The following is a 70,971-nucleotide window of genomic DNA, read 5'->3' on the forward strand; positions in this document are numbered from 1 at the left end:
ATATCAAAGTACAATTATACTCAAAACCACGCCAAGAGCAAGCATCAAACTACAACTAATCTCAAAACAAAGTCGAAAACAATATGAGCAATGCATCAAACTACGAACAATCTCAAAACCATGTGAACAACAATTTGAGTGAATACGCGTCAAACTAATAACCATCCCAAAACTATGCCAAAAGTGCCATGATTAAGAAATCACTAGCAAAATGGTCAGCAGTGGAAACTAAAAATTTGACAAGAAGCTTGCTTAGAATTTCTGCACCTTTCGCTTTGGTAAGGTAACGAGTTTATCTTACAGGTAACAAAGACTTTCATATTCTTTCATAGAAGCCACTGATTTTACATGTGTCCCTTAGTAGAAAGAGGCAAAAGAAACATGAAATAAGATCACAGAAATTAGATGCCAAACAAGGATTTGGTCAGATGAATACAGTTTTCAGCATGCTTTTCGAATTCCTTCTGTAATTATAGCTCTTAAAATATAAGCAGCCAGTAAATGTCCCGTTACAACATAACAGTGTCAATACCAATTTAAAATCATTAACAGCTATTTCCTATCATTTTTGCACTCTAATGAAGTAATAGAGCATAATATGTTTCACATTAACAAAACTCGTTTCAGTAACCGTAAATTGTGCATAACTCATTATCAATTCAAGTACAATTCTCATTTTTATTGAAAAATTTTAACATGCAGATGAGGAAGCATTCAGAAAGTACAGTAATTTATGAAGAGCGAAAAAAGGAGGAAAAGCAAATTTCTGTTCAACCACTTGATCTGGTTGATGAATGACTATTAGAAACTGGAAAGCCTTTGCAAAGTCATTCGAAAATTCTCAAGGTAATAATAGAACAAGAATCACAAAGGTATACCACATCTTTTACATGTGAATCGGCTTGTCATAAGTGGCCATGGCAGCCTCTTTCAATGCCTCACTCATTGTTGGATGTGCATGGCATGTACGTGCAATGTCCTCACTTGATGCCCCATAATGCAAGGCCAGCACTGCCTCATGAATGAGCTCCCCAGCATTCGGCGCCATGATGTGGACACCCAATATCTTGTCAGTCTCCTTCTCGGCTAGTATCTTGACCACTCCTTCAGCATCATCAATTGCCTTGGCCCTACTGTTTGCCATGAAAGGGAATTTTCCAACACAGTAGTCAACACCAAGTGCCTTCACTTGCTCTTCAGTCTTTCCAACGGATGCCACCTCGGGGTGTGTATAAACAACTCCAGGTACCAAATCATAGTCCACATGGCCTTCCTTGCCTGCTATGAACTCTACGCATGCAACCCCATCCTCTTCTGCTTTGTGGGCTAACATTGGCCCGGGAATAACATCTCCAATCGCAAAAACTCCTGGTACGTTTGTAGCAAATCGTTCATTGACTGGGATCCGACCAACCTTATCAGTTTCAACTCCTATCTTGTCCAACCCAAGTCCAGCTGTAAATGGAGTTCTACCAGCAGAAACAAGAACAACATCAGCTTCGAGTATGCTTTGCTTACCACCAGCTGCTGGTTCAAGGGTCAACTTCACACCATCCCCTGAAGTGTCAACAGAGACCACCTTAGTTTTGAGCATAAATTTCATCTTTTGCTTCTCAAGAGCACGTTGAAATTGCTTGCGGATTTCGCTATCCATGGTTGGAACAATGTCAGGTGCAAATTCAACAACAGTGACCTCTGAGCCAAGACGGCCCCAGACAGAGCCCATCTCAAGGCCAATGTAGCCAGCCCCAATGACCACAAGTTTCTTAGGGATTTCTGACAAAGCCAAAGCTCCAGTAGATGATACAATCCTCTTCTCATCAATAGTGATCCCAGGTAAAGACTTGACATCAGAGCCAGTGGCAATAATAATATTCTTGCCTTTCACAATACCGTTCCCGCCTTCAGGGGTGTCAACGGAAACTTCAGAAGGGGATATGAACTTGCCATAGCCTTTAACATAGGTTACTTTGTTTTTCTTAAACAGACCTTCAATGCCTCGTGTTAAGCCTGAAACAGCTTTGTCTTTTTGGGCCATCATGGCGGGTAGATCAACCTCAACAGATGGGAACTTCACACCATGACTCGCAAATGAATGCTTGGCCTCGTGGTACATGTGGGAGGAATGGAGGAGTGCCTGATCACAAAAAGGGTAGAATATTAATATGCGCAAGTGATTTCAAATAGAAAGAAATTCGTGAACATGGAACCCATTATTACAGAAGTAATTTTAAGTAGGCTAAATATGAACCTATAACTTTATGTACCAAAGCCCTTGATATTGACCTAAATTTCCAGCTACAGGTTTTGTTTTAAGCATCAATCATGCAAAAACGAAAACAAAAAAGCCTTCAGATTCTCATAGTGAAAAAAAGAGAGTATAAAATCAAGTTGGTTTCCCTTGGCATTGGTGGAGCAAATGTTTGTACAAACCAGCGGAGCTAACTCTCTGAATTTCCAAAAGAGACCCATCCCCACACATCAATCCCAATCAATTCTAGAGCTACCAAAGTACCAAGCGAGCTTAACATAAAAATTAAAATAATTTTTTAGAACTGCAGCAATTACAAATAAATTAGAAGCACAAGAAAACTTCAAGTCCATTTTGAGATACTTAGATAAGAACACAACCCTTGAAGGAGATTGTTGAACACGAGCAACCATACACTGAAAATAATTAAAAACATTATCCAAAATATGTGTAATTAACACCCTGCTAAGAAAACAAGTTGGAGTTAGCATGAAGAAGCTCGGTAACAACTCCAGAACAGCTTGGAGTTATATAGAGTACTCAATATTTAATTATCACCAAACAACGCCACAATTCAACTAATGAATACTCATACTTAACAAACTGAACTCCAGTTTCTTTGAAACAATTTATCGAACACTTTGATGAAATCAATATATGGAAAACACTATTCACGAAACTCCAAATAATATAAGGCATAGAAATACAAATAATCATCAGATCTAATGGTCAATTGTTGAAGCAAATAAACAACAAATTCGAACAAATTGCAAACTCTAACACGAATTAACAACAGAATCGATCGAACACAGAAACGAGAAGCGTGGGATGACAATACCTTAGAAGGGATACAACCGACGTTGAGGCATGTGCCGCCGAGAGCGCCTCGCTTCTCGATACAGGTGGTCTTGAGCCCCAATTGAGCGGCTTTGATGGCGGCCACGTAGCCACCGGGACCACCGCCGATCACCACGACGTCGTTCTCGTCAGATCCCGATGCGAAGCTTCTGGAGAAGGAGGTCAGAGAGAGAGAGTAGCGAAGAACATCCGAAGAATTGTAGTGGTTCTTCCAGAGAATCGAAGCCTTTCGTCTCGCAAAGCTGGCCATTGCCATTTTCGCTTCAAATCAGAGCTCAAAAGTCTCTCACCCAAACAAAGCCTTTGCTTAGCTTTTTTGTATAGTACATAACACAACACACATACATGAAGGGAGACCAAATATTATATATAAATAAATGTTAGATATATGTGTATATATCGGAATCTAGTGGTGTGTGGCACAGGAAATAGTTACCGATCATCCACTAGATCAATAACACGTAGGGAAATACTATTGGTATGTAGATAAGATCTGATCAGGGCCGTTAATTTTTGTGAATTTTTACATTGATGACGATGACGTGGCGATGGTGCTGCGGGATTTGGTTTCTTTGGTCCAATTTGTTCCGCTGCTCTTAGTGGTGGGATCCACTTTTGTGTGACTTTCTTCAGTGGATAGGAGATGTATGATTGAATTTTCACCGGTGAATCTGATCCGTCCATTGAATATAGTGATCAGTTTGTGGCTTTTTAAGGTTTGTTTTATTCATTGAAATTGGGAGGAGAGTGAAAGGAGATGAATTGAATGGGGTGTTATTATGTATAAGGAAAACATGTTCTTTCACCAAACTAGTCATGCTTTAGCTTTAAGAATGAGTTAGGGACAGATTTAAAAAAATAAAATTAAAATCCGCAAAATTCCAAACCCCCTTCAGACCCATCCCGATTAATAATAATTATATAAATAAATATTATTTTGTTAGCTATAAATTTTTTTTATAATAATTTTGAGCTTTAATAATATTTTTGCAATTTGTCCATCCTAGTTACAATGATGCCTCATTCTTGCACTTGTAAAACCCCAATGTGACTCCTCCCTATATATAGACATATTTTCGTGATGGAGAGTCTCGTGTGCATTACAATCTATAGTTAAGATTTAGTTACTAAAATTCTTGACCTAAATAGGTACAAATTTATAAATTCTTTTTAATCTTTTACAATTCACCAATGTCTACAAATACTTCAATGTTGTAAAATCTTTCATCTCTTTGTAACACTCCATATTTTCTTATTCTTTTTAGTATAAAAGGAGAAACATAAAAAAGAAAAAAAAAAGAAAAAGAAAAAAAAGTATTATACTATTTGTAATATATATATATATTACAAATAGTATAATACTTTTTTTTCTTTTTCTTTTTTTTATATATTACAAATAGTATAATACTTTTTTTTCTTTTTCTTTTTCTTTTTTTTTCTTTTTTATGTTTCTCCTTTTATACTACTCTCTTCCGCGTTAAGCTTTGTTCATAGACCAAGAAATCGAAATATCCACATGATCAATAGAATATTAGTGCATTCGCCCGTGGAAGAATCAGTTGAATCCGTCTTTCTGGACTACTTTCCAAACATCTATAGATCGATTAGCCAACCTTCGTCGATATATATTTATATACATACCAAATTTTATAACATTTATTAGACAAAAAAAGCAAATTATATATCCTTAGTTTACAAACAAGTACTCCAACATATATAGTTGTATTTGTAATCTTTCATTATATACATGTACCAAATTTTATAATATTTTTTAAGGGAGACGATATTCGCACTCCACTTTTCTCCGGTTACATTATATTTATCATTACTTTTAAAGAAAAAGACAAAAAAAACCATTGAATTCTTTAATGCACAATTCTTTAATTTATAATGTTATAACTATCCTTTATACAATTTAAATTTTTTTTATTTTTAACCTTCTTTACTTTTTTTACTATATTTTTTTTTCCGGGATCCTCTCAAAGAAAATAATTTACTCTATACTAATAATTTTATTTTTGACAGTCAAAAGGGATAATTTATTCCATAGTGACTACTTTTTTTTTTTTTTTTAATTTATTTATTTACAATCGAAAGAGATATTTATTCAACAAAATTGTATTTTTTTCAATTTTGTCAAAAGAGGTAACTTTATTTTTTGGTAATTTTTTATAGTTCTTGTCAAAAGAAATGGTAATTTTTTATGGGTCCTGTCAAAAGAAATAATTTATTCGATAAAAATAACTTCTTTGAGATAATTTTTTTTAAAATCATCTTTCTTTTGTACTCTCTATTATTATTGTTTTTTGGGGATCTTTATAACAGAGATAATTTATTCAATAAATATATTTTTATGTCAAAACAGATAATTTTTTAAATGGTTACCTTTTATTTTTTTATCCGGCCAAAAGAAGCAATTAATTTAACTTAATAAATTTTTTTTTTTTTGGTCCCTTAAAAAAAAATTTATTCAATTTTTATTTTATTTTATTTGTGTTGTCAAAAGATACTTAAAATATTAAAGATTAGATATAAAGAGAGAAAATATGAAAGGATAGTTGTGTTATTTAAAAAGTAACAATTATTTACTTTTAAAGATAAGGTTAGAATTGTCATTTCATTTAAAATTATGTTACAAATGTTGAAAAGTGAAGTGCGAGTATTTGCCTCCCTTTTTTAAATAAGAAAAACAAATTATATCCTTATGTTTGATATGTGTAAAATGCAGCGTTTGGTGATATTATGAGCATGGAGTACCACACAATTTATGATATTTAGCAAATTACTTGTATATCTTTGTATCACAAAATTGTGTCCTCACACACCATAGCATCACCAGCGGGTTCTTTGATTGGTGGAGAGGATGTTCTAGCCTCCAACAGATGAGGCTCTGTGTCCTATTACAACCACCAAATAGCTTTTTAAGGTTCTTCCTTTTTCCTAGAGCCAACAAACTTCGTACTAAAGGTAATTAAATAAACCAAACAATAAAGCCAAGAGATTACAAATACTGAAGCATTACTGTCAAATTCTTAACTTTTATTAATATAAAGCTAATATATAATACGATACAGAGTACAGACAAGTCTTCACCCTCTATTCCTACAAAACTGATGGCAGCTTTAACAAACAATGGGATTATTTGTTTTTACACTCTGATTTCCAGATTATTTGGCAAGGAAATAATCTGTAAATAATTGGGTATTCACATTCTTGCCTTTAATTTTTTTTGGCAAGGAAATAATCTGCATATGCATTCAGTTGTTTTCTAGCAAGCTCCTCAACCTATTCCGGGCCGCCTCAGACAAGCTGCAGCACTTCAACCTTTGCCGGCGAGGAGGAAGTGGATCTCTCCGGTCAGGGGGAGTAAAGCACACAACTACTGCAGTGAGATTGTCTTCCGTATAAAGGCGTAATGCTTGGTTCACTAGTTCTCTGGCACACCGCTGCAGGTCATCATGCAGCCTTAGCTCACGGCGAACAAGGCTCACTGCTTCCTCGTTTGACATCACATCCCAGATCCCATCACAACCAATAATCAAGAACTCATCATCTTCTGTTAACTCAACCTGTTGAACATCTGGCTCTGCAATGAGGGGCGATGAGGAGCCACGGGGGTACTTCATGTGCCAGTCTCCAAGGGCTCGGGTGACTGCAAGTTCACCATTAAGGAAGCCATACTTAATGTAACCACCAAGATCCTCAACCCTCTTGCGTTCTGCTACAGAATTAGGCCTGTGATCTTGAGACATCTGTACTGCTACTCCTTTCCTGCAGAGAACTGCCCGACAATCACCAGCATTGGCTATCATCAGATGCCTGCCAAGTACTAGAGCAGTCAATGCTGTTGTTCCACAAGTGGTGGCAACACTATGTTCAACAGCCAAGGCTTGGTCAGCCAATAAAAATGCTCTGCGATGAGAATTCTCCAACTCTTCCAAGAAAGCATCGTCAATATCAGATGTTTGTGGCAAATAGGCATCTTCAAAGAATAATCTCATAGCATTGTTCTTGACATAAGCTGCTGCTTCAGGGCCTCCATGTCCATCAAATACAGCATAAAAAGCACTTGCCGAAGGGCACCTGAAGATAGAGCCCAAATGGGCAGAGAGATCATCAATCCGAATGTGTTCATCTTCCATTTTTTCCCGGGGTCCAATGTCCACGTAGCTGCCTGAACGAATGCTTGGAACAAACTTTGTGGTGGAAGACTCAATAAGGGTAGTTTTGATACTACTTGAGCAGTTGACAACCTATGAAACGAGAAATAGAAGATGAGATCATGTCCATGTATATCTCAAGACAACGTACCCTAGAACCATAAATGCTGCATTTAACAAAAAAAACAGATATATTGCACCTTCAACGAAGCAAAACATATCCAATAATATCACTGTAATTGAACTAATGAATTCATAATACACGAAGTTCCTTCGTTAATCACAGTGGAAAAAGTAAAGTTCACTTTTGAAAAAAGTATGTATCCCTAAACCTAAACTAATCAATTCAGAGTGTCAATCAAAGTAATTTCACCAACTACTGTATTAAACGTGGAACTAAAAGAACTTTCTGAGATTCTTCTTCTCGTGATTACATATGCATTAATGCGCACTCACACACACACACAACCACTGCTGTTGATAGTATAGCTTAATATTTATCTAAAAGTTAGTAAAACAAATACAAAGAAAACCCACCAAGAAAATAAACCACAAGCTATGGTCTATAATTCATTATAGATGGACTCAACCTGTTTTTCACAAGAAGGTGAGTAGTTAAGTACATTCAAAAAGGGAAAAGGAGAAGGAAAGGGAAGGATATGAAGGAAATCCTTTTTCTGTTTGAAACAAAGGAACTTTTTACCAAAAGAGAGATGTTATGTCTTACGAACTGAACCCGAGGTTTCAATGAGGATGTTGATGTGGTTTAAGATTAAAAAAGAAGATAACAGGCAAGTTAGACTGAGAACACTAGGAATGGGGCAAGTTGGGTAAGCTTCTAAGTTCAGTAATTCTCCCCCTCCTATCAAATCCGACCATGTTTCATCAAATTGAGAACAATACACACACAGACACACACACACATATATATTTCCCCCTTTCAAACCCCACCAAATCCAATCCCATTTTAAACTTACTAAAGAGGCAATATTCCAGCTCCCCGGAAAAAAAATCATGTTATTACCTTCTGCTTTCAAATTCCACCAAATTCAACCGATTTTAGACCTCATTAAGGACAACACATCCCCAATATCACCTACCTTCCATTAATTCTAAATAATAGAATCCCATTTTAATACCCAAATCCTATTAAATCATCTCATTCCAGACACAGACACAGCATAAGTTTCCTTCCAAATTAACATGAAGAAAATAGCCAAAAATATATATATATATATTATTATTTTTTTAACAACCCTAATTTTGTAGCATGGCTTAATAAGCAGGATGATCAGCCTTTAAAGTAAATTCAGGACAAGAAAGCGTATCAGTCAACATATCAGTATCGTATTAACACATATATGTATGATCTAATCTAGCAAACAAGGATCAAACAAAAGAAAAAGAAATTCGGAAATCAAAAAACCAATCAAGAACGAGTCAGAAAAACCGATACATACCGACCCAGAGCGTGAAATTTCGATCGGCAGCGACTCCGAGGCGCGAAGATTGCAGAAATTCGGAGACCGTGACGGCGTAGAGACTTCCAAGCAGTCCTCCTTCATGTTGAGACTGACCGCTTCAGAGACGCAAAGGTACTGAACATCGAGAAGAGACATGTTCGGTTGACAAAATATATCTGCTTCGGCTAACATCTTCTGAAACAACACAAATCTAGAGAGAGAAAATCACTTTAGGGGAGAGATTTTTCGGTGGTGTGAATTGGGGAATTAGGGATTATATATTGGTTTCTCTCGCTGTGTCACCACTTTCTGTTTTGAGTTCTAAATTTCTATAATGGGAATTGTATGTGTACGCAACTTTAAAGCCGGTTAGGGCATTTTCCACAACACATGACCGACTTTGCTTTCTTACAACCAATTCACTAAATTGCCCCCAAAGTAACATATTTCACAAAGATATGTATTTTTGGCAGATATATATATATATATATATATATATATATATATATTATATCATATTCCTTCACAAGCAAGTTAAAATTAGGGGCGACAAAATTTGATCCGACCTGACGATTAAACGGGTTTGGATCATAATCGAGTTGACACGATATTAACTCGTTTAATTAATTGTGTTGTGTTTGGATTGAAGTGGTTCAACCTGCATAACTCGTTTAATAACTGTCATAATTAAATTTATATTTAAGTTTTAAAATAACTATCTAAACTTATGCTTTGTAATTTATTTAGTAATTTGGTTGGATTAAAACTTATATTTTTATATTTTTTATTGTTTGATTGAATATTATTATTAATTTAAATAATATAATTTTTTGTTTTAGTAAATAGGTCATTGTATAACTTATTTAATAAACAGGTTGGATTAATATTAAGGGTTCATGACCCAAATATTAAACGGGTCATGTTCGAGTTGATCTATTTAGTATAATACTCTTAAATTGACACGATACGATTATAACTCACGAATTGTCATCTTTAATTAAAATATTGTTTCTTTTTGTTGGTTATTTTCCCTTGCCTTGTATCTCTAAAAAAAAAAAAAAAAAATTGACTAATTTTGAATAATTTTTTTTTTTTTTTTAACCTTCTATGTTACAAATACATTCACTAAATATAAAAGTTTTGAAAAATTCACCAAACTTTTTTTCACTTTGGAAAGGGTGTTTAGCACACTCATTTCATTCAATAATTAAATGCAATCATTATGGTATAAAAAATGTGCCAATATTTATTTATTTATGGTAAAAAAATGTCTCAAGATGCAAAATTATCTTACATGTAATTCTAAAAATATAACCAAACCTCTTATGGTACTAAACAATTGGCAAAAGTAGTAGCATATTCCGAGTATCACATTAGCATATTCAATTCATTTCGCAACTTGTTATGGTCCATGAACCGTTATAATGATCCACCTCAAAGTCTATCATATTTCTACAAGTGCAAGATCACACTTGTCACTCTACATGTTTCACAACGTTTTATTGTATCATCATGTACGCTTAAGTTGTTATATGAATCAATCTATGCTTCAATTATAATCCAAGTCATAGGATTCTTTGCTCTTGCACTTCTGTTATGCGCACACTCTTATTTTTTATTTTATTTTGTGTGACTCGAATTTTATTATTTTCGTGTTTTTATTTTCACTTAATTTTGTCCTGTGTGAGTTAAGTAGATATTCGGTGCGCTTGGTACATTGTGCACAGGACTAATCAGAGTTGTTTGTAATGTGCACGATGATGCATATTATGCATGCAAGACTTTAATTAATTCAGTGCACGATACACCAGATGCTACTATTCGTGTGACGACTTATATTATAATCTCATGTCCTCAATATATCCTTGTATCACAAAATGATATAAATTGATACTTTGTGATATAAAATGATATCCTTTTATGAACTCAAGTTACCATAAATTCACATCAAGTTACAAATTTACCTTAAAGAGAACGGTTACTCAACTTGTGCCACCTATGCCATTGGATCAATTATATGTTTGTGTATATATAATTATTAAAAAAATAAAAAAGTAATCACTTAACGGTTGACACGATTGGATGCCAAAATTAAGACATATATAGATTAAGACACCAAGATAAAGGACAGTGTTCGGAATAATACTCAAGAAAAACAATTATTGATGCACCATTAATTTCTTATTCGAAACACCATCGTTTCTTATAAATAAAGAATAATTTGGAGTTTAAAAATCAGATCACTCTAATTGATTTATATAAAGTGGTAGCTAATGTCATTAATATGTTATTAATATTTCTAATGTCAAAAAAAACATTAATCTCTATTCATATAAAATTAGTTAAATAAATTTATTCCATAATTATATGTGACTCCCTATTATTAGTGTCTGTCAATTAGGTCCTATGTTTATTGACTTTATATATATATATATGTGTGTGTGTGTGTGTGTGTATTTTATAATTATTTTGGATAAGGTTGCTTATTGAAAATGTTGTAGTCGTGAAAGGATAAATCAGTCATCGTGTCAACTAGTGCAACCCTTAGTCATATACCACACTGTCGGTCCACAGAGTCTCAAACAACTACAACCACTAAATACAAAATTAAGGACAATTCTTATCACTTATCACAGTTTTCCATTCATTAGTTTAAGGCCAAACCTAATCAGAGTAACTTACCTCCCACGTAATCTGTCCTTTACATTTTAAAATAATAATTAAAGAGACAGAAACAAACTTCCATAACAAGTTCATTATCTACACATGCATCAAGACAAAGTCAATATCCAGACCTAATTACTTCATAAAGGTTGCCTGAAATATATTATATGTGGACAGTGGACTTGTCAGCACAATAAAACTTTATTAATGATAGACTCAACTCATGTTAGTCAGTAAACATCTTAATTTTTATTTTTTATTTATTTATTGATTAAAACAATAATAAAATATACAAAGGATTATAAGAATTTGATAGAAATTTAGAATTATATATTTCACGAGTTTATGATACAAGCTGTCTTCACACCTAAATCAAGCTCAAGCTCAAGCTCAATTGTGTATGGCGTGAGACAAATTGAACTAGTTAGTAACATATATTATAATAGAACTAGGTTGGTAAATGTCGGAGAACAATACATAATTTTGCTTTATTTTTAATTAGTTTGATTTACCTCCAAGATGAAGACAAGCTTCAAGTGAGACTTTATTAATTCATATACTTCATCAATTAAAGGGTAGAAAAGTAAATTCACACTTCGATGCACTCACACCAATTAAGTTCACGCATTCAACATTCATGATTTTTAATTTCAAAAAAAAAAAAAGGAGTAAAGTACAATGACACATCGAGGTTTGCCTAAAGGACACTCATGAAAGTTTGCCGGTTTTGGGACAATGACACCCACTCAAATTTGATACAGCTACCAAAGACACCCTAATAGTAATGAATTGACATTTTTGCTCTTTGACTTTTATTTTGACCAATTTAAATGTTAAAATGACTATTATAACGTCATACCAATAATCATTTCTTTCCTTCTCTCCTCTCTGTTCTCTACAGATACATACATATATATAAACAGTAATAAATTTAGGGATTCTATTGAAAAGTTCAAAAAACTTGCATTATTGAATTTTATCTGATTATACTTTTGGGTATTTTTTAAAGTAACATGATTATATATTGTAAATACTTGTCCAAAAAAAAAAAAGAGGCATGTATCTGTTTAGTAAAACCAATTGTATAAATTAACAAATTAAGATGGCGCGCACACACACACACATATATATATATAAATCTCTTATTAAACACATACATATATATACATATATATATATACACACCCACACACACACACACATATATATATTGTGAGTTTCCTCAACTCTCTCTTCACTGCCGGAAACTCAAAGAAGGCCACCATCTCCGACGACAAGCAGATCGGCAGCGGATCGAAGAACCCGCCAGCGGTTGTGGCCTGCTCCTCGCCGGCGCATGATTCTTGTATAGAGCTTCGATGAGTCCATGGCAGAGAGGTCCGCTGACGGTTGTGGCCCACTCCTCACCTACACATGATCTTCTACAGAGCTCCGGCTATTCCATTGCAGAGAGCTCTGCCGACCGTCGTGGCCCGCTCCTCGCCGTTCAGTCTAGCTTCACCGCCGGTATATTCAATCCATGCTCTCTGTGAAGCCATCGCCGGGCAGTATATAAACTTTCATCTATCTGTCCTTATCCTAAACCTCAGGGGATGTCTCTCTACTTTACCACAAAAAAAATTATAAACTTATTTTGATTAAAAAATGTATGGCTTTAAAACCGAAGTCTAAAGTTTTTTTTTTTTTTTAATATTAAAACCTTAGGCTTCGTTTGGCATGCGTTTTGTTTTTATTGTTTTTGTTTTTTGGGCTGCTACAGTATCGATTTTGGTAACAAAAACATGTTTTATGCAATCTTATTTTATTTTACACAGTGCTAAAACACTTCGTGAACAGTGACCCAAAACCAAAGCACCAAAATTTTTTTTTTTTTTTTTTTTTGTTTTGACAACTGTTCATCGCTCAACGCCTAAAACAAAGAACTTCTGATTTTTTTTCAAACAGCAAAACATCGTTTCCTAACATGCTTCCGATTTTTTTTTCAAAACATTGCTAGAGCAAAAACACTGTTTTTTTTTTTATTCAAAAATAAAATATTTAAAACAAAGCGCATGCCAAACGAACCCTCAAATTGGATTTTTGGTTGATATAGTTAGGAAAACAATAAACTTGTCAAAGAGTAATAATTATAGCCTGGTGTGACAGCCATTGAGAGAAACATTTTAAGAAGAAAAAGTATATCATCTATTAGTTTCTGTTGGATTCTATGTATTAAAGTCGCGGGAAAAAAAAGTAAAAACAAAAAAAACCACCGATTGCATTACTTATTTTGGGATTGAAGTTGATGAGAAAGGAAGCGGAAATGGTTGATTGGCTACCACAAAGGAAGGCTGAGGTATAAGACTTGTAGAAGTACCATATACAATAGTGTCGTTATAAGGTATCATATTTTGTTCTTGACTTTCATGGTGTTGCAGTACTTGTCCTTGTTCAAACCTCTCTTGTTGTTGCTGCTGCTGCTGCTGCTGCTGCTGCTGCTGCTGCTTAGGGACATGAAGCTTCTCTCCCTCTAACTCTCTATACTTGATGAGATACTGTTTGAGTGGCTTTACATAGTCTTCAAACCCTAGGGTGGTGATAGCCCATATGATATCGTCCCCGTTGATCGTCTTCCTCTTTTCCCGTTGGCATTTGTCTGATGCTTCTCCGGTGACAAAGCTAATGAACTCCGACACACATTCTTGGACAGTCTCTTTTGCATCCTTGGAGATTTTTCCATTGCCCGGAATCACCTTTTTCATGATCCGGCCAACGTTAGCTATAGGAAGGAACCGGTCTTGTTCTTTGTTGTTGCTGCTGCTCTTTGAACATGGACTTTCTGGGCTCGCTCGGCTCGTGTCGTCGGCCCCATTTCCATGTCTATGATCATCTTCCATGTCTATGGAGATCAAGAATTAATGAATTGATCTTTGGGAGTGTATATTTTTGTTTTTATAGGTAAATGGCATGGAAGCATGAAAGTAGGCAAATGATGAGGAAGATAAAAGGCTTGGGTTATTTTTCACCCATTTAGTCCCTCGGACTCGCTCTCAAGGTTGAGAAGGTAATTATGAAAAGGACTGGACTTGACTATTGTACATTTTTTTAATATTATTACAACTAGTACTTAGTACGTTTTCAATATAATCCGGTCCGTACTTAGACAGACAAAAATCGCGTGGTTTTTGCAACTGAAATTTACCCTTTGATACAGTTTTTTGAAAACATTATTTGGTTTTTGTAGAGTAAAAAAAAAATAAAAAACTAAAAACAATTCAAAGATGGACTTGATCGACGGTAAAAACAAAGTTATAGAATATCCAAATTCAGAAAATTAAGAATCTTTTTTGCTTTCACGCTTGCATACTCCGCAAAAAGAAAAGACTGGCATCTGTGATGAAAATACTTGCTAGGTAGTTGCGGGATCCGAGGAGGAACAGATTTACGCAACCTTACCTCTGTAGAAAAGTTGTTTTTTTTGTTTCGAATCCGTAATCTCCATAGCACAAAGGAGCATCCTTCTTTAAAATGTTCGTTGGAGAAACATCATTCCATCTGATGATAACCAGCCTGCAACAGAACAGTTCAGATCACCTAGTCCATGAACATTGCAAACCCTAACAACTAATATTTAAGACAACCATGTATTAAACACAATAGCAGTCTCACATTCTCAATCCAAAGCTTAGGTACCTATGTATAGAGTCCTAAACTAAATTTCTTGACAAGAGTGAGCCAAAGATTTGTCTAACAAGAAATTCCTAACAAAATACAACAATAAAATGGAAACCTAATTAAACTTCGAATTTGAGAGCCAATTTCCAACAATACCCATATAATTGGAATTTCCTTTACTAATATTAATGCAAGAATATCTGAAATGGACACAGAACCTTGGAAAAAAAATGAAGTCAAATTGAGAATTTGACCAACAATATTTGATGCATCTACAAAAAATGCAAAAGCAAACCACATGCTACTTTAGATTTAGAAACCTTTCCCATTTTTACCAATGCAAATTAGATGGAAGCCATCAAAATGTAAAAGATCTTTTAGGTGGTTAATATGAGAAGTTCGGTAAAGAAATTCACGAAAGGGCAAAATTAGTGTGATATGATAGCATGAAGAATGTCAACAAATTGGACTCAAATCTAAAACCTACAGATACCATTTTTGCAACAACTTCAACTCAAGTTTGATCCAAAACCTGTCAACTTGGTTGTTTCTGTAAGGCGAGTACTCATTCACAGCAATTGGGCTCATGCTCTCTCTGCAGCTTCTCCCACAGGCATAAAACCATCCTTGGGTTTTGATAATGGGCAAGAATATAATTTGATTCACATCCAGCATTGTAAAATCGATCATCGCTGATGTACTGCACTTTGTGACCATGGTTCTTGAATTGGTCAATCCATATGCCCATAGAAACATCTTCAAGTTTAAAAAGCTGGACAAACGTAAGACAAGATAGAAATTTCAAGATGAGATTTAGAACGACTACCAGCTCAAAGGAATATAACTTGGGGACTTGACAATGAGACACTGGTATTGTAACTCAGTTAATCCTGGGAACTTCACATCATGTGGTTCGGTAGGACAATACATACGAACTTCAAATAATATCAGTTTATGTTTTCAATAATTGATATATTATCCCTTTTCTCTTTCATGATCAGTACATTTGTTATTCTTTTGTTCATTCTCCTAGTCATTTATCATACATTGATTATGCAGGAATGGATTAATCCTTATACTGTAGTCTTCACCACAAAATTCATAAACTAGAGCAATGTGATTCAGCTTTTTATGATTCTTTTACACATTGCTGTCCACAAAAGTTTTGGTTTAGTTCTTAAAATTTCTCAGATAAAAAACCAATATAGTCTAAATTGTAAACCGACCCCCACGCCCTGAAAAGAAAAAGAAAAAGAAGAGGAAATAAAAAGTGTCTAAGCAAAAGTCACTTGATCAAGCAAGAGATCTGAAATATATGTAAGCACAATGCATACGTGTCAGAAATTAGAAGATGAATATTACCTTGAGGTCCCTTTCTTGGTGCCCTTGAACAATGAATTTTGCAATGTCTCGGGAAATTATATAACCTGGACCATGGGCCCATGGCGGGTATGAAGAATGGGGCCATTCCTATCAAAATGATCTATCAGGATTATGAAAGAGCAATATTTGAGGCAAGTAGCATTCAGTAGAAACATATACTTTTGAATTAGATAAATACCTCTTCACTGATATACCATTTGTTCTCTTTATCCCTATGTGGTTCTGATTCAAAGGATATAAGACCATATAAGAGGCCATCAGAAACCTTTCCCTTGAGACTGGAGAGAACCTCATCTATCCTAACAAATGCATCATCATCTGTTTTCATTATATACTTAGCAGGAAGAATTTTGATCTGCAAATTAGAAGAAAAAATAATTAGTATATGAACCCAAAAATCAGTCAGGAAAAAAAAAAGACCTATAATTCATAATTAACATTTTGATTTTCAAATAATGAAACAACAAGAATAAACAGGGAAAAGAAAAGAAATAACAAGAATAAAGAAAAAACATTCTAGTTATTTAAAGTCTTAAAGGTGTGTTTAACAACATTGTCAATGGTATGATCAGCGTACGATTATAATATAAAATCATGGCACAATATCACAAAATGAAACTGAAAATATTGAAAAGCTCCAAAATATCCAATAATTCAAAATTCATATACAGAAAATAAAATAAAATAATAACTAGCTTTTGTTGGGCCTTGGGATGATTAGCTCCACTATATAATCATTTGATAATTGGACTATTTCAGTTACCAGCATTACACCCCTGAACCTGTTTTTATTGGGTAAACTGGTAGGCCCAGGCCACATTCATCAGGTTTTAGCAGCAAAAATTACTCAACGACTTGGGCTTGGCTGTCGAATTCTTTCTAGCAATTTGCCACTAGCTAAGACCATAACTCTGTTTAATATCTGTAAGATCTTGATATACATTGTTGGTCCCATTCTCTAATAGGTTAATCTTTCGAAGTAATTGGAGATGTACCGTGGTGTCAGCGCTTTGGTTCTGGGAAGTCTTGAGTTCAAGTCTCCATCTCTGAATTAGTTCCCTGGTTTAGTGTGCAAGTTTGCACTTGTTATGATCTAGATTGTTTGTCTCTCCCCATCTCTAACAGCTTAAGCTTTTGGAGCAATTAGTGATCTAACAAAATCTACATGTTTTTCTGGCCCTAGTCTTATCCTAGTATTATTTTTAAACAAACTACTACTTGCCTTTGCATTCATTGGTCTTTGTCACGCATGACGAAAGTACCTTAGAGGAGTTATTTCATGCTTCACTTTATGCCACCTTTAGCTTCCCAGGTACACATTCATTTCTTGGTCTTTTTCTATAATTGTCATTCCTCCAACTTAGGATCCACATCTCAAATATGTACATTTTTTGCACTTGCTGGGACTCACAGAATACACTAATTTTTTGCACTTGTTTCTTCAAAGCCCAACACTTTCAGCAAAACACACCAGCTTTTAGAAACGTTTCATAACTAATCACCTTCAGCTTCATTAGTATCTTACAATAACAAATAACTCCATTTCAACGATCCCAACTGAAATTTATGGTAACGTTTGCTTAATATCCCCTTCCTGTTGGATCATTCATCCAAGAAAATATAATGCTGACATTAGGGCATCTATTGGCTATTTCTTTTCCTAATGTTCTTATATTAAATCCTTCCTTAACTAAAGTTATTATACAATGACAAGGTCATATGAAACACCCTGTGCCAATCAAAAGATGTTCTACAATCACTGAGAATACCAAGAACACAGGCACTCCAGAGGTATACTGAATTTACATTTTCTGTACACAGCCAGTCTCTGGTAAAGTGATGCCCTTCTTGCAAGGCCATGGTGACACAACTTGTAACAGCCAACGTTGAAATTACATGCTATGTGAGGGTTAATATTATGTGGACTAGCTCCATTTCTTTCCAAAAATATTGTAAATGTAAGGTTTACTAAGTTCGCTTAGTGTTGGCTTCAAGAGTTAGCATGTTTTTGTAATCTACATAATGAACCACCTATTTTATTTCATGATGCGGCCAAATGCAAAGTAAATCACAATATCAGCACAAGTGCACAACAGTAAATTAGTGAGGGCCATGATAACAATCCTGCCTACAGAAATAAATTATAAATAACAGCAACCTCTTTTGTTTCTATACCAACCATTTATATCTACGCACCCCCAGAATGCAAATTGCAATTGTTTTCAAGCTGAGAAGGCTGTAGTAATCAACAAAAGGCATCAGCTGGATATCTCCATATACTTGAGCTTCTCTCCACAGCTCGAGATTGACTTGTCTATTCGTATTCTGCAGGTAGGAAAAAAATGAAATAAGAAATAGAAAGAAACAGAAAAAAATAAACAGTCCAGCTGTAACCCAAAAAAATTTCGGGTCAACCTTTTTCCCCTTTCTTTCTTTTTTATATGATACTGAAATACAGTGGAGACATTGTGTAATAATAAAAAAATATTATATATTCCGTTCATTGCTTGGAGTAATGCTAAAAAAATAGCTAAAGCTCTAGCCACCAAGCATTAGAACACAGGTTCAAGTCTGAGGGTGTATATTTTTGTGCAAAAAATAGGCCTGTACTTAGTATACACCTCCCAGAACTCTAGATTAATGGGGACTACCACAAAGTAATGGCATTCTATATGATAATGAAAAATCAAAATACCTTTGAACAATAATAGTCATGAACACAGCTTACAGTTCACTGTTGAATCCTGGTAAATAATTCTTTATTTATTGACATATTCATTTTTCTTCAAAAATAAAAAATAAAAAATAAATAAAAAATAAAAAATAAAAAAGACAGAAAGAAAAAGGGACAATGAAGAAAAGGACTAATCTGGAGGAGGCTCGAATAACTAACATCAGATATTCTCAATACGTCTCTCAAGTTACATATTCATGATAAAAAATTGCAGAGTACAAGGTGCTTGAAAATAATATTCAAGTCTGCTCTCTACTTACTCTACCAGGAAAATGAGAATAGTCCTTTCTGGAGAATCACTGTGTCGAACAATAGTAAATAGATGTATTACCCTAGCTCAAAATAATAGTAATAATAATAATAAAACTGCAGTTTCTCTGTATTTCTTTTTGAGCAAAAACTGGAAAACAAAGACCATCCTGGTGTTAAAAAACAAACGCCTCCCATTTTGCAAGTGCACCACTTACAAGGCCAATGAAAAAGCGGACAGCCACCTCCCCAGAACGCACAGCTTCATATTGCATCCACGACCTCCTTAGTGCCATACGGCGCTCAAAATTATTTCCAGTGGAGAAAACGCCAATTAGCATTAGAATTCTTTTCTTGGAAATTGGTGGAGCTGTGAGTCTCTTAACATCAGCCACTAAATCCAGATCTTCAGAAACAGGCAACCCTTTACTTAAGGCGGATATGAGATTCAAACCACCTGACATTTTGACTCCACTAACCAACCATGGTTCAAGTTTCTGCATTTGTATAAATTACAATTCAGATAACACATTTCACTAGAATTACCACCTTGTAATTTGATGTAAATTGTAACTAAACTCATTATCTTACCTCCCTATATGCAAAAGATGTTTCATGCCTTCCATTCACAGTCATATGAAATCCCTCTACACCAGCCCACAACGTAGCAGTAAATGGATTACCTTCAACAAATGGGAAATTAGTACTCACATGTGAACTCCCATTGGAACCATTGCTTAACTTGTCATTACTGGGATGACTTGCATTTACATGATCTTCTGTGCTTCTTCTGATAACTTGGTCATTGCACTTTACAAGTCCATCAACTGTTATTTATGCCACAACATGTTAAATTACTGATTCCAAAGAGCATAGTTATTTACATCTATCACTACCTACTGGATATTTGTACTTAAAGATCTCAATAACACTCCATAAGATGAATTTTGACAGAAAAAAAGGGGGTTGGAATTATCAAATCATGGAGCAAATGCAGCCCAGCAGAACAAATTCATCAGCTATAAATGTTTCGACTTACAGTTGTGTCATACACATATGCTAAGAAAGAAGGGAACTTGAGCTTCTGACAACAAGTTTGAGAAACCAACTGGATATCACTTGGCCTACCAGGCCAGTGGACTTACATCTAATACCTGTTCTGATCTATATGTTAGCACATATAAGAAAGCAGCACCACACAATTTGTTTGTGATTACATAGCACTTTGAGCCATGACCTTCTATCTAGTACAACACTGGCACCATAACTCAAAGTTCTTTTGAACATTTGACTCGCATGAGATTCTGAATAATAATATGTCATATTATATAGATACGGAAGAAATTAGCTATATAAGATGTTTTCCATCCAACTGTAGGGCCAACAATAAAATGAGACAGTCTCCAATCCCTGACTAAATCAAATATTAAATTTTGCAACTTTTACTTCTATTATGCAGAATTGTAGGGAAGACTGGATATAGGCATTGCTTAACTGAAACTCCAATGTCACATATCAGAACAAGAATGCAAGTGCTTGTACAACAGCTATAGCATTGCACCGATAACAGGGTAGCATTTGTAAAACTTCAGGAAATCAAAAAATTGTAGTTCAGGAAATGCTATAAAATATACCTTTCATGTTGTTAGGTGACCCATGATCAGGGCATATTTCCGCTTTGCCCCACCCAAGTTCGTTAGTCCATATATTCTGAACTATCACTGGCTCTATCATCAGGTTATCTCCCGGCAGACAGACATTGTAATGCAAAATTATAGGAGGCTTTGACTCTTCTGAAAGTTGCGAGCTTACAAGTTCAATTTGAAAGCTACCCTGTTGCCCATCGGGAATGCCAATCACTGTAACGGATGAATCCTGAACTAGACCACAAGGGATCTCAAGAATGCTATCATTGCTAGATAGTGTTGTATTAAATGTGCTGACGGAGTAAGGACAATCTCTTTCTTCTGAGAAGCTACTATTGTCCTTCACAAATGTGGACAATAAATCTTTCCACGCTACGGCAGCCTCTTTGATACCTTGAGCTGTTTCAGGCAAAGCGTCCGACCTAGACAGTAAGAGACGCATTTGACCCCATACTAGCAATGCCTTGGACTCTTGTTTAGAAATATTTTGCAAAGCATACAAATCATCAAGTCCTTCAACATCAATAAAGTGTGGCTTTTTTTTCGTAGTAGTTTGCAGCTTTTTCACTATTGCTTGACCCGAATTATCACTATCAGTAGTATTTAACTTAGAATCATTGGCCGGATGGCCATTGAAGAAATCATATGCTGACTGCTTTGGCGGCTGGTTTCCTCCCATGTAGCTGTATCGAAGAAACAAAATCATAGCAAGAGCTAAAATCAACACACCTCCTGACCACTTCTTCATCTTCCAAAACTTCTTGAATCTCAAATACTATGTACAACAAACTGTTTAACTCTTCAATTGTGTAACTAACAAATAAGCATAGCATGTAGTGGATCCAATGATTCGTCATTTTCCGCAGTCATCTTCTTTTTTCTAGTCCAAATACAGATAAACCCTGCCATGATATTTCTTCAAAATTTTAAAAGAAAATCACGAAGTTCATAACTCATAAGCAACCAAGCAAAATGAAGTAAGAAAATGCTAATTTTCTTCTACATCACACACACATGTATAAACACAGATAAAAGCATGGACAATAATTAGGAATATTCTGAAAAATCATAAATGCACAAAATACATAAATATAGTTAAGGCTAATCTGAAAGCAGAGAACTTTACAATTATTCAAAAGCCAAATCACTGGGATTACAGTAAAGATTCCTCCAAGTCTATGCAATGTCTTCATTTGCATAGATGTTGAAAGTACTTCTCTTAGCTTTTGGGAAGCAAAATCTTTATAGAAAGCAAAAAACAAAAAAAGTTTTGCTTTGAAAAAGTAAAGAACCGTTTCCAAAATAGATAAGAAACAACTGACTGGCATTAACAAAAGCAAAAATCAATAAGATTTGGAAACTTCAAAGCAAAATATGCATAAATCCATACCTGGGTAGATTCCAGAAGTAACTGGGGCGAGCTTCTTTGGATCTAACAAATGCAAAACAAGTTTCCAATTGAACTTTAAAAAACTTTCTTAAGCTTAACCTCTTCTTTAACTACTGTGGTTGGATTTGGATTCTAAAATCACCGTGATTCCAAAGTGTTCACACGCAGTTAGGTTAGAGAAGAGAGAGAGAGTTTTCAACTGCTTATTGAAGACAGATTTGATGAGGTTGTTGAGTAAAAAAAAAATTTGCAATTTCTCTGTAGTGTGAAAGATATGTGCTATCAACAGAGAAGTGATTTAAAGTGATTGGAGAGGATACAGTTCCATAGTTAGGTGTTGGGTTAGTAGTCTCTAGAAACCAAACGGGACATTTTTTTTTTAAAAAAAAAAAAACATCCGTCTCATTTTTCTCGTTCTCTCTTCATTTTACTGAGATCCAAACGCGACGTTAACGTGTTTGTTCGGCCATCGAGACAAAAACGACGGCGTCTTTGGTTGTGTCGGAGGATTTCACGAGTTTTCGGCTCTTTAGTCCAAGACACGACGGATTGGGGCCCTCTCATTATTCTGGACAGGAAGATGAAATGGCATGATCGAAGCCATCCACGCGGAGTCAACAAACACATCAATTAACAGATAATTAAGGATGTCAACTCTAATCCAAGTGTGTATCACGTTGGAATAGCATTGTTTAATGGAGTAATTAAAAAAAATATTCTATAATTAGCGACCGTGTCTCACAGAAATGTATAGCTCACAAAGATCATGTAAATTTTTATTTTATTTTATTTATTTATTTATTTTTTTTTTTTTCGGAGTCAATCACATAATCCATAGTTGTCTAAAATTGTATAAAATATCATTTTTCTTATAATTAGGAAGATTATTTCATTACCTTTTGGATGACCTTGGCTATGCGATGTCTTTCAATGATCAATCGTTTTTTTGCAAGAATAAATGACATTAAACTAAAATATTTGTTACGCAGTCTTAGAATTGAAATTAAAAAAGTTTTAAAATTTGAAATAAATATTATTCAATTCTAAATTACACTAAAAATTCTTCAATTTTAAATTTAAAACGTCAATTCTAATCACTACTATTCAAACAAGGTAGCTCTCAGTCTCGGTAAAGTCCATCTTGTTGTGATAGAAATAAACAACAACAAATAAGTTTTTTCAGCCATATGGATAATTCAATGTGCTCATTAACGCCTGACCCTGAAATGTGGATCATTCAAAACACATTAGCATTGCGTACTCCTCCTGTTCGAACTGGGTTTGAAACCACTCCAGATTACAAAGCATTCCAGCCCAAAACTGAGACTACTAAAAGAAGCCCTTAATACCAAAGTCCATTGCAATTTGCTGGTCGGGAGCAAACAAATACTAGAAATGGGTCTTTTACTGTGACCACGAAATAGCTCTCAATTAGAAGGTTAAAGGAAACAAACATCCCAAAAAAGTTATACGCATGACACAATCCTCAAGTGCAACAACCTGAAACGTCTTATAAACAACATTATACAAAGCAATATCACCAGTAACATATACAATAATACAAACTGAAGTAGACTAAACACCAAAATATCAACCTATCAAGTCCAAAAAACTGAATCAGTCAAACACTTATGGCTTGAATTGATTTTGCATACTACTGCGGACTGTTCCGTTTCTTCAGTAGACAATGGTGGTGTCCGACTTATTAGAGCACTCCCCATAATTCACCATCCGGAGCATACAATCCCTCCATTTCACGTGAGGAAAAATCGCTGGCCTATACGATATAGGCTTTCACATGATGCGATCTCTTTCTATTTTTCTCTCGTCTGTCTATTAATCCTTGTGTAAGAAATTGTATAAAAATATCATTTTTCTAGGAAGATTATTTCTTAGCCCTTAGATGACACCGCGATGAGATGTCCTAACCTTGAACTGTCCATCTTTTCTTGTAAGGTGTGAACTGTATAATTCTGTTTTCTGTTATTTTTCACACAAAAAAATAAAGAAAAAGAAAAGGAAAAACATCTTTTCATGTGCACAACCTGAAACATCATTTAAACAAAGATTATACAAAGCAACATCACCAATAACATATAAACTGATGTAGTCTAAAAACCCAAATAGCATCCTATCAAGTCCAAAAACTGAAGCATACAAAAGCTGATTGTTACTGTTGCTTGGCCAAATTGATTCCCATTGATGGCAGCACGAACCCAAGAAGAAGCACCTATTACAAATATCAAGTCAGTCCAAAAAGACAGAGGGTGGAGGAAGATAACTGAAGTCATTAGAGTTGGTTCTATAAACACTGAATTGCAAAAGCATCCATGCCAGAAAATGAGCAAAGAAAGGCTAAATGGGTGATAAGTGAGGAGAGCGCCCACGCAACCAGTTCCGAGTGCACACCACGGCGTTCCTCAAGTCCGGCTCTGTGCCAAAAACTGGGAGATCAGCTTCTCTGTATTCTGTATAATAAGCATCATATGAAGTGGCTATAGATACTGGAATTGCCAAAATCTCACGAGCCATCTTGGACAGAATGGGATACTTGGGATTTTTAGCTTTCCACCACTTCAATGCATTGAAATCCTGGCTCAAAGGCACAACGGGTTCTTCCAAATAACAATCCAGCTGTGACTTAGGCGGCTGATTAATAGATTCAACAAACTGACTGTGATCCTTCAACCAAGTAGGACCACCAGATGCTCCATCCACACTCCCTGGAAACTCTGATTTCGAGCTGGAAGATGTTGAATCACTCAAACTTTCAACATCTTGTTTCACATAATCATCATATAGGTTGCGAATGGCCTCCAAAACAAGTGTAACTTTTGAGTTTCCATCACTTTCGGCAAAGTTTGAGGAATAACATTCTATATATTGCAACTTAAAGCAAGGATCCATAACTGAAGCAATTGCCAATACCAAAAACATATCATTAATATACTCATCAAGTCTATCAAGCATTTTCTTAGCAACTTTACTACTGAAGCTATCTGAACTGATCGAATCTTGAGTCAAGATTGTCCGAAGCTCTTGAAGATTATGGAGATATATGTTAGCAGTTGGATCCTTTGTTTCAAACATCATCTTTGCTACATTATGTGTGCTTTCAACCAATTTACAAACACTTTCAACTTTCCTCCATTCATCCGTAGATGGTAAATCGTCCATGCATACACGTGAAAATTCCCCCATTGAGTCTAGTTCTAAAGCATTTCTTAGCTTGGAGGCTGTGAGATACCATAAAGGACTCGACTTTGTCCAGCATAGTTCCTGAACCTTATCAATAATCTTAGATATGTCCTTAAATGCATCTTGCACCATTAGGCTTAACATCTCAGCACAACAGTTCACACGAAATAGCTGACCACTAAGTTGGAGCCTCTTCTTTTCCTGAACTTTAGCTTTAACTACCTCAATAACTTCATCATAAGCATTGCTGTCTAACAATGTGAGACTGGAAATCTTGTCCTCCAGCTCCCAATCTTTAAGAGACTTCAAAATGGCTGTATCGAGACAACCACAGTCCCCATCAAAAATACGCCGGAAACTGAGAACCCACTTTTTCAAGTTCCAACCATCATCTATGAAATTTGCTGCTAGGCTCATAAAGAAGCAGCACTCACCCTTTGTGGTTTCATGAAACAAAATGTCAGCCGAAAGGCTGATCTGTCCAACCATATGTCTTAAAAAATGTTTAACCTTCGCTTTCTCTTCCTCATAAATTTTCAAGCAATCACCTTTGACAGAGTCATAATCCAACTGAAGTTGTGGATAAATCTTATTCAGTTCCTTAAGAAGCACTTTCCCATCATAGCAATCATCAGATTCCCATTTACAATCAGTAAAGCCATCACTCCTTGCGTCATCGTCAGCTTGATCAATTTCACAGTCACAGTGCATACCTATAGAAACAAATATGTGAAGAAAGTTCTCAAAAGGCAAAAGCAAACTGTTGATTGGCAATTTTGAGCCACTTAACCTGCTTGCTAATCAGAGGAAATCACATTGATTTTCGCTCTCAAAAGAAATGTACATTGAAAAGGGATCATCAAAATTATCTAGATATTTCCAATGAAACTAGTTTATAAGAAGACATTACCACTATCATCACCAGCAATGTTTACACAATCACAGTCACTCCTTTTTGTATCATCAGCATCATCGGCGTCATGGTCTCGCTTCATATCTAGCAAATATACAATTTTTAACCTAATGAGAGGGGGGGGGGGGGGGGGGGGGAATCTTAAAAGCATTGATAGACACCAACATAAAAGTAATAAGAATCAATACAACGAACATAAATGATCTATAATGGTTAGAACAACTAGGCGAAATGGTTTGGAAGGTTTTTTGTCAGACAAAGAATAGAATCTAGAACTCATTTGTTACAAATGCAAAGTTAAAGAAAGTAGTGTCCATCTTTATATTTGTTTTGCACTGGAAAATTATGGGACTGGATCAAAGCCATACACATGGCTGAGTAGGATGGATATGTGGAGATCAGGGATGTAGGCATGCCCATCTGTGACACAGGTATTTGGATTGGATTTGACCAATATCAGTAAGGTCCAATTGAAGTTATAGGTCTAATGAACAGTTCAGATTGAATGCAGCAGTGGGGCACATGAACTGTGAGGTCCCTTGTTGCCTCAAAATGGGTCACACAGAAGCAGAATTTCTGTTACATGCACAAATGTGAGGATCTTACTATTGCAGCCAGTGCCACATGCCCAAATTCACTCAAATCAGCTACTCGGAATTCTTTTTAAAAAATTTGGACTAAAATGTAGTCATGATAATAGGTTGCATCAATGACATTCCATAGGGCCAAAGTTTTCTTTTCATGAAACCCCTCTTCTATAATTCATCTCTGCAAAACTTGTCCAAACTTGACCACTTTGGCCCTATGGAATGTCATTGATACAACGTATTATCGTGACTACATTTTAGTCCAATTTTAAAATTTCTTTCTGAGTAGGCACGATTTGAGTGATTTGGTGGTGGTGGTGGTTATTTTAATAAAGTATATCAACAATAACAACAACAAATGTTTTTTCCCAATTACATAGGATCGACTACATGAATCGTATATTTCCATTCTGCTTTATATAAGACCATATCATCATCATCATCTTTGCCTCAATCCCGTATGAATGGAATGTCTACATGAATTCTCTTTTTCCAATCCTCTCTATTACATGTCATTTCACCTACTATATTTAGCTTTTTAAAATCAATTTAATAACCTCATCCAATTTTATCTTTGGTCGCCCTCTTTGTCTCTTACCTTCTATTACAACTAGTCTTCCTCGTTTGACATTTAAGACCATATCCTCGGTCAACACACGTGCTATGACATCCTTCCTTACTAATTCTACCCATGTTAACTTTGGTCTTTTTCTTCCCCTAGTATTACCCTCAATGTGGACTATGTCACTCTTTCTAACGTGCACACATTTATTTTAATAAACTATGTAACAGTCCTAGGCTTTGCTACAAATTACATGCCTGTTTTATGCAAATGTGCCCTGCAAAAGAAATCTGCACTGAACACATTAACTCGATCTCTATCTCCTAAGCACCGTTCCATTTCTGGGGTTTGTGGGAACCCTCTCAACCGCTTTCATATGATAAAAACCTCAATATAATGGCTAGCCATATATGCCCCACACATATAATAAATGCCTCTGTGGGCTAGAGGTGGGAATCTCTTTGATTTCCTAATCCTAGTTCCAAACGGTACTCTAAAGATTACTGAATTATCTCAGTAATCTAAATTTCATTCTCCACAATCACATAAAAAATGAGGATTATTCATCCACAAAAGTTCTTTTAAGACTTGTTTAATTCTCTCTTTATCTACCTTGCAGATTTCCAAGCTAATAAAAAAAATCAAGAGCTCCCCATGATGTTTTTCATAAATAAATAATTGAAAAAAAAAGGTGCTCACGGACATCATAAGCTTTCAAATCCATTGACACTCGTTGCAATGTCAGCAGTGTGATGGCTTTGCTGCTTCCTTATCATATCCAGGAAACATAATGGAACTGAGAAATCACCATGTCAAGAATCCGAAAGTATAAACTTGGTCCACTTTAGTTGTCAGGAGCAGCAAGAGAATAATTCTCTTTTTTCAATTTTCAAATTTATTATCTAGAAAAGCTCACGTATTCTAACGATAACGCGGTGCTGAACCAAACACACGCCATTCATTTCCCCTTTTTTGCCATTTTCTGTTCGTTCTTCAATTTCTATTATTTTAATTTCGTTTCTGCAGACATTTTCTCTTGTGTTTCTGCTTTTCTTACTTTGAGAAGTAGAAACAATGTTTTAGTGCATCAAGAGAGCCCTGAAACAACATCAGCATTCGTTGAAACCACATAATCCTAACCCTAAAGAGTAAAAATAGAACCCGAAAAGACTTCTGATGAAGGAAAAACATTTGATACGCATCAAAATCACATAAACAGGAAAAATAAAATAAATGAGCATACATATATATATATATATATATATATATATAAATCGATTCATATAATATAAACAATTAAGCAACCAAAAGAGTTAGATCTAAACCTGGTTAACCGTCGAAATGGTTCACAGATAGAGAATGAGAGATTCTAGGGTTTTTCCGGATCTTTGCTTCGGTGGTTGCCCGAAATGGGTTTTGAAGACAGTGAGTCGAGTTGCACAGGAAGATGAAATGACAGAAAAGGGTCCTGTTATTTGCGCGGGAAAAATATTGAGGTGAAGATCGGAACCGTCCACGTAGCTCTACATAACATATGGTTGGAATCGGGCCTACTCAATCGACGGTGGATATTTCCCCCTAGCGCTTTGTTGCACATGAAGATGAAATGACAAGATTGAAGTCATCCACTTGGCAACAAGCTACACCAACGGTTTTTATTTTTATTTTTTTTATCAGTGAGAGGTTAAAAACCTCATTTGATTGTATCTCTCATGGGGATTATTTTTTTATTGTTTTATTTTTTTGGCAAATTAAATGAGGAGGCCTTAAATACAAGCACATTTGCTCGAAAACTAAGCCCTCTGCTAAATCAGCCACTGGATATCTAAATAATGTCCATTGAACAATATTTATTAGACAATATTTGTCTACTCATCGTTGAGTAAGAAGTTCATGCTTACCATTGATGTGGCATAAAACAAAGTAACAAGTGTCCCTACAATATAAAAAAAAAAATTAATTAATAAATGATTTAAGAAGTTATTTAGGTTAAATCTAATAGGATCCAAATCAAACACATATCTAATTATCTCTTTCCCATGCTACTATATTACCTTAATTTCTAAGCCTTAAGGAATCACAACTACATGTATCTTGCTCAAATCAAATCCATGAAAAGAATTGGATTAGGATTTTCAATTGTGGGTGATAAGATTTCATGTTTAAACTAATATATATATATATATATTGATTTTGTTCTTTTGAAGCGTGATTTATGTTGTTTAGCCCTTTGCCTACTTGTTGACAAGGAAATAAATTAAAAAAAAAAAAAAAAAGTTTGTGTGAAGGTAGATGATTGCACTTGTTAACGGTGTCTTGTCCTATATGTGAAAATAAATATGAATATATGATTGTCTTATAATTAATCAATCAAAAAGAATTCTTAAGAAAAAAAAAAAAATTATGTTTTTTATCAAATCATGACTAAATACTTTTTTTATTTATTTGAATAATGTTAATAAATCTATTTTAATGCAAATACTCTAGCACGGAGTGACTAGGTTTACAATTGAACTCTTAAGTATCACTATCATCAATTATTTTTTTGGGTTTGATTCGAATTTTATGATATGATTGTCTTATAATTAATCAATCAAAAAGAATTCTTAAGAAAAAAAAAAATTTATTTTTTTATCAAATCATGACTAAATACTTTATTTATTTATTTGAATAATGTTAATAAATCTATTTTAATGCAAATACTCTAGCACGGAGTGACTAGGTTTACAATTGAACTCTTAAGTATCACTATCATCAATTATTTTTTTGGGTTTGATTCGAATTTTATGATAGAGAAATAATCAAATTAGGATTTGATTCAAATTTTATTGGGCTTAACCCAAATAACTTTTTAAAATTTTTATTTTTTATTTTATATTGAAGGGACACTTGTCACTTTATTGTCATGCTACATAGGTGGTAAGTATGAGATTCCTACTCACCTGAGTAGACAAGTATTGTCCATATTTATTTGAATCACACAAAAATCTAAATTTTTTTAGCCTTATTCTAATTATGAATCTTGGTCCATAAGCAAGCCCACTAACACATCAATTATATTTATTAAAAACTACTCCGTAAATAAAATATTTTCTATTAGATTTAGACATGGAGATAAAATATTAGAGGGAAACTATGTCCAAGAATTAAAATATATGGGCTTTCACATTTCTTTCTTTCACTCATCTGTCAATTAATTCTAGTGACTGAAATTGTATAATAGTTATTATTTTTTTAGAAAGATTATTTCTTATACCTTAGATGACACTACTCGATGAGATGTCCTAACCTTGAACTATCAATCTTTTCTAGTAATTTGTGATCGGTATCATTCTTCATTTTTTTCAACCAAAAATAAATAAAAAAAATGTATAGCCATTGTATCAACTGATGAAATATCTGTACAAAGAAGGGGAAGAAACCGAAAGGCCCTTTGAAGAGAGAGGCAAAACTTCAGTACAGTAACCAGACAGAAAAGGGGTCTGACCATTTTTTTATTTTTTTTTTTTTTTTTTATTTTCCTGGCAATACAAAGCTGAACAAAGACACACATAGATCCAACATACCCAGAACCAGATTACCAAGAGTCACCTAGATACAAGGAAGATCAAAGCCAACCTAACAACACAAACCACCCTAAAACAGCAAAACACTAACAAGCCAGCCACTAACTACAGCACAAACCACAAAAACTGAAGGAACAAGAGACCTGAACCTTTCACCCACAAAGGCCAACAAAAGACTGCCCTTGATACCCAAGTACATTACCAAAGCAACATCACCAGTAACTTACAAACTGACGTAGTCTAAAAACCAAAACATCATCCTATCAAGTCCAAAAACTAAATTGATTTGCATACAACTGCTGACTGGCCAAATTGATTCCATTTGATATTTTGATGGCAGCGCGAACCCAACAAGAAGCACCTGTTAAAAACATCAAGAAAGTCCAGAAAGAGAAAGGGGGTGAAGGAATAAAAATGAAGTCACTAAAGTTGCCTCTATATAAACTCTGAATTGTAAAAGCATTCATGCTAGAAAATGAGCAAGGAAAGGCTAAAAGGGTAGTAAGTGAGGAGAGCGCCCCTGCAACCAGTTCTGAGTGCACACCAAAGCGTTCCTCAAGACTGGCTCTTTGGCAATAACTGGAAGATCAGCTTTTCTGTTTTCTGTATAATAAGCTTCATATGAAGTGGCTACAGATACCGGAATTGCCAAAATCTCATGAGCCATCTTGGACAGAATGGGATACTTGGGGTTTTTAGCTTTCCACCACTTCAACGCATTAAAATCCTGGCTCCAAGGCAAGACGGGTTCTTCCAAATAACAATCCAGCTCTGACTTAGGCAGCAGATTATTAGATTCAACGAACTGAGTGTAATCCTGCAACCAAGTAGGATCACCACATGCTCCATCCACACTCCCTGGAAACTCTGATTCCGAGTTAGAAGAAGTTGAATCAATCAAACTTTCAACATCTTGTTTCAAATAATCATCATAAAGGCTGCGAATGGCCTCCAAAACAAGTGTAACTTTTGAGTTTCCATCACTTTCGGTAAAATTCGAGGAATAATATTCTATATATTTCAACTTAAAGCGAGGATCCATAACTGAAGCAATTGCCAATACCAAAAACATATCATTAATATACTTCTCAAGTCTATCGAGCATTTTCTTAGCAACATTACTACTGAAGCTATCTGAACTGGTCGACTGAATCCTAATAGTGGACAACTCCTGGTTAAGGTGGTAATTTTAGAAAATTGTATAATTTATTTTAATAAACTATGTCAACAACAACAAGCATTTTCCCAACTACTTAGTATTAGCTACATGAATCCTATGTTTTCATTCTGCTCTATTTAAGGTCATATCCTCGATCAAACCACATGCTATCATATCCTTCCCTACTAATTCTACCCACGTTAACTTTGGTCCTCCTCTTCCCTTGGTGTTTACCCTCAATGTGGATTGTGTTAGTCTTCTTAACTGGCACACAATTTATTTTAATAAACTATGCAACTGTCCTTGGCTTTGCTACAAATTAGCAGCATATTTTATGCAAATGTTCCCTGCAAAAGAATTTGCGCTGAACACATTGAGTCCACCTCTATCTCCTAAGCACCATGCCATTTCTGGGTTTGTAGGAACCCTCTCAAACACTTTCAAATGATAAAAACCTCGCTATAATGTCTAGCCATATATGCCTCGCATACATAATAGATGCATCTATGGGCTAGAGGTGGGGACCTCTTTGATTTCCTAATCATAGTTCCAAATGGTCTATTGATTACTGAATTATCTCACTAAGCTAAATTTCATCCCCCACAATCACATAAAAAATGAGGCTTATTCATCCACAAAAGTTCTTTTTAGACTGTTTAATTCTCTCTTTATCTTCCTTTCAGATTTCCAAGCGAACAAAAAATTGAAGAGCTCCCCATGCATTTTTTCATAAAAACAAGTGCTCACAAACATTACCGTCTTTATAGATTAAACAATCAAATCCATTTGACACTCATTGCAATATCAGCAGTGTGATGGCTTTGCTGCTTCCTTACCACTATGTCAAAGAGTGAGAAAGTATAAACTTGGTCCACTTTAGTTGTCAAGAACATCAAGAGAATAATTCTCTTTTTTTCCAATTTTCAAATTTATTCTCTAGAAAAGCTAACGTCGATTTTCACGAAATTGAAGAAAATGTTTCAGAAAACGCACTGCTGAAAACTGAACCAAACACATGCCATTAATTTCCCCTTTTTCTGTTATTCATTTTCTATTATTTTAATTTCGTTTCTGAAGACATTTTCTCTGATGTTTCTGCTTTTCTTACTTTGAGAAGTAGAAAAAATGTTTTAGTGCATGATGACAGGGCCGGCCCTGAGATTGCAAATATTTTGAGAGGCCCTAGGCAAACTTTCAAATGTGAGGCAGTTGAGTTTCACACGCGTAAAAAAAAATATATAAGTGTGCGAATTTTCAAATTCTATAGCTAATATAATTGTGTGCCTGTGCATTGTGCATAAGACAACTAACTAATAACTATAAATTTATCACCACCAACAAATAATTGTGCGCCTGTAGCATAAGACAACTAACTAATAACTATAAATCTATCACCACCAATAAATAATTGAGGCACGTGCAGTATAACTATAAATTTTTATCACCACCAATAAATAATTGTGCGCCTGTGCAGTTTGCATAAGACGATTAATTAATAACTATACATCTATCATCACCAATAAATAATTGTGCGCATGTGAAGTGTGCACAAGACAGCTAACTAATAACAATAAATCTATCAATTAAAGAGTGCGAAATTTTCACAGGCACAAAATAAAAAATGAAGAGAACAGTTTACTAGAGAACAGAAAACTGCAGCTTCTTTTACATTCATTGTTTATATAGCTACTAAAATTTGATGATTACAGATGACCAAAATATGTGGATATGAGGTGACTATATATGTTATAGGAGGCTGAACTTGTAGTACTGAGGAAGTAGTGGGACTTTTAGGTTATATGTGGCATCCACTATCATATATAGTTTTGTCTTTCACTCTTTGGATTAACTACTCTACACTTTGTGTTTGTTTTTTTTTGGAGCCAATTACCCCTTTCTTGATTTCAGGATGAGGGATCAACTTTAGTAGCAGTGATTGGTTGTCATTGCTACAGAAGACCTGTGCAAATTAATAGAAAAAACCATTAACTTTTGTTTTGTCAAAGCCTGCTCTTGATTTCCACGTGTTTGTACATTCTGATGGCAAGTGCTTTGACAGTATTATTAACTTACCTGCCATAGATTGTGGACTCGATCGCCATGAAAGACACATGTAGAAAGGCACACATTTATTAAAATACTAAGAGAACCATAATATATTCATTCAGCTTTTGATACCCATCACACACAGTGACACACACAAAAAAACCCTAGTTTGGAAGCTACTTTTCAGTATTGGAACACAGGTAAAGGCCCGAATCAAACGAACCAAAGTTAGAACAAATCAAATGATGAGATGAACCATAGAAAGAAACATATATAAAAGATTGATTCATGCAAAAGGAGAGAGAGGATGAACATACCTTGTCACCGAGGCGATAGCGGAGGCTGCCGAAGCAGATTGTGTCGTCTGAAACTTGCCCCAACTTTAAATTTTTTTTTTTTTTTTTTTGTTTTTTTCCATCCCCTATTGGCCTCAAAATTGAGGCCCAATGTGACCAAGACTTTTCCTAACTTAAATTTTTTTTTTTTTTTTTTTTCCCTCTGAGGCCCTCTATAATTTGAGCCCCAAGGCGACCGCCTTGGTCGCCTTGGGCCAGGGCCGGCGTGCATCAAAACGAGCCCTGAAACCACAAAATACCAACCCAAATCTTAAAAAAAAAAAAAAAAAAACAAAACAAAACCCAAAAGACTTCATATTAGGAAAAACATTTGATACGCATCAAAATCATAAAAACAGAAAAAATAAAATAAATGAGCATATAGATATATATGACCTGTATACAAATCGATTAATATAATATAAACGATTAAGCAACCAAAAAGGGTTAGATCAAAACCTGGTTTTCCGTCGAAGACTCAAAATGGGTTAGAACTTTCAGAGAGAGAGAGAGAGAGATTCTAGAGTTTCAGGTTTTTAGCTTCGTTGGTTGCTCGAAATGGGGGTTTTGAAGAGAGTGAGCGGATACAAAGAAAGAAGCCTATTATTTGCGCGGGAAAATATTGAGGTGAATATCGGAACCGTCCACGTGGCTCGACGTGACAGACACCAATCGACAGTGAATTCCCCTAGTGGCACACTATTGGGTCAGGCCCATTTTTCACATGTACTCAATTTATAACAACACAAATTTCTCTTCAAATGTTCTCTAAGACTATTCTGGCCAAATTATAAGTCTAACTATTACTATTTACTAACCGGAAAGAAAAATACTCTACACCCTTAACTAAAAAATAAATAAAAATACTCTCCATTGTCTCAGATTAAACGTAATTTTATGAGAATATAATTTTTTAAGAGGATGAAATTTAATATTTTTTATAATATTAATAATAAATGAATTATCAAATATGTGTATAGCGGGGCTCACAGGATGTGATGATTTACTTTTTTTATAAATTCAATGTAAAAAGGTTAAATTAGACTAATTAGTAATGTTAAAAAAAATAGTACATTTTTCAAATGAGATATTTATTTTGAGACAGCTAAAATTAAAAATGTAGACATTTAATTTGAGACGATGAAGTATAAGGGAGAGAAGTTGGCAGTGAAAAGAAAAGAAAGAAATAATAATAATTATTGTTATTATTATTATTATGAATAAATAAATAAAAAATAGCAGCCTTTTTCCTTTGATGATATGAGGTAGATGATAACAAAAACCAAACTAGCAGAGCGTGGAAAACTCTTATGTACTGTTTGATTAGGGGGATGAAAAAAATAGATGAAAGGGATAGGGGAAAGGATGGATGAGATATCCCTAGGGAATGAAATGTGTGTCTCTTACTATTTATTTGGTTGAATTGAATGAATAGTAAAAATGATAGATAGGGTAACACATTTGATTCAAGAGTAATTCTCAATTACTTAGGTTAAGTTTTGATCTAAACGAATATGTTTTTTTTTGTTTTGGTTTGAAGGAAGGGAAATAGGGTTTTTATATTCTTTTTACTAATATGCCTTATTATTTAAAATTTTCAACATTCTATATCTATCCCAAATTTTTAGAAAGGTTAAAAATGGAAAATCCATAGGTATGTTAGTTATTATTTATTTCTCTCTCATCTTCCTCCCAAACACAAAAATAGATAGTTTATCCCTCCTCTCATCCAAACAGAGCATTAAGGAAAAAGAAAACAAATCTTGTTTCACCACAGGCCTCCTATTTCCCCTAACTTCGGAATAAAAATTGCAACTACTTTACCAAGATAACAAGGTTTCTTATTCTGATTTGAACTTTAAACTTGTTGAACTCATTCAAACCATTATATCAAATATGTTCATACTATAATTATTTTAGACTTTTTTTTTTTTTTTTTACACACTCGATCTCAATTTGGGAGAAATTTTTAGATGGTTCGGGGCCAATCACCATTGGACATGTAAGCGAAAAACTAAAAAAAACTTTCATATTTTTAACATAATTGCTTACATATCCAATAGCTCGACACAAATGATTCGAGACCATGTAATAAGTTCTATCAATTTGATTGTGCAACTGAAGCAAACAGAATGTGAAAGCTTTAACCAAAAAAAAAAAAAACAGAATGTGAAAGTCCAACAGAATGAAAAGTTGTAAAGGACTCTGAATGCAGAATATTAGATGAACACAAGAAGAAACAAACAAACAATTTGTCCTTGTATCACTTTTAGTCCCATCCCACGAGCTCTTCTAAGAGCCAGAGGTAGTTTTCACCCAATATAGCTCTTAGAATTCTTAGTTTTGTTTTATTTTTCTCTTTTTTCATGTCCATCTTCAGTAGCATATTGAGTTCTTTAAGGACTGAATTTGTAATATGAGATTTCTTTTAAGGATAAAATTGGTCCACTTGATCAATAAAAACTTTAAACTCATTTATTATTCATTAAGAGTAGGCTCTTTTTCAAGTGCCGAAACTTATTATTGTATGGTAATTAAATTGTGTTATTAAACATACTTAATTGTAAATTATTTAATACGAACAATTTAAGTTAGGTCTAGAAAAAAAAAAAAAAAAAAATAGTGAGAAAATATCATTTCAATGAGCAATGTGTCAAGTCTCCAATCCTTCGTGTAAGGTTAGGTCTAGAAAATATTGTGGTATTGGTCCCAAAATTAAGATAGGGTCAAAATCCTCTCCATACTTTAAGGGGTCATCTACTAATTAAAATGGGTGTCATTTTATTGGATAAAATTCCGCTACCACCTTGATGGTGAAATTTCAAATAAATATAGTAAAATGTAGGTACTCCTATAAGAAACAGTGTACTGATGGAGAAAATTATTAATTTTTTATTAGTAAGAAATTTACATATCCGATTGTCTCTATGGGTACTCAAGTACAACTAAACTACACAACTTTTGGTCACATAAACAGAATTTGACCAACTTTAGAGTTACCAATTTCTTAGTTTACGGATCAGAAATGTAGGCAAGGTACCAGAGAAAGGATTGCATTCATTTTTCGCATTTTAAGGGTTTGTTTGGAATGTGTTATGATATTATTCTTTTGATATTGGTATTTAAATTTGAACCTATATCATGTTTGGAACGGTTGGTATTAATTTAAAACAGTTTATGACATATCATTTTTTTTTTTTTTTGTCCAAACTCATATCATCAAATTGGTGATATTATGTATTTTGGTAGTGTAAAGGAGGAATTAAAGCAAATTTTTGAATTTTTCAAAATAAATTTTCATTACTAAGTTCTGATTTTTACCCAAAACACTCATATCCTCTCCCGAACAGGAAATGCCTTGTACACCCACTAATCATTAATATGACATCATTGTCAGTGAGAGAATCCAATTCAAAGGTTATTAAGTATGCATGACCTCTTCTATTTTTTCAAAGGATTCTTATCTTATCCTATTCACAAAATAATAAAAGAGGAGAGGTTCCAAATAAGATGGAAAGAGAAGAGACTCCAAATAGTTGAAAAAAATAATAATAATAAAATATGGAACATGTTGTGTTAGGAACTACGTGGGCGTACCATGTTATTCCAATGGACAAATAGATATGACACGTCTATCATTGAAAATTTCATGTAAGACCACATTTACGTTAAAACAGTACCACCAATGTCACTAACCGGTCCTCACACTCAAAATTAAATCCCCATAAGGGTACCAAACGATCCGATTTTGTTAGTTTCTGTATATCTAATAGCACAAGTGTTTATATGCTGCATATACAATACCATATATAGGTATTATTATTAAATAATGATAAGAACTTACCAGAATCAAATCTCTAATTTGGCCTTTCAATACAATCTAATAGAAAGCACCAAGCGCGTCATAGTCTAAGAGTTTAAACTATGTGATTTGAGTTTAAACTATGTGATTTTTAAAAACCCACTTGAATATTCGCCAAGTAAAATTATTTTCAATTACATCATTTTTATGAAGAATTAATTGTGGAGATTATGAGAGTAGGGGTCGTTATCGTCTTTTCTTCCAAAATGAAAAAAATAAATAAATAAAATAAATAATCTTCTTTGGTCCATTTCTATTGTTTAAATAATTGGATATTCTAATCATTTATACTAATGTTATTTTTTGGGAAATTTTAACTCTCTGACTTTCTAATTTTTTATTTTAGAGATCAGAAATCTAAGCAAAGTACCATAGAATCGTTTGTATTCAAATTTAGCATTTTAAGCCATTTCATAAAAATCACAAAGGAGAGAACACACTCCAAATAAAATAAAATAAAAAAAACCCCACTCATGTCACTAACGTAACATTGTCCTCACATTGATAATTAATTATAAATCCTCATAAAGAAGAGAATCGATCCGCTTTTGTTAGTTTCTGTAAATCTAATAGCACAGGGGTTCATATGCTAGAAGACAACAATACTATATAATATAATATTATATACATATGCATAGGTTATAGAAAATAATGATAAGAGAGATTAACAGAATCGGATATCCAAAGACTCTCCAATTAACCCTTTTGAAGTGATTGTAAACCCGAAATCTGTTTCTGTGCGTTGGCCTAACTTGTCTCTTGTGCTGTTAGTTAGTAGTTAGTCGTTAATACCACCAACCAAATTAGTGGGACCACCAAAGCCATGCATTGCGTATCTAATTAAACCGATCAATCACATTGTTACGTACCCGTGACACACCAAAACACCAACCCGTGATCACCCAACTGACACGTGCCCCCTCCACATCTCTCCACCTCAAATATACATATACATATAATATACGTATACTCTAATATATATATATATTGAAAACGAACCCTTCTAACCTAATGCATTTGGTATATATATATATATATATATATATATATATATATATATATATATTTTCCTCCCTTCTTTTCCTTTCCTGGCAAATAGAATAAAAATTAACAGATAAAAGGACAGTAGTCCAACTCCACCAACTGAAGCACCTCCGCCGAAAGATGAGAGATGACAGAATCAGCACATAAACGTGAAGAAGAGAGTGATGCAAGGGCATGGGCTGCTCGATTACCTTGCCGCCGCACATGGGACACCTTAACCCACAAGAATAGGTCCAGATTAGTGCGAATATCATAGATACATAGGGTGATGATAGAAGTGCATCAAGAACCTACTTGCAAGGCATCCACAAGATTTTTAGTATCACATTCAAACCAGACGTGCTGAAAATCAAAAACCCGAGCTCACATGACAGCAAGTCTAAAAGCAAATGCTTCAGCCATCAATGGAGATGAAGTCGAAAACTGTTTAAAAACTACTACCTGAAGAACCAAGCCTTCCAAATTTCTGAAAATAGCTCCTCCTCCCTTAAGGCCGGTTGAATGGGAAAAAGATGCATCAACATTGCACTTGATTTTCAAAATATTCAAATAGAATTTTAGAGCTTAAACATTCAAATAGAATTTGATTAAAAAAGACACACACAAAACAAAACGCATGTCATAAGTAAAACTAGTGAGTATTAATTTTATGTCGTTTTCAAAATTTCAATCGAGAAACTAATGAAACTAAATCAGAAAATGTCGGTAAAACTATATATATATAATCATTAAAAATCAATAAATACCATCAACTCAATTTGAGTCCAATTCATCATTTTTAGAAATTCTAAAATATACCGGTCCTCTTGAAAAATAAAAAATTAGAACCCACAATTTTAGAACTTAAACATTCAAATATAATTTGATTTAAAAAGACCCACACAAAACAAAACACAAGTCACAAGTAAAACTAGTGAGTATTAATTTTATGTCGTTTTCAAAATTTCGAGAAACTAATGAAACCAAATCGGTAAAACAATCTATATCATATATATATATATAAACTTTTTCTGATTTGGTTTCATATATATATATAAATCTAATCATTAAAAATCAATAAATACCACAAATCAACTCAATTTGAGTCCAATTCATCGTTTTTAGAAATTCTAAAATATACCAGTCCTCTTGAAAAATAAAAAATTAAAACACACAATTTTAGAACTTAAACATTCAAATAGAATTTGATTAAAAAAGACACAAAAAAAACAAAACAAAACACATGTCACAAGTAAAACTAGTGACTATCAACTCTATGTCAGTTTTCAAAATTTCAATCCAAAAACTAATGAAACCAAATAAAAAAGTGTCGGTAAAACTATCTATATCATATATATATATATATATATATATATATATAAATCGAATCATTAAAAATCAATAAATACCACAAATCAACTCAATTTGAGTCCAATTCATTTAGAAATTCTAGAATGTACCAATCCTCTTGAAAAATAAAAAATTAGAACACACAATTTTAGAACTTAAACATTCAAATAGAATTTGATTAAAAAAGACACACAAAACAAAAAACATGTCACTAGTTGTGACAAAACTACTGAGTATTAACTTTACGTCGTTTTCAAATTTTCAATCGAGAAACTAATGAAACCAAATTAGAAAATGTCGGTAAAACTATCTATATCATATATATTTATACATTTTTTGATTTGGTTTCATATATATATATATAATCATTAAAAATCAATAAATACCACAAATCAACTCAATTTAAGTCCAATTCGTCATTTTTAAAAATTCTAAAATATACCAGTCCTCTAGAAAAATAAAAAATTAGAACACACAATTTTAGTACTTAAACATTCAAATAGAATTTGATTATAAATGACAAACACAAAACAAAACAAATGTCACAATTAAAATTAGTGAGTATTAATTTTATGTCGTTTTCACAATTTCAATCCAGAAACTAATGAAACCAAATTAAAAAATGTCGGTAAAACTACTATATCATATATATATATATATGTAAAACTACTATATCATATATATATATAAATCTAACCATTAAAAATCAATAAATACCACAAATAAACTCAATTTGAGTCCAATTCATCATTTTTAGAAATTCTGAAATATACAAGTCCTCTTGAAAAATAAAAAAACACGATAGAATTTGACCCAAAAAATATCGCATATGTCATAAGGAAACCCAAAAAATATCGCATATGTCATAAGGAAAGTTAATTCTCACTGGTGTTACTTGTGGCATGTGCTTTGTTTTGCGTGTGTCTTTTTTCTACTTAAACTTTTAGGGAAAAAAAAAAAAAAATAGCGAGTATTAGCATTAGGTCGTTTTCAATTGAGATGTCGGTACAACTATACTATATTATATATATATATATATATATATATACACATGAGAGTGTGTATATTGAGAGAGATGTATTAATCTAAAAATTCAACAAAATCAACAGTTTGTGGCATGTGAAGTTGTTGTGTTGGAACTTGGAACTTTGGATTGTAGCCATTATAGTGACACGTGGCAAAAACAGGCAGGCCCCAGTACATAAGAGCTACCAATTATATGAGCGCGCGTGTGATTCATCATACATGTGAATCAAATCCAAACAAAAACTAATGTACACGTATACGACATTAAAACATCACTCTCTGCGTCATGCATTAAAAGATTAAGCCCTAAACCCCCCCCCCAAACTCAATTTGGAGCCTCTAAACAGCCCCGTGAAACAAACCCATACTCGTGACAGATTAAGACAAACACATACATACACATTCCAATTTTATGTAACAAAACCCTCCCCTATATATATATGTCACTCCCGAGTTCAATTTTAATCACCAAACTTATAAATATATAGCTTCCATTGTGAAGCTAGCTCAAAATTGAGTACAATAACGAACCAGTCAATCCCGAACGTCCCCAAGAGAGACTCTGAGTCCATGATCATTGGTTGTTTCACGCCAAATTAAAGCAAAGGTGAGTCGAGTTTTAATTTAAAAGTTTTCCACTTAAAATGGACTTAACACGGGTCTCATTATAATATCTTGAAAATTTTGATTCTAAATGCAATGACTCACTTCACTGCATGATAAGATATTGTCCGCTTTTAAATTTGAGCACGCAAGGTTTTGTTCTTGGACTTTACTCCAAGAGGTCTCATATCAATTAAAATGACACACCTACGTATAAGCATTTCACCTTCTTTTCTTTTTACAGGCAATGTAAGATTGTGCATTCGTAAATCACCCATTGTGGTGGCTTGTTAGTGTCCCACATCTGCTCACGACACACTCGTCCACAGAGTCAATACACTAAAAGTGTTTTTCTTAAGTCATTAAATAATTAGTGTGAATAAATTTTGTACGGTTGAGAAATGAAAGTAGCTAGTTTTGAATGTATGGGTTGTTTTTAATTTGTGATGATGGTGATTTTTAAATTAAGGGGACTAGAGGGTATTGGGTCCCACCCCTGAATGGTTTAATTCTGCTGCCGTGCAACAACTTCATTCATGCATTCATCATACTAGTATATATGGCCAAAGCTACAAGGAGCTAAAGAACAATAAAGAGTCACGAGAACTGGATTGCTTTGCTTTTGTATCAAACCACATCAACAGTACTGCTCTTTTTCAATCCTTCTCCATCACTCACATTTGCCAATCTGCTATAGAAGGCTAGAATGCTCTCTGTGTGTGTGTGTGTGTGTGTGTACAGATGTATGTGTGTGTGTGTGTCTATATATATATGTATGTGTGTGTGTGTCTATATATATATATATATGTATAGACACACACACACATACATATCTATGTGTGCATTATGGCGATCACATGAAATGATGTTGATAATGTCACTGAATTATCGATGAATGTGATTGATCTCAAGTCTCAACAGAACCATAGTGTGACCTGATAATGTGCGAAGCATCCCAGCTAGAAAGTAGGGCACGGATAAAATAAATAAATAAAAATAGTGGAAAATAATTGGAGAATTTATTTGGTTGAATGTTCTTTGAATTTGGAATACACTTTTGTTATGTGAAAATTATTAAAGGTTGAACCATATTATATGTGCCAGTTAGCTATGCTATTAGGGCCAAAGTATGGCGCCATCACAAGTTTTTCTCATAATTATTTGCCATTTCTATTTTTATTTTTATTTTTATTTTTATTTTTATTTTTTATTTTTTAGAAAAAACAGCTTTGTTTTCAGTCGGTTGATATCAATTTCATTGAGGTTCTAGATAGAAAACTTAATTCAAATTAATCAAGAAAATCACATGGAACTTCTGGGAGAATGTACTTACAAAAATATTGGTGATAAAAATCATAAAATAAATTAAACATTTATAATTTCATGAAGTACAAAAATGGTTCACATGTTGGTTAAATGTCAACTCACAAGGAAATCACTAAAAAAAAAAAAAAAAAAAAACACTTTTTCCTGTATTAGAACAAAGAGAAGTCCAATTGACAATTGACAATTGACATTTCTTTTGCAATCAAGTACAAGGAATCTACTTACTGAAAACATTATATATATAAATATATATATATGTGTGTGTGTGTGTTATGAATTAGTCACTCTCTCTCTCCTAATTATATATATACACACACAAAGCTTTTATTATTACAGAGTTTGATACATGTAGTTTTTGGGAATGGAACAACATTACCGTTGTTATATTTAGGGTCTTAGGTTCACCCTCACACCTATATATATATGCCAATTAAATTCCAGGTGCCACATTACACAAATATGGCTTAAACTGTATTATTTGCCCTAAATGTATAAGCAAAGCTGAAACCTTTATGGTCTGGTTTTGACACCTATTTCAAGAACACTGGAGCCTCAAAGCAGCTCACAAGATCAAAACTGCATAACTTGTAACCTTTCCAACACCTGATACAAGAAACTAGTCACAACTCACAAGACACATAAAACACCCAAGAGAGAATAAAAAAAAAGTATTGCAAACAGAAGATCGATCTATGGACCACAAACCACTGGAACAAAACAAATGTGAGAGAAAACACACACACACACACACACACACACATACACGCACAGAAACAGAGAAATGTGAGAGATCCTCAGTATGAAATCTACTAAAAAAACAACACATCCCTTAGGCCATACATACTTGCCACAAAAAACCAATCTCTCTCTCTCTCTCTTGTGTTTTAAGGATTTCTTCTAGAGAAAATGATTTTTGAATCAACCACAACTTGACATGTGTCAACCTGTTGAATGAGAGAACTCCATTTTTGAGCAAATTTTTCCAGTATAAATTAGTCCCTCCATTTCACACATTTGAGGTATCTAATAAGACTGCCTATTTCCTTTCTTTGAAGGTGGGATTTTCTGTCATTTTCCAGAGAAAAACCCTTGGGAAAATTCTGGGTAAATGAAGCTCGCTCGTGGGTTTTTGCTCATTTGGATTGTGGTGACACTTCTCTCCCCAAATTCAAGCAATGTTGAAGGAAGAACACATTTCCACAAAAAAAAGAAGAACAGAAGTACTCCTAGTCTTCAACTCCCTGCATCTCCACCCCCTGCTTATCCTCCCTCTGTCCCCTCCGATCCAAGCGATCCCGGCCCCGGGAATTCGAGCTCAGACTGCATCTTCTACGTGACCTCTTTCGGGGCAGTGGGAGATGGCTCCAATGATGACACTGCAGCCTTCAGGGAAGCATGGAAAGCAGCTTGTGCAGTAGAAAATGGTGTCCTTTTAGCTCCCTCAGACTACACCTTTATGATCACTTCAACCATCTTTTCAGGCCCATGTAAGCCTGGACTAGTGTTCCAAGTAAGAACTAGACCAAGTCTGGTCAATTCCCTCCCTTTTCTTTTCATTTACAATCTTACAATGGATAGAAATTCAATACTGCTCATATCATTTGCTTATAAGTTCATGTTTCGATTGTGAAAAAAAGGTGGATGGGGTTCTAATGACACCTAATGGACCGGATTCTTGGCCTAAAGAAGACAGCAATAAGCAATGGCTTGTGTTTTACAAGCTTGATGGCATGACTTTCACCGGAACCGGAACCATTGAAGGGAATGGAGAGAAGTGGTGGGAACTCCCTTGCAAACCTCACCGGGTACCTATTTTTGTGTATCTAAAATCAAGATTATACATATGTGTATATATAAATTGTTTTGTGTAGATCCACTTTTAATCCAATTTGAACCACATTCATTCAACACTATCATGTTTAATTCTTCTTCTTCTTCCTTTTTTTTTTTTTTTTTTTTTTTGGCTGAACTTAATTTCGGGAAAATGAAATGCTGCTAAAGTTGATTAAAATTTAATTCTCAGGGTCCCAATGGGTCGACGTTGCCTGGACCATGTGACAGTCCTGCTGTGAGTAGAACCATTCACAACCCAATTCAAGTTTGAGCCAATTAATGAAAATTTGTTTAGTATTAACAAATTTGGTTGCTTAATTTTCAGTTGATTCGCTTCTTCATGAGCTCGAATTTGATGGTTAGTGGGTTATGCATCCAGAATAGTCCCATGTTCCATATGAAATTTGATGGCTGTGAAGGTGTTCTGATAGAGAAGTTGTCCATTTCTTCGCCCAAGCTTAGTCCCAACACGGATGGCATTCACATTGAGAACACCAAGGCTGTTGGGATATACAACTCAGTGATAGGAAATGGTAAAAAATCAAATTTAACACTTACAGTTTACTAGTATATGCCAATACTCAATAATGTAACCCTAATTCAAAACATGCAGGCGATGATTGCATTTCCATTGGAACGGGTTGCTCAGATGTTGACATAGAAGGTGTCACTTGTGGCCCTAGTCACGGGATCAGGTACCCACTTTCTGTTCGAGTACGAAATTTCTCTTTTTAGAATCTCGTGACATACACTGAGTAATGCACTTTTTTTTCTTTTATCTAGTCGATTTGGCTGAAAAGATCTGACATATATACTGGGTAATGCACTTTTCTCTTTTATCCGACCGAACTGGCCAAGTTCACCTTCCAGACCCTCCTTTCTTGGAAGTATATTAAAAAAACAATGGCTAGCCCACACTGTTTGATACAGAACACACAACAAAGTTAATTCTGATTAAGAAGCATAACTTAGCTCCTGATAGTCTAAAGTCTCGATAGTTAGCTCTTTGTTATCTTAGTAAAAATGAACCGTCAATGAAAGCGTGTAGGTGTACTATTTTGTCACTCAACGACAGAACTTTGATTATTTCTTTTTTTGAGAATCGACGAATCAAATGATATTTCTGTTCTGAATCAAACTTTTCCTTGCCATAACGGTTCTATGTTTTCTGCAGCATTGGAAGCCTAGGGGTGCACAACTCTCAAGCATGTGTTTCCAACATATCGGTCCGCAATGTGGTGATTAGGGATTCAGACAATGGGGTCAGGATCAAGACATGGCAAGGTGGGACTGGCTCGGTGACCGGCATTTCATTCGAAAACTTGCAATTTGACAATGTCAGGAACTGCATAATCATTGACCAATACTACTGCCTCACCAAGGCCTGCCGGAACCAGACCTCAGCCGTCTACCTGAACGACGTTTCTTACCGGAACATAAGAGGCACCTACGACGTCAGGAGCCCTCCGATACACTTCGCCTGCAGTGACACCATGCCCTGCACCAACATAACAATGTCTGAAGTTGAGCTGCTTCCATTTGAAGGTGAGCTAGTAGATGATCCATTTTGTTGGAATGCATATGGGGTTCAAGAGACCTTGACAATACCTCCTATTGATTGTTTACAAGATGGATGGCCAGAGACAATAGGAGAGATGTCCACTTATAGTTGTTGATTGAATGAGTCCTTTTAGTGCATTTAGCTACTATATCTATCTATCAATCTATATATATATATATATATATAGAATTACTGTATAGAGCCCAAGAGCATTTGTTATGGGGTCTTGATTGTTGCTTAGGTTCCATCCCTTTTTGGGTTTGTTACCCTTAATTGTGTGATGGGGATGTATTAGAAAAGGGGTCTATTTATTGCCCTGCTATGTGATATATTGGGACTTTACATTCAGTATATTTATATATAGTTTTAAAAGAATTGCAGTTGCAGTTTTATATCTTAGTGCATGTATCCCTCTCATATGCATCTTTTTGGATTCAATAATACAAATTTTTACTATCTATTACAGCACGATACTCTAGTCGTTACTAGATTTGAAGAGGGCAGACTGTTATCAATTTCGTCACAATAGTGTTATCATTGCATTAAAACCCACCCTAAAAATTGACTAGATACATTTGTCCAATGTTATAATGGGTTCAGTGATTGCTAAAATTTTCAGGGAACACCAAAAAAGATAAAATGATTTTCTTTGCATTATTTTTCTCAGAAAATAGTTTGGGTATCACTGCCTTGTTCATTTCCCATATGCAAATGAGAAGGGAGATGATGTTTGGCAAATTTGAGTTTATAGCTACAAAAAAGTTGTTGTTTTTTCTTTCGGAAATTTAATTTATAGCTACAAAGTTGCAAACAAAGTGACAACGGAATTAGTTTTCTATTATTTGAAGTAATTTAAGTAAATTACCATGACTGTTTTATTCTGACAATGAGATTGTTAAAATAAAGACAAATTTATTTCCAGTCATTTCGAGTTCAATAAAAGGTTAGATATGCGTAATTTTACCTTCGCATGTGGAGAAGTTATTCTTTAGTTCAAATTCGTGACTTTTAAGTCCTAATTTAGCAACTTTACTGTTGTGCAAAAGATGTCCTTAATTGTTAAAATAAATTATTTCATAAAAAAATTATTGAAATGCAATAAATAATTTGGTTAATTAAACCATACATGGTATGAAACACAATTCCCATATCCTTTTAGGATGATATTGACATAGTAAAATATAATATCACAAAGTAAATATGGATCCAAGCATTGTTAATGGATTGGGCTAATATTTTTTGGGTGGGCTAATATTAGTAATAATTTATTATTATTATTTCTTGGCTGAGCTAAAATTGACCGTAGAATTGTTTTTTTCTTTTTCTGGTGAGCTGATTTATTTAATAATTCCTCCACAGTGTTGGCCTAGTGGGTGAGAGAACTTGGGTCTTAGTGTCTTATTAAGTATCAAATCTCATGTTCAAGTCTCTAGATAACTAATTTTGAAGAGTGTGTGAGTATCAAATAGATATTAATAATAATAATAATAATAAGATATATGTCCAAGGCCCTATTATTCCACATTATTCATGAACTTTCCAGATTTTATTTTTAAAACTAAAGACGTATCACAATAATTCTACATTTATACTATTTATGAAGCACGATGCCTAATTCTTATGCCTTAGCCGTGCATCAAAAGATGCAGCCATCAATTCTTCCGATGGGTCACAATTACCACGAGAAAACATATTAGTGACGCGAACACATTTTTGTTATGTTAATAATACTTGTACTTGTTCTTGTTTTTTTGTTTTTCGGAAGGTAAAGCTGGGCCAAATTAGCCCAACACAAAAGCGGACTTTCCCTCCGGATGCAACTTACAAATATAAACCTTAAAGTCCAGCCTAAAATAGCCCATCAGAGGAATAAAGACAGTAATTGTCTAGAAAGCCCTAGACTAGCTGCAAATGAACCGAGCCAAGTCGAGCCTTGTGTTGCTCGGGTTCAGGCTCGGGCTCGTTTGTTTATAGTTCAGCTTGGGCTTATGACGAGCTCAAAAAACTAAGCTCGGACTCCTCATGGTGTTAAAAAGCTCGGACTCAGCTCTTTTAAGAAAATAAATTGAATTTATTGTCAAAATTTATTTAAGCTTGCTTAGTAAATCATTATATATTTATATTACACTTTCAAAAATTAAAGAATTTCATTAAAAATAAAAATAAATGTAAACGAGCCCTATAACGAGCTTACAAACGAGTTTACACGAGTTCATATTTATGAACATAAACGAGCATACACAATCTCATATTCACGAGCCTACACGAGTCGAACCCAGTATTGTTCGAGATCGACTCGTTTACTTAACGAACTTAAAAATTAAATTCGAACTCAGTTCATTTATTTAATGAACAAGTCTGAACCGAGTTTTTAACGAGCCGAGTCCAAACTGTTCACGAACTCCGTTCATTTGCAATGCAAAACTAACGCAACAATGTAAAACACAGGGTAAGGATTTCACCTTTTTCTTTTGTTTTCTTTGGTTTTCTTTTTTACTTCACCATTCGATGAAAACGACGTCGTTGGCATGACACCGTCCTTGTAATACCACTCGGTGAGAGAGACGCAGGTGCAAATAATGCCTTCCAAGTCGCAGCCTTCAAACATTTATCTTCTGCTTTGGTGAGACTGAAAAAAAAAAGACTCCATCCTGGTATGTATTCAGCTCATCACTTCTTCAACCTATATATTATACACACACATCTGCGTGTTTGTTTATTACTTTAATCTGTGTGTTTGTTCGTTACTTTAATCTAATATTGGTATGTTGGATTCTCGGTAACACATTTACGTTTGTCAGTGCCCTAATTCTACTATCACTTCCAATCAATCTTCTCCGATGGAGTACTATTGTTTTGGAGTATCAATAGAATTCTCTGAATCTGAAAATGGTTTTGTGATATCCCGAAAATTTTAGATCAAGTCGTAATCTTGAGTTGTTTATAAATGGTTGGATTTTAATTATTGGAGAATATGCTTGTATTATTGGGAGTTGTTATAGCTCATTTTGGAGAGGCAACTGTGAAATCAAATTATTTGCTATTGAGGGTTTGGAAATTACCAAAGTTAAATTAAGAGTATTATAGATGGGAGCTCCTTAGGTACCTTCTTGACACACTTGTACACAAGGCCTCACTTGGGAGCACATATTCACACCCATGCACTATCACAAACCATATCTAATTTCCTCTTAATGCTACCCACAAGGACACGTTTTGCCCAAAATATTTCTTCTATCATTAGCTTACATTTAATTACACACAGAGAGAGTATAGGGAAAGAGGGCTGAGATTGAGAAAGGAGAGAACGCAACAGAAAAAAGGGAAAATAAGGAAGGAAAAAGAGGAAGGCAAAGAGGGCTGGATTATACATTATATACTTTCATGGCCACCATATTTCATCACCGTTTCTCTCTTGTGCTCAGTTAAGGTAGGTTTGCTCTAAGACTTGTTGCTTCGTGTTATTTGGCTCCTTATTTCAACCCTTGTGGCCATGGAAATGCTGTTATTGTTAGTATGTGCTTCTATTCGTCGAAAAACCTTCTTGATTCGTCGAAAAACCTTCTTGATTCTAAGCATCTTTGCCGAGTTCCTTGCAATTGATCTGTTTAAAAAAGTTTTGGTTCATGTATGTGTATTTGTTATGGATATAATTTCCTCAAATTTTCATAGCATGCTCTTCATGGCTGTTTCTGTGCTGAGATCCCTTAGCCACATTTGTTAGTGTATTTCCTACTGGGACTTTGTCTCACCCTACCATTTTTCAGGTGCCATGATCAAATTGGAGAATTGGCGTTGCTGAATTTCACTTAGTGGAGACATTTATGTTCTTGTATATAAGGTGTTTGGTTAAATGTTTGTATAAACTAAATTTTGAGAATTCTGATGTAATTTTTAGAGTTTGATCTAAACATGTTCTAATTATATCATTTGTGGACATTTTATGGACTTTTGTTTAGGTTTTATATGAGTTGTAGCCTGATTTTGGGACTTGGAACAAACATGAGTGTTTTTTATTGTGCTGAGATTCATTAATTTTACCTGGGGGCTGTGGTTCTCCAAATGCTTTCAATTTTTTACCACAGATTCTCCTCTGTGTCTAGAGTCCCTCTGGAAAATTTCATACTCCTTGGATGGATAATTGTTTTTATAAATCTGACAGTGCCTACTGTCCGACTTTTATCGCTACTGGGAATCAGATTTTGGATAATTTATTAGATGAACATTTTGAAATCTGAAAATTATCAAACCTTCAATATTTTTATCCCTTCAAGTCTTCTTTCTAAAACCAAATCCTTGGATTTTATCAGATCCCTATATTTTTCAAATGAATGAAGTTTATCAAAAGGTTTATTTTCAGCTCATTCTGGATAATCTGTTTTGCTTCTAAAATATGATTTAATTGAGAAACATTCAGCTTCCATGAGTGGCTTAGCCTTGTTGTATTTTGAGTCTAGTTTCCAAAGAATTTTAGTTTGCCCCATTTTGCTTAAAATTGAATTTTCCACGAATTGTTAATCAACTGCTGCGCAGAATTCTTTCCAATAGGAGGCTGCACTTGTGGACTGCTTGTTTTGTGTTTGGATAGTAATTCTGCACTTCTAACCATGAATGGAGGGTCTGTTATATGAATTTTGGGGTTGATTGTTACATGATACATTGTTATTGTTGTGGTTTGAGGATTTCCGAACCATCATTTTTCATAGCCCCTATTTCAGGTCATTACAGGTTTATTGTGAATTTTCTTTTTCAGCTACAGCTTTGAAAGAAATCGACTCAAAAAGCATGCCGTCCCTCCAAACAGCATTGCCTCCTGAACTTGCCAACAATGTGATTAGGGTTAGTATCATTTATTCATTTGTGCAGTTTTTCTTTTTTGAATTTTTTTTTTTTACAAATTCTCTTTTCTGGTTTACTAATTCACCTTACATTTTATCATACTGCGATCGACTCTCTAGTGACAAATAATCGAAGGAGACACGATTTATTGATTGATATAATTATTAACTATTCAATTTCTCCAATTATATCGATTATTTATTTAATAAGTATGGGTAATAAAAGAAGAATAAAAATCCATTTTACAACTCTACCTTAAGGCATCACAAGAAAATCCTAATATTCTTTAAATCAAATTTTAACTCAATGGTTGGTGAGCTAGAATTTAATTGGTCAAGAATTTCATTGGCCAAAACATATGTGAAAATATTATTAAATTCCATTTTATATGATATATTATTGTTATATGTGTGTGTTTATTATATATATTCATTCTAATATTTTATAATATAACAGTTTCTTTAAAAATGATTATTTATTAAGTACTAGAATCACTAATTATCCACCATGGATGGTTCTTCCAAAAAAAAAAAAAAAAAAAAAAAAAAAATCAATTATTAGAGTTCTTAAGTTATTAATATGAAGTAGAAAATCAACTCAGGCATAGAATTGATGGAATTGGAAAAAAGTTCAGTTCAAAGTTACAGAAAATTGAACTAAAATTTTCTCCAATTCCAAGGCTTCAATTCTGAGTAGCCAAACATAGCCTCAGTTTATTTGTCTGTGTGTGTATTCCCTTAATCCTAGTCTGTATTTGGTATTCAGACTTTAATGAGTGCAACTGAGTGTTTTCCAAGTCATGACGCCTTATTTATTTATTTGATTCACCAGCTTTACCGTGAATGCCTCCGAAGAGCTAAATTTATTGGCCATCGGGTATGCAATTCTTATCTCTATAATTCCTATCAGTCTCTCTATATTTCGTTTTGTATAAATAGTCTAGTAGAATTCTGAACTTGTTTTTGTAAAAATTCTTGAGGACTTTTGAGTGTATCTCAACATGAAATGGTGAGAATTAATAGAACAACAATGCTCACCTTTTATATATTCAAGTGTTTAATATCGATTATCAAGATGGAAAGGAATATGCTTTTAAAGCTTTTAAGAAAGTATGCTTCAAAATCATACTATTTAGATTTTTTTTCTTTTTAATCTTTCTTAAATTCATGCATATACTTCCATAAATTTTTTATTTTAAATTTGTATTATCGCACTTCTAACATTCATATTTGTGCTGCAAAGAGTATTGTAATCTTTTATCTTTTATTTGGAATGACAATCATTGGTATAACATTAGCAGCATCCCATATATTAGTTTCGTAGAAGTTATTTATATTTACTTCCTTACACATTACAGTTTCACAATCATGTCACATTTGTATAATTCAATTATTACAGCCCACAATCCACTTACTCTAATGGCGCATACAAAAACACATACAAAGATCTCTCTCTCTCTCCGCAAGAAATGTGAAATTTCATCAAGTTGAGGAGAGTTCTTTTGTGTTAGTTGGTTAAGGTGAGATAAAAGTGTTAAATTTTATATTTCAATTGTCCTTTTAATGTGCGTTACGGGCTGGAGCATGGGGAAAAAAGGGCTTATTGAAAACTTAGAGCACTTCAAGCAATTGATTGGCTCCAAGGGACTTTAGAAGAAGAGCAATGAACATGGTGCTGAACTCTTTTAGAAAGCACCGGTTCCGAATACAATCCCTGATTGCCATCAACAATCAATCATTATTTCCTCTCCAACTATCCTCTTGCTAAAGGAGTTCAGGAATGAGTTCAAGATAATGGAATTATATCTTTCAAGATGAGAAGCTAAAAATGATTTCTGTAAAATGCCAGGAAATATCACTACGAGGCATTTTATAGTGATTTCTAGTAATCTTCGTCCTTTTTAATTGCCGATTTTTTTGTTCTTATATGCATGCATAACTATCCAACCAACCTCTCCCTTGAACGGGGTAGTTGGTGTGGGTTCATGCAGAAATTGATGAACATGATTCAGTTTGGGCTGGGTTAAGTGCAATGGAGCACAGTTTTGGTAAGGCCTATGAGGCCCGGACATTAATAGAGGGCATGCTAATGGACAAAAAAGAAGTACGACAGCAGCATGGCAATAAATGTATAAAAATTATATAATTTATGGCAAACATTACTTATGACAAGCATATTAAAAATTCTAACTCTATAATATTTGTAACTTATGAATGATAATACTCACCTGTGTGCATAGACAAAGACACACCAAGGACTCGACATATGTGTATTGATGAATGCATGTGTGTTAATGCATGTAGATATAAATAGGCTTATGCACACACCTAAGTTTGAACTCTTCTCCTCCTCACATCCTCACTTCTTTGTAAAACCTTCTTATACATGTGTGTGTTGCAAAGCTATCCTTCCTACCTTAAACCGACTTCTTCCTTTTTTGGGTTCTTTGTCAATGCCCTTCAAAACTTAATATGATGCAATTTCTATCATCTAGTCTAAGACAAATCTGTCTACTCCCCTCCCCAATCCATGAAATTTGACGGAGGGACAAGTTAGTGAGATGTTTCATGAATTGTCGTCATCTTTGTTGCTGGCGACTGATCATTGCTTAAGATGTTGATCCTGTTCAGGCCACTGTTGTGCTCTTTTAGGATATTGTTGCCAGCATCCTGTCACTGTCCAAATACAAACCTGGATATTTCAAGCATCACCATTGAATCCTTGATCCATTGTCTTTGAATTCAGGTCACCCTCTCCTTTTTCAATTATTCCTCGCTGATCAATTCCATTTTCCAGTGTCATTTCGCCATTCCAGTCAACAGCCCACCCCAAATTATAGTAACAAATCTAACTTAATCTATTGAATTTGCAATCTGAAACTAATAGGTCTTTAACTGTCATGGCGTTGCCAAGGTTCTGCTGTAACATTCTAATAATGCAAATTGCGCAGTGTTTATTTTCTTTTCCTTTCTTGTTCTCCTTTAATAAAGAATGTGTACCTTATGATACCTTTAACTTATGATTAGACTTGAGGAAAATAGCTGGCCGAGTTGTTTCCAGTCGCATATGTGCTTCAATTTTATAATGGAACAAACATGGCCTGATCCCTGGATTTGTTGTTCCCACAATTTATTAATGTGAAATAAAATAGGTGTTCACCTTTTGCTAATTGCCATGCCTTCCACCTCTGATCGAATTGTTTTCTCGTCTGTGGATATAATATATATGTGTGGGTAAAACTATATTGGCCTAGTAACTTATCAAAAAAAAAAAAAAAAAACTATATTGGCCTAGTGATTTTTGGTTTGTATATTAGAGAATCTTATTTAGTGTTTTGGTGTTGTTACCGTTTCAATTCACCTTTTAAAATTGTACTTTACACTTATTACATTAATGTCTTTGATCATTCTAGGAATAAGAAAAATAAACTCTATTCTTATAACTACATCTGCAGCAACATAATACAGAGCTCGTTGTTGATATGGTGAGGCAGCAGTTCAAAAGAAACAAGTATGAGACAGACCCAGAGAAGATTCAGAAGTTGAAGGATGAGTGAGTTTCATTTCCCCTTAAATGAAGGAAGTGTTTGTTTATTATGGGGAGGTTGGGGGAGCAGATCAGTGGTAATGGTTTTAAATGTCCATACTATATATATCTCCAGAATACATTTCACTTGTCTCCTCTTCCTCCTCGGATCAGACTATAATGTGTATAATGTATGTCCTTTTCGTCTTCCATCCTTGGGTCATTTTTCTTTGTTTGGCAATATTGGTCAAAGATGGAAGTCATGTTGTTATGCACCTATTTTTTAAAAAATAGTCTAAATTTCTAACGTGTGTATTCTCTGGATTTGCAGTGCGGCAAGGGGACTCATAAATCACATATTATATGAGTCCGAGAAGATGTCTGGACGTAAATTCACCAAGAACTCTTGATGATTGCCTAAATGGCGTGCAACTAAGATTCCGCTGGCCGTAGTAGTTGAATTTTGTCTGCTTGAGTAATTAATAAAGCTAGAGACTCGACGTTAGACTATAATGGTTTGTGAGATTTGAATGATGGTTTTGTTGAAGCTGCTCCCTAAGCATTGGAGAATTCATATCTTAACAGGGAGAAAACCTAAAATGGTTTATGGAAGGCATGGCATTACCATGTAGGAAAATCTGCTAAAATTAGTTTACTGCATCAATGTGATTGTTTCTCCTTTACTTTTGCCTCCTGTGATTCTACTCACAGCTGATTTCAATGAACACGCATGCTACCAATACAGAAGAAAATCCGAATGCATTTTTGTTCTTTTATTGATTGGCGATTGGTTTAAATCCTCTCATAACCACCAAGAATAGGAAAGCTCTTGTTGCAGAGATAATGAAACTTTGTCTGTTTGGGTTATGCATTTAATAAATGGTGATTGACCGGTGACCAAAATTGTCAATTTACAATCATTCATAAACATTTGGCTATAACCACGACAATTTTACATTTTACTGACTCCGTATTATAAATTATACCCTCGATCTAATATAGCTATGGAAAATGACAGTAATGAGAAGTCGAATTTAATGTGGCCATGTTAGATTATTTTCTAATAAACGCATCAAATGCAACTACCTCTTCGTTTCTCTCTCCTCGGCTTCTTCTAATTCTCAGTTTTTCTTCTCTATTGAATCTTATGTCAATCGATTTCCTCTAAATCCCAGTTTTTCTTCTCTATTGAATCTTATCTCAATCGATTTTGGTCTTGTCTCTCTCCTTTTGATTTTGCAACATTGAAAGATGAAAAAAAAAAAATTAAAATTTCTTCATGTTGTGCCAATACAGACACACAAAACCAAAAAAAGGAAGGAAAAAAAAAAAAAAAAAAAAAAAAAAAGAAGCTACAACTATTGTTTCTGTCCTTCACATTTTGTATCCATGAAAATAAAAAAAAAACTTTGAGAAGATTCACCCGTTTCTCTTCTCTGTCAGTTTTTTTTTTTCTAAATATATATTTTTTTAGGTAAGAGATTAATGTGTCTTGTAATGACAACTCTTGTACATATTTACTTAACGTAAAATAAATAAAAAAAACTCTTTTGCATATTTTTTTATCTGGGACCAGAAAGATTTTTTCTTGAATTATTTATGAATCAAAATTTTAGATACCAAGAAGAGAAGAGTGGGTGAATCAAAATTCTAGATGCCAATGCCAAGAAGAGAAGGGTGGGTGAATCAAAATTCTAGATGCCAATCAAAACTCTTTTACATGAATTTTGGGTCATTTCTCTAGAATACTTTGGATATGTGTATACAAGACAAGTATTAATCTATTGGAGTTCATTATAAAAGAGAAATTTGACCACTAGATTGAGAGAGAGAGGAGAGATAAAAAGAATTGATGAAGAAATATTTGAACATGAAAATAGGAGGATATTATGGTTGTCACCTGAATTCCCCGAAAGCTTCTGTAATTGCCATAGTTTCAATTCCACCTTTGCAAAATTGTAAACAAAAAGCGCCTAAGAGCTCATTTAGTGCCTGGCTTCCAGTTGTGATGCAGAGCACCGACTTTCTCTGCAAAGTAAACTATAGTTAGTTTTCAAATTCATTTAGAAAATTCATTTATAAGTAAAATTCATTTATAAGTAAAATCACAAAATGTGCTTTATTCATTTAGAAATATTTGAACATGAAAATAGGAGGATATTATGGTTGTCACCTGAATTCCCCGAAAGCTTCTGTAATTGCCATAGTTTCAATTCCACCTTTGCAAAATTGTAAACAAAAAGCGCCTAAGAGCTCATTTAGTGCTTGGCTTCCAGTTGTGATGCAGACCACCGACTTTCTCTGCAAAGTAAACTATAGTTAGTTTTCAAATTCATCATGAAATATGTGAACTTAACCAACTACTCTTGAGGGTTGCTGCTAACATTCACTGTTTCTCCAATTCCAAACTTCCTGCCAAAATTTTGAAAAACGAGACAGATATCAGATCAATCCTGAGCTGATATCTGACCGGATGGATCAAATTCTACATCCAAAGTTCCTCTACATCTTAGCTTATAAAATAGCTATCGATTGAAATCAAAGAGAATTAAGATCTTACTCTGAGCAGAGCTTCACTTCCGATGATGTAGACGAAATTCTTCAGAGAAATTCAAATGAATTAAGTTATATTTGTTCGGGTTATGCATTTAATCAATGGTGCTTGACCAGTGACCAAAATTGTCAATTTATAATCATTCATAAACATCTTGGCTATAACCCCGATAATTTTACATTTTACTGACTCATTATTATAAATTATAACCTCAATCTAACATAGCTATACATCTAATTTCATTGTTGTGAGCATGTGAAAACTTTGAATTTTTTTTCTTTATGAATGAGGTGTATGGTGTTTTGCCTTCACGAATCCATACCAAGACGATGCTCCCTGTAGGAATCGGATAAAGTACGAATTTATACTAAAACTATTTGGACTGATGTAGGCCAAAACCCACCAGCTTTTCTTTTATCATAAAAAGAAAAAAAAAAGAAAAAAGAAATCACCTCTAAAAAGGAAGCGAGGTCGTTTCTGTGCCACCGTCCTTATAAAATCACTAGTGAGACGGATGCAACGTCATTTAAACATTTATATTTCATTTTATTTCCTATTTTTCATAACTAATGGGGTAAAATGCAAAAAAAATCCCTAAACTATTGGTCAATAAGCAATAAATTCCATAAACTACAAAAATTATAAATAAAAAAAAACCCTGAACTATCTATTTTTGTTGCAGATCACCCCATCCGGCAATGTGCCAGTTGAATCTTACCGGAAAAAAATATACAACTTAATATTAAAGACTATAATACCCTTATGAGAATGAAATGACTATAATACCCCTTTTTGTGACCAGACACAAACACCCAAACCCAAATGGGATACACCCAAACACCACCTATCATCCACCATGTATATGGTGTAGTGAATATATATATGTTGACTTAAGGATTTCATCTAAAGACAATCTAGGTGTTTTGATGATAACAAACCATTAATGGTGTTTATGAACTAATGTTCACATTGAGTGTTGTAGATGATTCACATTTAAAAAAGAACCTCAATGAAGATCATAAAGACCATACCAAGAATTCCATTACTCAAGATCACATCTATGGATAACAAAGGAAACAAAGAAGACATGAAGTTGCAAGGAACCAAATGTAAATTCCATCCAAAGATAACTTGGACATCAATGATTAAGAAAGTAACTTAAAGAAAGGAAGAAAACAAGAATACCTTAAAGCCTAAAAGATCATGAACAAAGCTTGAAGAAAGGGATAGATAGCTTGGTGAGTGCTAGCTTAAATTGTAAAGTTATTTTTTAAGTAACTTCATTTGAAAGTTCATCTCTATAGGACCATGCATATCATATCATCATTCATATGCTCCTATATCCATTAGCAATAGACTATGCACTTCATTCATATACAATTGACATATGGAGTCATTGCTAAAGAGTGAGTTAGTTCAAACTTGCATAAGCTTTGAAAGAACTCATCACTTGTACTAGAAATGTTAAGATCATGCACATCAATCATATAATTCATATTGGTCAACAATTAAGGCATGAGAAGCCTTAATTACCATGAGTTGGTAACAGACATTAGGACCCCAAAATGCGCAACATGAAAAACTGTGTTTTTGGCTAAGTGTGAAAAATAAAATTTTGAAATAATGATTATTTCAAAATAATTTTTCCCTATAATAACTCTTTATATTTCAACTAGCCTAAACTGATTTTATCAGAAATTTTGACCAAGTCTACATTGGTCTACATACGGATTCATTTTTACCAAAACTGTCGGAAATCCAAATTTGTACTAAAATTGAATTGCTACATTTTGATTTAGTTGGATTTCAATTTTTTAGTATTTTTTATTAAATCCAAATGGGGGGTACTTCCTTATTTACATTGTAAACTTAAAGTAAATGGACATATAAATTAAAGTAAAGACATTTACTTTAATGTTTTCAATAGAAATAAGGTATGTGCAGATGTCCTGTGCATAGACTGTTTCATCTGTTAACTTAGAATATTTCCTGAAGCTGCAGTTGCATTTTGGCCTACCAAAATGAAAGACCAACTCACTTCGGTCTACCGAAATAAGTTAATGAAAGAACACTATTAGGTGTTTCGGACGATCGAAACTAAGAGGCAATATGAATCGGACGACCGATTCTCACAGAATGGTTTGGAATAAATAAGGAAGGTATTTCGGTCGACCGAAACACAATGGTGTTTCATTTCAGTCTACCGAAATAAAGAGTGACAGCCAATCTTGAACCATTTCGGACGACCGAAACACAATGGTGTTTCAATTCGATCGATCGAACCAGCGCGGATTTGAATCTGAACGGCTATTTCCTCTCGAACCGTGTGCCCAACAGCTCTATTGATATCAGATGCATTAGAAACTCTATAAATAGAGTTGGGGTTTTCTGGTTTCGAGTTGAGGCTTTTAAAAGGAACTTCTATAAAGCTTTTGCTCTAGTTCCTCCCTCTCCTTGTGGAGCTTTTGCTCTAGTTGTCCACACAAGGAACCACCATTGAAATACATTGCATATCATTCATGTGATTCATCTTGCAAACTTAGAGTTGAGCTTTCATTTGATTATTTCAATTGTAACTTTAAGTATGAGAGCTTTGATTTGTATATTTGTCTATTTGAGAGACATTCAATGCAAGCTTCATTATATATCCATTCTTGAGAGAAGAAGACCAAGAGGTGCTCTTGGCAAGGGAAAGCTTGTTTAAGCTGTTGTAAGGGTTCTCTTTCTCAACCCATAAAAGAAAGAAGGTGTCTCTCTAATGAAAGGATTTGGTAGAGCTCTCCACCCACAAGAGTGAGCAATGGTTCCTTCTTAGCTGTCAAAAGAAGGAGAAGCGAGATGGCTTCATTACAAGGTCGGTTCTTCACCCGCAAGCAAGAATGTGTAAAGGTTTGCACTCCACCCGTAAAGAGGAGCCATAGTGGAATCCTTGAGAGATTTTCTCAAGGAATGGACGTAGGCCAAGGTTGTGCCGAACCATTTACATCGCGTGTCTTTTGGTTTGCAATTTCTCTAACTCTTACTCTCTTTATTTCCCTAGCATTTTCATTTCATAATCTTAATGCTTTATTTATGAATGCTATGAGATAGACATGTTAATTTGTATATGAGGAGGATGGGATGAATGCTTGGATTAAGTTGACTGAGTGATTGATTTTAGCTTTAGACTATATGTCCTATATTTGATTCATATATAGCTAAAATGATGTTGCATACCAAGTGTTTGACAAAATGCATATTCAACACATCCTTCATCTTTAGAGTTTATATACACGCCAAGTGTTTGATAAATTTGTAATAAACTACATGACCATGTGTTTTATGTTATTTGCACCTTGAATATTAATCACATCAATATTATGCAAATGCTAATTCTAAATGGTTAGTTGAATTGAATGCATTGAAGCTTAAAGTAATTCATTTATTTGAATCAATAATAATCACACTTAGATGCATGACTAATTAGCATGACTCAATGTACAAAATGAATTGGTCATTTGCAGCAGTCTACTTATGTGTAGTAATCTCATTGGATTACATTTCAAGTACTTGGTGATATCTACACTACAACTCATTAGAAAAGCATTCATCACAATGAATTATATTAGGTTCTAAAGTTTAGAGATAAAGAAAATGAGCTTAGAGAAGCTAAATCGAAAAAATTCCACAGTTTGCCAATGACCCTATTCACCCTCCCCCTAGGGTCATTACTTGGGCAACAATATATATATATATATATATATATATATATATATATATATATATATATACCGTTTGTGTAATTCATTTTATTTTGATAATTTTTACATTAAGGGTTCTTTTGTAATTTAATCTTATTTTATTCAGTGTGTTGTCACACTTTCATTGGTTGCTCAAATTTTACTAGCCCGTAACTTAAAAGGGTAAACTTTAAAACTACGTCCTTTTATGGTAAGGGTTAAATGGTCTTTTGTTTTTTCTAGTGATCTGGGGCAAATTGCAACAAAATCATAGTTCAGGGAATTCTTAAACTTCAGGAATATTTTTTACAAAACCCCAATAATTCAGGGGTGTTTTTGTATTTTACCCTAACTAATATAATAGTTTTCTATTCCACTATACCAGGTTCTTCATGGTATTATTATTATTATTATTTTGATTGTCCTGGTAATGTATTCATCAGTGCTTTAACAAACATATATAGTTTTTTTTTCTATAGTTAAGATAAAAATATATATATATTTACAGAAAAAACGAGGGGCATCCCCCTCAACCCACATGGAAGTAAATGGGCAACCCAATCAAAACTAATTCAAACCATCCAAGCCTGGCCCAAGATGACACATCATTTACATACAGGTATGTAACTAACTCCGAACTAGGGATGGCAACAGGGCGGGGTGGGGCGGGGATTCCATTCCCTATCCCCATCCTCGCTGCATTTTTCATTCCCCATCCACGCCCCCATCCCTACTTAAAATTTTGCCAGAATCCCCATACCCGCCCCCGCCCCCGCCCCCGCCCCCGCCCCTGCCACCTTATCCCCATCCCCACCCCGCCCCTGCCCCTGCCCCTGCCTCATAATTTTTTTTATTAAAAAAAAACATATTTTTTCTTATTTTTATATATATAATAAATCTAATTTAGTAATAAATTATTATATATAAGGGTATATTAGTAACTTCACACTTAATCGGGGCGGGGCAGGTTTACCCCATTGCCGGCCTCGGCGGGAATTCATAACTTGGCCCCATCCCCATCCCCGTTATAAACGGGCGGGGCGGGGCCCCGGCGTGGATAGGGAATTTGCCATCCCTACACCGAACACATCCTCGGGTGGGATGAATCAACAAATCAAAGAGTATCAAAACTACAGAGGTATAGTTGGGGGTGATTGTGGTGTTGGGGGGGGGGGGGGGGGTGTTGGTGGTGGAGGATTTATCTGTTGGGTGGTTGTGAAATGGAAGAATGGATTTGAGTGGGTGAGTTCATAAAATGATAGAGGGAAGGTTCCAATCTGTTGTTATTTCTTCTGCAAAAGGGCATTCACGTTTCTTGACAGAGAAAAGCTTCAATCTGATCGCTGCATTCGTTGTTTGGATAAGAGGTAATGATGTATTTCTGAATATTCTATTGTTTCTCTCCTTCCAAATATGGTAGACATAGCTATAGTTATATATACACAAATGTTTATACATGTGTTTGTTCATTTCTTTAACTTAATATTGGTGTGTTGGATTTTCGGTAACACTTTTACGTTTCTCAGTGCCCTAATTCTAATATCGATTTCAATCATTCATCTCCTGTGGAGTATTATTGTTTTGAAGTATTTTATTGTGATTTTTCTTTTTTCAGCTACAATTTTGAAAGAAATCGCCAAAAAAAACATGTTGTCCCTTCTTACAGCATTGCTTCCTGGAGATGTCAACAATGTGATTAGGGTTATTATCATTATTCATTTTTGCACTTTTGCTTTTCTTTTCTTTGTTCTTTTTGAAAAAAACAAAACAAAAGTTTTACAAATTCTTGATTCTGGTTTACTAGTTTACCTTACACTTTATTTCATACCACAGTCCACACTCAAGCAACAAATAATCGAGGGAGACACTAAATTTATTGATTGATATAATTATTTACTATTCAATTTCTCCAAATATGGTTGCTCGAACTTTTTTAATTTAATTACTACGGAAAAAAGGAAGCAATCTAGCCGGATGCGAAGGTAAGGCTGCGTACAGCTGTCCTCTCCAGACCCAGCAATGGTTTGAACCTCGTGCCTTGGGTTTACCTTTTTTTAATGACTATGAAAAAAAAAAAAAAAAAAAAAACACAGAGAATACAAATCTATTTTTCAATATCTTTTACCCTTATGCAAATAATATATGTGTATGTCTACTAACTCTACTATAAGGCACCACTAATAAAATTGTCAGTGAGCTAGCATATTTAATTGGTCAAGAATTTCATTGGCCAAAACATATGTGAAAATGTCGTAAAGATGATAGGTGAATACTCCGAGAAAAAGAGAAGAAAAAATTCTCTTATTGCATATTTAGAAATTGTACATAAACAATACATAAATAGGAAAATTTGGAGGCTAAAGACTAGCTACTCAATTTCCTAAATTGATGGAATAAAACAAGCAACAAATAAATAGGAATTAAACTAGGAAAGTCAACACACAAAGAATCAAATCAACATTAAATAGGAAAAACAATCAGCCAGCATTTAAACCCTAAGATTAGAGTGCCAGCTATTCATGGATAAATCCATGTCTCCACTACGTATTGAGAAAAAAAAAAGAATTCTCAACACTCCCCCTCAAGCTGGAGCATAGATGTTGATCATGCCCAGCTTGGCTCCTAATTTTTCGAAATTCAATCTCGGTAGGCCCTTTGTCAAGATATCAGCAGTTTGGCTACTTGTAGGAACAAATGTCATACAGATTGTTCCTTCTTCAATTTTCTCTTTGATAAAATGACGATCTACTTCCACATGCTTTGTTCGATCGTGATGAACAGGGTTATCAGCTATACTGATCGCAGCCTTATTATCACAGTACAGCTTCATAGGTAGATTTGTTTCAATTTTTAATTCTTGTAATAATAACATTAACCACAATAATTCATAAATACCTTGAGCCATAGTTCTAAATCCAGCCTCTGCACTGTTTTTATCAACAACTGCTTGTTTTTTACTTCGCCAAGTTGCTAGGTTTCCCCAAACAAACGTACAGTAACCAATAGTGGACCTTCTATCTGTAATTGAACCTGCCCAATCAACATCTGTGTATGCCTCAATTTTCTTCTCTTCATGTTTTCCAAAAAATAGGCCTTTACCAGGAGTTCTTTTGAGGTACTTGAGGATTCTGTACACGGCTTCTAAGTGATCCTTTCCAGGAGAATGCATGAATTGACTAACTGCACTAACTGCAAAGGCTATGTCTGGACGTGTGTGAGACAAATAGATCAGCTTTCCAACCAATCGCTGATACATGCCTTTATCCACAGGAGTTCCACCTTCTGTCAGTCCTAGCTTTTGATTAGGATCCATCGGAGTGTCAGCAGGTTTACAGCCAAGCATACCTGTCTCCTTTAGTAAATCCAGAGTGTATTTTCGCTGTGAGACTGAGATTCCTTTGCTGGTTCTTGCAACTTCCATGCCCAAAAAATATTTTAAGAAACTAAGATCTTTAATCTCGAATTCATTAGCCAGAGTCTTCTTCAATAGTTCCATTTCTTCAAGATCATTACCTGTGAGGATTATATCATCAACATAAACAATTAATATTGTGACTTTCCCTTCACGAGATTGTTTATAGAATAAAGTATGATCTGCTTGAGTTTAACTGTATCCATGGCTGCGAATTGCTTTAGTGAATTTTTCAAACCAAGCACGTGGTGACTATTTCAACCCAGGGATTTCCTCAATCTGCATACTTTCCCAGATTCGCTCCTGTTTTCAAATCCTGGTGGTCTGTCCATGTATACCTCCTCGCCAAGATCTCTATTAAGAAAGGCATTCTTCACATCTAGTTGTTGTAGAGGCCAATCTAAATTTGCTGCGAAAGATAAAAGGACTCGGATGGTGTTCAGTTTTGCCACCGGTGCAAAAGTCTCCTGGTAGTCCACTCCATATGTCTAAGTAAATCCCTTCGCTACAAGTCTAGCTTTATATCTCTCAATAGAGCCATCAGATTTGTACTTCACAGTGAAGACCCATTTACATCCCACTGTTTTCTTTCCTGTAGGCAAGTTTACCAATTCCCACGTGCCATTTTTTTCAAGAGCCCTCATTTCTTCTTTAATAGCTTCTCTCCACTTTGGAATAAATAAAGTCTGCGGTATAGAATTTGGAATTTCGATACTGGAAAGATTAGTGGTAAAAGCTCTATAGGATGGTGATAATTTTTTATACGAAACCAATCTAGAGATAGGATGAAGGGTGCATGATCGAATTCCTTTTCTAAGGGCAATTGGCAAATCTAAATCAAATTCATTATTAAGCATAGAAGTAGACTCGAAGGGGAGATTACCTGAATCAGAATTTTGAGTCACTGTCTGAGGTTCGGATTCTGGGCGATGCTGAGGTGGTGGTTGCTCTATTACTCAATGATTGTTTCGTCGAGTGTAAACCCGTAACTCTTGTTCATTCGGTTGCTGAAGTTCTCCCCCTATCTGAGAATTTTCACATGTTAATGGCATAGTAGGATTAGGAGGAGAAGGTGGAGGTTGATCTGGTTGAGATAGGGTTGAGTTAGGTAGAGAAATATCCCAAAATTGATCTTCCGAAATATGCTGCTCCCCCTGAAGATCAGTTTTTGAAAAAAATGACTGGTTCTCAAAAAAGGTGACATCCATGGAAGCGAGAAATTTTCTTTTTTCTGGAGAATAACATCGGTACCCCTTTTGAGTAGGAGAGTATCCCACAAACACACATTTTATGGCTCTTGGATCAAGCTTGCCACGGTTATGGCTATGTATATGGACGAAAACAGTACAACCAAACACTTTGAGAGGTAATTTGCTAATGAAACGAATATGAGGATAGGCTTCAGTCAAGGAGTTAAGGGGAGTCTGATAATTTAGGACTCTAGTGGGCATACGGTTTATGAGATAAGAGGCAGTGAGAATTGCTTCTCCCCAAAAAGTTTTTTTCATATTTGAGGTGAACATGATAGACCGAGCCACTTCTAGGGGATGGCGGTTTTTTCTTTCAGAGAGGCCATTTTGTTGGGGGGTATCCACACATGAGCTTTAATGAATAATGCCATGTTTGTTAAGAAACTCACTGATAACAGAGTTAAAATATTCACGACCATTATTAGTTCTTAATATTTGAATTTTTGTTTGAAACTGATTTTGGATCATAAAATGAAATTTTTTGAAAATACGCGCAATTTCAGATTTTTCTTTTAAGAGAAAGATCCAACAAATTCTGGTGTGATCATCAATGAAGGTTATAAACCATTTTTCACTAGTAAAAGTTGTTACTTTAGAAAGCCCCCAAATATCACTATGAATGATGGAAAAAGGTTTTGATGATTTGTATAGTTGAGATGGAAAAAAAAGTACGATGATATTTAGCAAGTTGATATATTTCACATTGAAATAAGGCTGGATTTTTATTCTTGAACAATAAAGGAAACAAGTTTTTTAAATAGGAAAAACTAGGGTGGCCAAGTCTACGATGCCACAACATTATTTCTTTTTCGCCAAATAAAGAAAGAACTTCACTCTTACAGCTTGTTTTTTGAGCTTGTTCACTCACGACTATGTCTTCATCAAAGTAATAGAGCCATTCACATTCCCTAGCACTGCCAATCGTCCTCCCCGAAGACAGTTCATGAAATTCACACAATGAATTAAAGAATTTGGCAATACAGTCTAGATCCTTAGTCAGTTTGCTAATAGACAAAAGATTACATGAAAGATTAGGAACATGAAGAACAGATTTGAGGGTTAGACTCTTTGAAATTGGAATTGAACCTTTTCCTGCAACGGAAGATAATGAACCATCTGCAATTTTTACTTTTAGATTTCTAGGACATGGATTATATGAAGAGAAAAAATTTGCACAACCTGTCATGTGATCGGTGGCTCCTGAATCAATGATCCAGGGTTCCTTTTTGCTGACACTTAAAGCAATTTTAAAACTACCTTTTTGGGCTAAGAAAGACGAAGGATTGCTGGAATTTGTGCTAGACTGGTTAAAGAGTTTGATCAGCTGCTCCATTTGGTCCTTGTTGAGAGATAAGGCACCGGAGCTATGGCTGTCTGGAACAGGGATCGGTGGCTGACCGTCGGCTGTAGTTTGATATCCTTGTGGCTCTCTTTCTGATCTTGGCTTCCAGTTTGGTGGTTTTCCATGTATTTTCCAGCATGTTTCTCGGGTATGACCTGATTTGCGGCAATGGTCATACCATAGTCTGCCTTTCCGAGGACGGTTGTCATAGTTTGAAGGACTGGAGTTTTGGGTAACCAAGGCTGATCCTTCTGTTGAAGCAGGTTGATTTTGGCTACCCATCATCACCTTTTTTCTGCTTTCCTCACGTTGAACTTCTGAGAATACTTCACGGATGCTTGGTCGAGGTTTAATACCGAGGACTCTTCCCCTTACTTCATCAAGGTCTTTATTAAGACCCAACAGAAACTTATAGATTCGTTTTTTCTTAACAATCTTTCTATATTTTTCTACATCTCCGGGAGTATCCCATACAGAGGTCTCGAACATATCTAGTTGCTGCCAATGACGAGTGAGTATATTAAAATATTGGGTAACAGACATCTCACCTTGTCGTAGATCATGAAGGATACCCTTAATTTCAATGAGTTCTGATGTATTTTCATTATCAAAATAAGTCTCTCTTGTTGCATCCCACATCTCCTTTGCTGTTGCATAGAACATGAAGTTTTCTCCCACCTCTGTAGTCATGGAATTAACCAACCATGACACAACCATCATGTTCTCAGCTTTCAAGTTTTGAATTTTGGATCTTCTTTCGCTGGAGCAGTAATCTCTCCGATGAGATAGTCGTCCTTTCCTTTGCCACAAACATACATCATGACGGATTGAGACCATTGTGGGAAATTGTTTCCATTCAGTTTGTGTCCGGTAATTGGTAAGACTGAGCCTTCGGATCCTCCGACGTGGCTGAGGATGGTTTTTTCTTGAATAGATGTCATATCCAAGCAAGAGCTTTATTTCTGCTCTGATACCATAATGATGATAGGTGAATACTCCAAGAGAAAGAGAAGAAGAAATTCTCTTATTGCATATTTAGAAATTGTACATAAACAATACATAAATAGGAAAATTTGGAGGCTACAGACCAACTACTCAATTTCCTAAATTGATGGAATAAAACAAGCAACAAATAAATAGGAATTAAACTAGGAAAGTCAACACACAAAGAATCAAATCAACATTAAATAGGAAAAACAATCAGCCAGCATTTACACCCTAAGATTAGGGTGCCAGCTATTCATGGATAAATCCATGTCTCCACTACTTATTGAGAAAAAAGAAAGAATTCTCAACAATTTTCATTTTATATGAAATTTTATTGTTATGTGTGTGTATTCATCCTAATAAGTTATAATATAATTTATTTTATTTTTTTTGAAAGAAATGGTTATTATTACTTATCCACCACGGATGGTTCCTCAAAAAATATCAGACTTTAATGAATCCCTTAATGTTTGTATTCCCATAATCCTAGTCTGTAATTGGTATTCAGACTTTAATGAATCCAACTGAGTGTTATCCTAGTCATGACACCTTATTATTTGTTTGATCCACCAGCTTTACCGTGAAAGCTCTGAATTGCTAAAGTTATTGGCGATTGGGTATGTTATTCTTATGAGTCTCTATATATTTCTTTCGTATAAATATTCTAATAGAATTCTGAACTTGGTTTTGTTCTGATTCTTGATGACTTTGAGTCTATCTCAACATGAAATGATGAAGATTAATAAAACAAAAATGCTCATCATTTTAATATTTAACTGCTCAATATATCTCTTATCAAGTTGGAAAATAATATGCTTTTAAGGAAGTACGCTTCAAATCACACTGTTCAGATTTTTTTTTTTTGCCCTTTCTTAACTTCATGCTTATGCTTCCATTATTTTTGCTTTTGAATTTGTATAATCGTACTTTATAACATTCATGCTTGCGATGCTAAGAGTATTGTAATCTTGTATCTTTTATTTGGAATGACAATCATTGGTATAAACATTAGCAGCAACCCATATAATAGTTTCGTAGAAGTTATATTTATGTACTTCTTTACGGATTACAGTTCCACAATCATATAACATTTGTGTAATTAAATTATTACATCCCACAATATACTTACTCTAGTGAGTGGCACATACAAAAACACACAAAATCTCTCTCCCTCTCTCTATGTGTCAGAGAAAGAGTTGAGTTTTACGTTTCACTCGTCCTTTTCATATGCTTTACGGACTGAAGCATAGGGAAAAAAGGGTTTGTTGAAAAGCTAGAGGGCTCCAAGCGACTGATTGGCTCCAAGAGACTTTAGAAGAAGACCAATGAACATAGTGTTGAACTCTTTCCGAAATCAATCCTTGATTGCCATCAATGATGTATCAGTGTTTCCTCTCCAAATATCCTCTTATTAAAGGATGACTTCAAGATAATAAAATCATATCTTTCAAGATGAGTAAGTTAAAGAAGAATTTCTGTAAAATGCCAGGAGATATCACTATTGAGGCATTTTATGGTGATTTCTAGAAATCTTCGTCCTTTTTAATTACCGATTTTTCTATTCTTATATGCATACATAACTATAGAGACATGTTTAGTCGGACTATTGGATAGCCTTCTCCGACCTGCCTCGCTAAAACGGGATACGTGGTGTGGGTTCCTGCAGAAATTGAAGGATAAGTGAGTTTCATTTCCCCTTAAATGAAGAATGTGTCTGTTTGTTTATTATGGGGAGGGTTGGAGGAGCAGATCAGTGGTAATGGTTTTAAATGGCCTATGTCTATCTCCACAATACATTTCACTTAGTACGAATCGGTGACATTGCTGGTCTCACTTTTTAACCTTCTGGCTTCTCACTGCCAGCATGCTGAGAACCTGATTGGGATTGCTAACGTGATCCTTGTGTGGGCAATCCAATCTCCTATGTAACCTTGATTGACA

The 70,971-nt window shown here is 34.5% G+C and overlaps 7 protein-coding genes across 11 annotated transcripts; 2 read left to right on the forward strand and 5 right to left on the reverse strand.

The window, feature by feature from the left end:
* Positions 1–621: 621 nt before the first annotated feature.
* Positions 622–3,461, reverse strand: LOC132274682 (dihydrolipoyl dehydrogenase, mitochondrial). Its single transcript, XM_059776007.1, has 2 exons — positions 3,090–3,461; positions 622–2,137 (listed from the first exon to the last, which is right to left on the reverse strand). The coding sequence occupies exons 1-2, from the start codon at positions 3,363–3,365 to the stop codon at positions 887–889; spliced, it is 1,527 nt and encodes a 508-aa protein (XP_059631990.1). The 5' UTR covers positions 3,366–3,461; the 3' UTR covers positions 622–886.
* A 2,659-nt stretch (positions 3,462–6,120) lies between these two features.
* Positions 6,121–9,080, reverse strand: LOC132274683 (probable protein phosphatase 2C 49). The gene is made up of 2 exons (XM_059776008.1): positions 8,730–9,080; positions 6,121–7,362 (listed from the first exon to the last, which is right to left on the reverse strand). Exons 1-2 carry the CDS (start codon positions 8,922–8,924, stop codon positions 6,367–6,369), a joined length of 1,191 nt encoding a protein of 396 aa, XP_059631991.1. The 5' UTR covers positions 8,925–9,080; the 3' UTR covers positions 6,121–6,366.
* Positions 9,081–13,629: 4,549 nt separating this feature from the next.
* LOC132274685 (nuclear transcription factor Y subunit B-7-like) lies at positions 13,630–14,944 on the reverse strand. The gene is made up of 2 exons (XM_059776012.1): positions 14,832–14,944; positions 13,630–14,274 (listed from the first exon to the last, which is right to left on the reverse strand). The coding sequence occupies exons 1-2, from the start codon at positions 14,890–14,892 to the stop codon at positions 13,661–13,663; spliced, it is 675 nt and encodes a 224-aa protein (XP_059631995.1). The 5' UTR covers positions 14,893–14,944; the 3' UTR covers positions 13,630–13,660.
* On the reverse strand, positions 14,622–22,839 carry LOC132274684 (hydroxyproline O-galactosyltransferase GALT3). Of its 2 annotated transcripts, none has more exons than XM_059776010.1 (9): positions 22,453–22,839; positions 21,051–21,964; positions 20,008–20,243; positions 19,635–19,913; positions 18,630–18,758; positions 16,612–16,788; positions 16,413–16,520; positions 15,583–15,822; positions 14,622–14,945 (listed from the first exon to the last, which is right to left on the reverse strand). In XM_059776010.1, exons 2-8 carry the CDS (start codon positions 21,808–21,810, stop codon positions 15,616–15,618), a joined length of 1,896 nt encoding a protein of 631 aa, XP_059631993.1. In that variant the 5' UTR covers positions 21,811–21,964; positions 22,453–22,839; the 3' UTR covers positions 14,622–14,945; positions 15,583–15,615. The 2 variants fall into 2 exon arrangements, with proteins under 2 accessions (XP_059631993.1, XP_059631994.1); XM_059776011.1 differs by having other exon boundaries at positions 21,051–21,978.
* Positions 22,840–24,520: 1,681 nt separating this feature from the next.
* Positions 24,521–35,364, reverse strand: LOC132274686 (zinc finger BED domain-containing protein RICESLEEPER 1-like). Of its 3 annotated transcripts, none has more exons than XM_059776015.1 (5): positions 35,278–35,364; positions 34,801–35,088; positions 29,038–29,180; positions 26,561–26,670; positions 24,521–26,363 (listed from the first exon to the last, which is right to left on the reverse strand). In XM_059776015.1, the coding sequence occupies exons 4-5, from the start codon at positions 26,643–26,645 to the stop codon at positions 24,808–24,810; spliced, it is 1,641 nt and encodes a 546-aa protein (XP_059631998.1). In that variant the 5' UTR covers positions 26,646–26,670; positions 29,038–29,180; positions 34,801–35,088; positions 35,278–35,364; the 3' UTR covers positions 24,521–24,807. The 3 variants fall into 3 exon arrangements, with proteins under 3 accessions (XP_059631998.1, XP_059631996.1, XP_059631997.1); XM_059776013.1 differs by having other exon boundaries at positions 26,561–26,647; positions 34,801–35,061; positions 35,278–35,357; XM_059776014.1 differs by lacking the exon at positions 29,038–29,180 and having other exon boundaries at positions 26,561–26,647.
* Positions 35,365–44,548: 9,184 nt separating this feature from the next.
* Positions 44,549–47,777, forward strand: LOC132274687 (polygalacturonase At1g48100). Its single transcript, XM_059776016.1, has 6 exons — positions 44,549–45,518; positions 45,646–45,813; positions 46,032–46,076; positions 46,167–46,374; positions 46,455–46,536; positions 47,016–47,777. The coding sequence occupies exons 1-6, from the start codon at positions 45,117–45,119 to the stop codon at positions 47,515–47,517; spliced, it is 1,407 nt and encodes a 468-aa protein (XP_059631999.1). The 5' UTR covers positions 44,549–45,116; the 3' UTR covers positions 47,518–47,777.
* Positions 47,778–49,952: 2,175 nt separating this feature from the next.
* On the forward strand, positions 49,953–56,542 carry LOC132274688 (uncharacterized). Of its 2 annotated transcripts, XM_059776017.1 has the most exons (6): positions 49,966–50,056; positions 51,170–51,243; positions 52,156–52,241; positions 53,073–53,117; positions 55,696–55,793; positions 56,098–56,542. In XM_059776017.1, the coding sequence occupies exons 3-6, from the start codon at positions 52,188–52,190 to the stop codon at positions 56,174–56,176; spliced, it is 276 nt and encodes a 91-aa protein (XP_059632000.1). In that variant the 5' UTR covers positions 49,966–50,056; positions 51,170–51,243; positions 52,156–52,187; the 3' UTR covers positions 56,177–56,542. The 2 variants fall into 2 exon arrangements, with proteins under 2 accessions (XP_059632001.1, XP_059632000.1); XM_059776018.1 differs by lacking the exon at positions 51,170–51,243 and having other exon boundaries at positions 49,953–50,056.
* The last annotated feature ends 14,429 nt before the right edge of the window (positions 56,543–70,971 follow it).

This window comes from Cornus florida, unplaced genomic scaffold (genome assembly GCF_030987335.1).
Source record: "Cornus florida cultivar Cherokee Brave unplaced genomic scaffold, ASM3098733v1 CherokeeBrave_3.0.0_Hap2_Chr09, whole genome shotgun sequence".
Lineage (NCBI taxonomy): Eukaryota > Viridiplantae > Streptophyta > Magnoliopsida > Cornales > Cornaceae > Cornus > Cornus florida.

What these genes read in the sequence shown, in the direction of transcription:
- LOC132274682 (XM_059776007.1), bottom strand. Translation starts at nt 3,365, where the DNA reads ATGGCAATGGCCAGCTTTGCGAGACGAAAGGCTTCGATTCTCTGGAAG. An exon ending in TCGGTTGTATCCCTTCTAAG is followed by an intron (nt 2,138 to 3,089) that starts GTATTGTCATCC and finishes TTTTGTGATCAG; the next exon opens with GCACTCCTCCATTCCTCCCA.
- LOC132274683 (XM_059776008.1), bottom strand. Translation starts at nt 8,924, where the DNA reads ATGTTAGCCGAAGCAGATATATTTTGTCAACCGAACATGTCTCTTCTC. An exon ending in AAATTTCACGCTCTGGGTCG is followed by an intron (nt 7,363 to 8,729) that starts GTATGTATCGGT and finishes CTCGTTTCATAG; the next exon opens with GTTGTCAACTGCTCAAGTAG.
- LOC132274685 (XM_059776012.1), bottom strand. Translation starts at nt 14,892, where the DNA reads ATGCTCCTTTGTGCTATGGAGATTACGGATTCGAAACAAAAAAAACAA. An exon ending in AAAACAACTTTTCTACAGAG is followed by an intron (nt 14,275 to 14,831) that starts GTAAGGTTGCGT and finishes TGATCTCCATAG; the next exon opens with ACATGGAAGATGATCATAGA.
- LOC132274684 (XM_059776010.1), bottom strand. Translation starts at nt 21,810, where the DNA reads ATGAAGAAGTGGTCAGGAGGTGTGTTGATTTTAGCTCTTGCTATGATT. An exon ending in TCCGCTTTTTCATTGGCCTT is followed by an intron (nt 18,759 to 19,634) that starts GTAAGTGGTGCA and finishes TCCTACCTGCAG; the next exon opens with AATACGAATAGACAAGTCAA. An exon ending in AATGGTATATCAGTGAAGAG is followed by an intron (nt 16,521 to 16,611) that starts GTATTTATCTAA and finishes TCATTTTGATAG; the next exon opens with GAATGGCCCCATTCTTCATA.
- LOC132274686 (XM_059776014.1), bottom strand. Translation starts at nt 26,645, where the DNA reads ATGAAGCGAGACCATGACGCCGATGATGCTGATGATACAAAAAGGAGT. An exon ending in CATTGCTGGTGATGATAGTG is followed by an intron (nt 26,364 to 26,560) that starts GTAATGTCTTCT and finishes TTGTTTCTATAG; the next exon opens with GTATGCACTGTGACTGTGAA.
- LOC132274687 (XM_059776016.1), top strand. Translation starts at nt 45,117, where the DNA reads ATGAAGCTCGCTCGTGGGTTTTTGCTCATTTGGATTGTGGTGACACTT. An exon ending in AGCCTGGACTAGTGTTCCAA is followed by an intron (nt 45,519 to 45,645) that starts GTAAGAACTAGA and finishes TGTGAAAAAAAG; the next exon opens with GTGGATGGGGTTCTAATGAC. An exon ending in CAACTCAGTGATAGGAAATG is followed by an intron (nt 46,375 to 46,454) that starts GTAAAAAATCAA and finishes CAAAACATGCAG; the next exon opens with GCGATGATTGCATTTCCATT.
- LOC132274688 (XM_059776018.1), top strand. Translation starts at nt 52,188, where the DNA reads ATGCCGTCCCTCCAAACAGCATTGCCTCCTGAACTTGCCAACAATGTG. An exon ending in TTGCCAACAATGTGATTAGG is followed by an intron (nt 52,242 to 53,072) that starts GTTAGTATCATT and finishes TTGATTCACCAG; the next exon opens with CTTTACCGTGAATGCCTCCG. An exon ending in CTAAATTTATTGGCCATCGG is followed by an intron (nt 53,118 to 55,695) that starts GTATGCAATTCT and finishes CTACATCTGCAG; the next exon opens with CAACATAATACAGAGCTCGT.